The sequence below is a fragment of the Talpa europaea genome (assembly GCF_964194135.1).
Source record: "Talpa europaea genome assembly, chromosome: 11".
In the NCBI taxonomy this organism is placed as follows: domain Eukaryota; kingdom Metazoa; phylum Chordata; class Mammalia; order Eulipotyphla; family Talpidae; genus Talpa; species Talpa europaea.
The window spans coordinates 18369232-18430179 of NC_140078.1; the positions used below are offsets into that span (position 1 = coordinate 18369232).

Sequence of the window (60948 nt, forward strand, 5' to 3'; positions counted from 1 at the left end):
AGATATTGGTACTTGATGTCCGAATAAGGAAAATTTGCCTCCAGATTTTAAGCTGAAAAGTCTCTGGAATAACTGTTCAGAAAAGAATCACAACAACATGGCTTTTTAGATTTTCAGTATATAAGGAATTGTGTACAAATTAAAACATCTGTGTACCGATCCCCCAAACAATCAGTAAAGTCTTGAGAAAGAAAAAAAAATCTTGGGCCTCCCCAGTGGCACAGTGGGTTGAGCACAGCCCTGTAAAGCTGTCCACAGCCTCTGCCGTGCAGGTTCGATTCCCTGACGGCCAGGGAGATACCCACATGGCGTGGCAGACCTCTCCTGTCTCGCCCGCTACTCCCCTCAGCAGTGTGTTTCAGTCAGTCCACCTGTTCTGTCCCCTGCTCTGTCTCCGGTGAATCCTCTCACCCTCCCATGCCTCTGACCTGTACCCCCGCTCTTGTATAAATAAAAAAAAAAAAAAGAAAAGAAAAAAATCTTAACCTCAAAGAGAGTACGAGTCCAGAACATTCCAGGTCTCTCTGAATTGATCTTTCCTATGACCTTGAGTATGAAATCCATTCATTTTAAATTCCATTAATAGGAAAAAAATGAATAGATTCTTCATAATAAAAATGAAAATATTACAGGGAAGACAACAGTTCCTTTTTGATGTCCCTCCCCCAGTCTCAGTTCCCTCTGGAATCCCAGTTTGGGTGTGTCTTTTCACAACTGTGATACTCATTTAAAGATGTAGAACCACCGTGTGCATGGCAGGGTAAGAAGGTGGGGTGGAGGACTTTGTATCCAAGTGCAACCCTCTGCCGCCCACTTGCACTATATTTCCATCTTGCTCCTGTTTTCTGACAGCTATAGCCTATGGTGCATCAGCACTATACTTCATTTCTCTAGTTTTTCAAATTAAATTTTGCATTGGGTTTTCATGCAGACAAATACAAAGGGCTAAATTAGTCCCGCCTCTCCGTTCTTAGCACATGGTCCTCTCCTAGTTAATCTGCAAGGACCCTCTCTTGTTTATATAATTTTTCCTTTCCCCTCCACCCTCACTTATTTCTAATCTCACTGAAACCCTCTCTACTGTTATATACTTATTGATCGATCTATGGCCTTAGTTAAAATATCTTGCAAAATGCATAGTAATTGTTATATGTGTTGATATAGTGTTTTAATTCTTGCTGAAGTATAACACACAGAGAAGAGTGAACAAGTCCTAACTATACAGTTCGTGAACCTTCAAAACCTAAACAAGCCTATGTAACCAGCACTCAGATCAAGCAACAGAACATCAGCAGCCCCAGGAGATCCCTCCCAGCCCTCCAGCCACTGCCTCAAGGGTAACCACTACCTGACTTCTAAAACCACAGATTGGTTTGGCTTGTTTTTGAACCTTATACAAATGGGATCACACAGTGTGTGCTGTTTTGTGTCTGACTTCTTTCATTCAGCATTTTGTTCCTGACACTCATCTCTATTGCCACGTGTGGTTGTAGGTCACTTACTCTCAATGCTGTAGAATATTTCATTGTGTGACTATACCACAATGAAACAGTTCTGCTGGGGGCAGACATATGGTGGTTTCCAGCTAATCCAGCTATTTGGGACTATTACAAAGAGTGCAGATATGAACAGTGGTGTGGGTGTGTGTGCATGTGTGTGTCTTTGGGTACACATATGCATGCATTTCTGTTGTGTGTTTGTCTAGAATTGGGGTTGCTGGGTATTCTCAGTTTTAGTTCATACTGATAAGCTAGGTATGCATTTTTAATTCACATTAATGTTATTGTCCTGTAATGTTCATTTCCCAGCTCATCTGATGTTTCTCAGATCCATGCATGTATGCTGTGGACCTCTAGCTCCTCACTTCTGGAAGCTCTGGAAAACTCATAGCTGCTTCCACCACATATCATGTGTCCTTTTCCTTGGTTAGGGGCATCTGAGCTCCCTTTTTGTCCTCATCAACACACACAGTGGCACACCCAGTGCTCTAGCATGCCGCTGCTGAGGCACAGTGCATGCACACACTTCTTTTCCTAAACACTGGATACTAAATACTACCCCTTTCCTCTCCAGATGGCTGTGAGGGACGCGCAGCCTTATCAGTATTGGGTGTCATCCACCTTTGTATGATTTGCCAGCACGGTGGTGTTTACAGTTATGGAACCGTTCTCTTGTGGATGGACATTTAAGTTGTTTCCTTCCCATGGCTTGTAAGTAGTGCTGCAGTGATCATTCAGAGACATCTCCTGATTCTTATCTGTGAGTTCAATTTCTTTACCCAGTTCCCAAACACACCCTGATTTTTCCACCCTTCTGCCTTTGCTCTGGAACTCACCCTCTGCCTGGAATAGCCTTTTCTTTCCTTCTCCACTGGTAGAGTGCCTACACTTTCCTTAAGATCCTCCCTTCTAGAAGATTCCCCTCATGCCCCTGAGCGGGTCCCCTAAGAAGGTCACTCTCCCTCAGGTCTTCCAGCGGGACTTTGATCCCCCTCTTCTTCTGGCATCTGTCACTCTCCTGAACCCAGCTTTGCCAGGGTTTTGGCTTCTCACTGGGCTGGGAACACACTGAGGCTGTGGGCTCTGTGGGCTCCCCCTTGGTAATGAGGACCCCCAGGGGGTTCTCCAGGAGAGGTCTGATGGGCTGAGTGAGACCACAGCCTAGTTGTGCCTTGAAGGGAATTAAGGGTCTGATCTCTTCACTCCTCTTTTCTCCTTCACCAACCAGAACCTGTGAGAAGAAGCTCATTCCACTGGAAAGATGAAACAAGGAGCCCGATCATCCCCTGTTCTTAAGTGGGGACAAGAGACTCCTCTATAAACTGCATGTTGGCAGTCACTCATTCACAGGGCAAGGGTTACTGGTGACCTATTCTGTGTCAGGCCATGGGGACCTGGGATAAATAGGACAGGCCCAGTCCTGAGTTTCACAGACTTTTGGTCACAAGGGTAAGATTGAAATTAATGCCTGTACTACTCCCAATGGTGATAAAGTGCAAATGAAAATCTCAGAGACCAATGAGACTGTATAGAAGGGGATCCTAATCTATATATAAAATTAGTAGTGGTATAGGACATTTTCTTACAAAAGTGACATTTGACCTGAGATCTAAGGATGTGTAGAAATAAGCAAAGCAAATGGACAAGCAATAGGTGGAAGCAGGCTAGAGAAATTATGTTAGGCAGAGGAAATAGCAAGTGCAATGGCACTGTGGCAAGAGGGAACATAGCCAAGAAGAAGGGGTGAAAGAGGTGGAAAATGAAACTGAATGCGTAGGTAAGGAGCTAGGTCACACTGGAGGGCCTGGTGGGCAGCGCAAGGCTGGAGAGTGAACTCACTGACTCAGTAAATAATTACCAGACTCCTAACATTAGCTAGGAGCTTAGCTATAGCAGTGAGCAAGAGAGACAAGGCTCTGGTTCCTGCAGACTCACAGTCTGGGGACAGTGATATAATAACATCAGGCAGAGAAGGAATGGCTAACTTTACAAAGAACTCACTGTGTACCAGGAACTCTCCTGAGCACTTTTCAGGCATTATCTCATTTGGTCCTCACCACTGTCCTATAAAGTAAGGTACTCACTTTATGGAAGAGAAAACAGGCTGAGCAAAGTAGAATAATTTCCCCATCTCTAAGCAGTCTTGGGGACCACTGCAGTCAATTTTAAGAGGTCTTTTATGAGCATCTTTACTTAATGCTAGTGTATGGCAATACATTGGAATCATCTCCATAGAGGGCATCTATCAAAATTATTAACACACAGACCATTCCATCAACAAGTCCAAATACTCTACCTATCCAAAATGGTGTCCTCAATGTCATTCACAGATGCATTGTAACAGGCGGGGGACAACCTAATGGTCCATTATTTAGGGATTAGTGAGGTAGATTATGATATATTGCTGCAATGGAATGGTACGGTGCCATGAAAAAGAACAAGAAAAGTTTCTGTGCACTGATACATAACAGCATCTAAAATACTGTTTTGTGAGGCAGGAGTGAAAGTTACAGAACCATATATAATGAAACTATCAATAATTTTTAATTGGTGGAATAGGGGAGAAAGGAGAGAAAAACTTGTGCAAGCAACTGCCCTCTGGGGAGGGGATCTGGTAGCTGGGGGAAGTGATAGGAGAGACAGATGTGTCCCTTTTGTACCTTTGATTTTTGGACCCTGTGAATGCATGAATTATACAATAAATAAATATGATTATGTTTGTTTCTTCCCTTCACACAGGGAAGAAAGTAGCATGGGAACAGAGAAGATATCCAGAATTGTTGGATTGAAGAAGTCTTCATGATTCCCTTATTTTACAAATGAGAAAACTGGGCCCAGAGTGTAGGAGTGACTTGCTCACAGTCACCTAAGTAGGTAAAGGCAGAATCAGGGCTGGCTGTCACCTGAATTGGAGACTTGTGACCTTTCAGGTGACAGTTGGCTCAGGACCACTGAACATCTAGGTGCCAAGCCCCTGTAAGTGCTAAGGACATAGTGGTGAGCAATGTAAGTTTGATTGCTGCCTCCACAGACCTTACCTTCTAGATAAGAAACACATAAATACAAACGATAACATCATGTTGTCATAAATTCTAGGAATAAAAAATAAAGCAGGTGTGGGCCTAGAGGGTCGGGGAAACAATCAGGAAGAGACATTTCAGAAAAGAGAAAGATGGAGTCTCCTGAGTCCCAAGGGGACAGCAGGAGCAGGAAAACCCTGTGAGAAACGTGTTAAGGAAACAAAGCAAAGAAATGATGTGACTGGAATAGAATGAGTGAGGAGAGACAGAAGGGATGGATCAAGAGGAGAACAAGGGAGAGATTTCAGGCAAGCTGAGGGTTTTGGCTCCAAGCAAGACAGGAAGTAGTCGAAGGTTCTAAGCAGACCTAGGGTCTGATCAGATTTCCCTTTTAAAAAGGTCCTTTGGCTAAAGGGTGGAAATTGAACATTTGGAGGGGAGCCCAGTGAGGAGGCTGGTGCAGTCCAGTTGTTCAGGAGAGAGGTGACAAGGCTGTAGCCTGGGTCAGCAAGGTGGGGGCAGAGGTAGGTCTTCCCATCTGTGCAATGAGTGGATGGATGAGGTGGTCCCAGAGGACTTCTAGTTCTGGCATTTGATAGTGGGGTAAGTTACCTTAAGGCATACAGCAACTATGTGCAGCCAAGCCTGTTTTTCTTTTCTGACAATCTGTAGGTTTTTCCTCTTGAATTCTGGGTCTGGACAGAGCCCAGTGATCTGAGACTCAGAGCAGGGCCTTCTACCCACCCCATCACTGCCAGCCCCACTCTTGTCCCCACTTCCCAGGGACAGATGGGTGGCCAGCAGGAGGCAGCTGGGCCTCGAAACCTCAGGGACCCAGGGAGGGAATTATCTGAGAGTTCACAACCCCTCTCTGCCTTCCAGATCTTGAGTTAAAAGCTCCAAATGTCACAGTCCCTAGAGGCAAGATAGAGTTGGCAGGACAGGGGCAGGACAAGACACTTTTCTGTCTGCAGCTCCCACCTGGGGGTGGCAACATGGGTGCTGAAGAAGTCCAGCAATGGGAGCAGAGAGCCATTGGAGCTGAAACTGAAAATGGGTGGTGCTTAGGCCACAACTGACCCACTGACCTATTTATTTGGCCTGAAAAGTGTTTGAGAAAAATTGGAGCCAACATTTAAAATAAGAGATTTTAGAGGACAATTCAGATTTCTGGCTTTTCTTGGTTAGAAAAATTTGATCATGCCGACTACCCATCCCCAAATTATAACATTCAGCAGCAACTGAGTAGCAGTTGTCCCCATTATTTTATTTATTTATTTATTTATTTATTTATTTATTTATTTATTTATTTATGTATTTATGTATTTATTTATTTATTTATTTAGTGTAGAAGAACTGGGGTGTAGGCCAGAGGTGTGGGGGTGATAGGATTCACCAGAGCCTAAATGCGAAGCAGAATACGTGACCCCTCTGTACTAGGAGATGGAGCTTTATTGCCTCTATTACTGCCATATGCCCTGTTGTTGTCAGGAAGTGATTCATTTAGTCAGTTCCTTATTGATGGACATTAAGACTGTTCCTAGTATTTGCCCTTTTAAACAATGTTATGTTAATTTTCTTGTGCATGGTTTGCTCAGGAACTAAAGGAATATTATTAAGAACTGGTCCAAGCAGAAGGTGCAGTAGAGACAGTCTGAGCTCTCAGCTAATTGAGGAAATGTGATGAGGTCTATTCCTAAGAGTGATTAAGAGTGATTCCCAACAAAGGTCCAAGGGTTTTTACACACACACACACATACACACACACACACACATATGGCTAGCACTGAAAGCACTAATGTTAGTGATTATATATATTTTTTTAAAGTGACCTCTCATGAAACTCCTAGACAATTCCAAACAGGCAAACATTTAAGATAATAAATTGCCAAAGTACTGATGTAAAGAAGGACAAGTCTAAAGTATCATGGTAGCATTAATTATCCTCACCAAACCCTAGGAGGAAAGCTCTGGTTACCACCACTCCCCATTTTATCCCCCCCCCCCCCAAGCCGAGAGAAATTGAGTTACTTGCCCACGATCATGGAGTAGGATGTTGAACCTACATTTCTGGCTCCAGAATCTCAGACATAAAAACCTGTCTTCTACTGACTGCTTGACCAGGCTGCCCCTGGGATATGGAGATGCATGGGAGGCAGAGGGGCTGTCTCCATTTGGTTGGGACCCCAAGGTGACAGCTTAGCTCTGTCAGGTTCCATCGAGGCCCCTGTGAGAAGGCAGAGGCGCAGACACATATAGCCACTGGTCCCAGACCCATAAGGGGATCCAGGATCAGAGCTTGCCTCTGTCCAGGGCACACTCCACGAGTCTCTCTGCCTAGAGTTGTATAGAAAAAGAAAAGGCAGAGATACTGTCTCTGCCTAAATCATATTGGGATTCAAAGTCCCTCCAACCCAATCCACAAAAATGCCCACTAGTATACACATGTCCATGGATATGGATTGTCAGCTTTGAATCCAACCTGGAAAACTAACCCTAACTCTTCCTCTTGTTTTGGGCCACAGCTGGCACTGCAGCCTCCTGAACACTGCTGGAACCAAAACAGTCCCTGGACAGGAAAGGGATGCTGGGCTGCAGGACTGCAGATGGCTGCTCCTTCCTGACTGAGGGCAGCTGTCTCCCTTCATCCTCCCTGTCACTCTGAGGCAGGATGGGCCTCCCAAAAACTCCAACCCCTGCCCCTCCCCTCTAGTCTCTTTCCCTTCTCTCTGAACTCTTCTCCTTCCCTTGGGAAGTAGCAAAGCCTATTCTGCAGCCAGATGATAGGTTTCAATTTGATTTATTAACTGTGTGACTTGGAACAAACTAACTTCTCTGTGACTTGATTTCTCATCTATAAAATAGAGGAGGGAAGTAAACCAACAAATTGTGAAGATAAAATAAGTCGGTAAGTGCAAAGTGCTTTGAGCGGTTCCAGGAAAAAGAAACTGCTACATGAGTGTAATATAGAATATAATATATATTATATATAATGATATGTGTGTGTGTGTGTGCGTGTGTGTGTGTAAAATGCCCTGGTATATCCAATCTGAGCAAAAAGGGAGGGAGAGATGAGGTGAGGGCATCCATGATGTGTGTGCGAGACACCACCTCCTCTTCTGGACTACTGTCATGTTCTCCCTCTGGTCTCTCCACACCAGGCTGCTTCCCTGGGAGCACTGCCCTCCTCTGACTCAGTCTTTTTTCCAAATCTTGATCACATTACTCATCTGCTCAAATTTTATAGTGTTTCCCCATTGCTTCTTCTGGAACTTCAGCTTCTCATCCCTCAGAACTCTGCAGTCCCATCTTTCCCAGCTTTGCATTCCCCCAGAACTCTGAGCCAAACTTCCTAGAAAAATGCCCTCCAGTCTCCTGCCTCCAGGATTTAGCACTTGCTGTTTGCTCCCATTCTCCCCCGACCCCCTCATAGTGTCCCCTTCATATCCCTACTCTACTAAGGTTGAGGCTAAATGAAGACAGTCCCTGAAGGAGGGAAAAGGGAGAGTGGATAAGAGACAGCAGCTCCCCGTGCTACGGTTTTATCAGCTTCAAAACAGCAAGAAAAAGGCAGTGGGAAGAGACCTCTCAAGATCAAAGAAAGGGATGAAACAATGTTCCAACTCAGGAAACTAGAAAGCGCAGCTTAGCATCCGGCCCTTGCTAAAGGGTCACTGGCGTCCCTGCATAAGCACCTCCTTACTTCCAGGTCCCTGGCTCCCCACCCTTCTCAGACCCAGGTCCTCAAAGGTAAACAGAGGGGTACGTGAAAGAGGGGAGGCTGGATAGGGCAGCGAAGAAAAGAGGCAAGAGGGAGTGGAGTGGAGTGCGGTGGGGGGAGAGAGCGAGAAGCTCGTGGCTCGCGCTCCCGAGGAAGAAGGGAGCGGGTGACCTGGGATGCTCCCCCCGGCCTCCCTCCGCCCGCCCTTCCCGAGGGGTCGGCCCCATCCGGCCACGGCCGGGGCGGGAGGGTGGAGGGCGGGGCGGCGCCGAGGGGAATGAATAATTGAGCTGGAAGGGGGGAGGAGGGAGAGGGGAAGGAGCAGGGGAGGAGGCGGGAGCCGCCCGCACAGGGTCCTCCCCGCTCCGCACCCCACCCCCTCCGCCGCCCGGAAGTCGCTCCCCGCCTCCTGCTCCGCCAACATGGCCGCGAAGTCGGATGGAGCGGCGGCCGCGGCCGGCCCGGGGCCGGAGGGGGCGGCCGGAGGAGCCCGGGGCAGCACCGGCGGGCGCGAGGAGGCTGCGGCGGCGGTCGGAGGCTCCGGGGTGACCGGGACCGCAGGCCCGGGGCCGCGCTACGAGCTACGGGACTGCTGCTGGGTGCTGTGCGCGCTGCTCGTGTTCTTCTCCGACGGCGCCACGGACCTGTGGCTGGCGGCCTCCTACTACCTGCAGGGTCAGCACACCTACTTCGGCCTCACGTTGCTATTCGTGCTGCTACCCTCGCTAGTCGTGCAGCTGCTAAGCTTCCGCTGGTTTGTCTACGACTACACAGAGCCCGCCGGGGCCCCGGGACCCGCCGTCAGCACCAAGGACAGCGGCGCCGGAGGGGTCGCCATCAGCACCAAGGACAGTACCACCGCCTTCCGGACCAAAGAAGGCAGCGCCGAGCTGGGCCCCCGGCCCGCGCCCTCCTCAGCCAGCGCCTACCGCCGCCGCTGCTGCCGCCTCTGCGTCTGGCTGCTGCAGACCCTCATCCACCTTCTGCAGCTCGGCCAGGTCTGGAGGTAAGAGATACGCAGCTGAAGGGAGCTGAGTTCCAGGAGTTGGGGAGGCAAGGGTCTGCCTGCCTCCCCAGCCCTGCTCTGACCTCTTCAGTTTCCCCTCCTGTTCTGACCTCCGCCCCGCCCCACCCTATTGCAGCTCTGATTTCTTCCCTGCCACCTCCTCCCTACCCTCTGCCTTCAAACTGACCAACCCTAGTGCCATCCTCTCTGATCTGGCCTTTGAAGGGGGAGGGGATGGGGCAAGAAAAGAGAAAGAAATCCTCAAGGATGCGTGAATGAGGGAGGAATGCTTGGCGCTGATGTAGATGAGTGTGAAGCTTGGAGCAGGGCCCCAGGGCCCCCTGATTCTGCTCCTCTCTGCCTGAGTACTGAGCTTGGGCAAAGGAAAGTCCCAGAAATCCCTTTCTACCCTCAAAAATTCTCAGTTCAGAATTGCTGTTTATTCCCAACCTCTCAGGAGGAACAGAATTTGAGTCAGCTGAATGAATATCCTACCTAAACTTTTTGGACTTTTGAGAAAGGATGAGCTGGATCCAACTAAGTAACTCCCAGGCTCCTTCTGTTTCCTAAGACTCTCCTAGTTTTCACAACTTCCAACAGGGCCCAGGGGGCTTGGAGTCTTGAGACAGATTAAATGGCCACTAGCTGCCCCTTAACCCCAGAACAGTAAGATAAAACTGAGGCTTTTACAAGAAATCCACTTCCAGTCTTCTCCGCCTGCCAGGACTGAGGGTGGCTGCTGAACTGAGCTGAGCTGAGCTGAGTTAATTGGACAGAGGGGGATTCTAAACCTCAGGTTCCCTTTGAATCAAAATTGCTATAGTGTCATAGGACCTACTGTGTGCTGACAGAATAAACTTTCCTACTATGTGATCTTAGGTAAACACTCTTCTCTCTTCAAGTCTCATTTTGCTTACTTGTGTAATGAGGGAGAATTCCTATTCTTACCTCATTAGTCTATGGTCACATTTTTCTTACCTGTTGAAATGGTCAAGTCAAAGAAGGTCAGTATGAAGGCCCTTTAGACTGTAACATATTTTAGGAATGTCATAGATTGTCATGATTATCACGGATGTGGGGAAAACATGGAAAAAATCAAAGTCACTCTAGATGTTAAGGGTGATTATTGCTGTTGTTATATCTATCCTGCTACTTGTTAACACATTCTGCTTTACTCAGAAGATTCAGTTATGGACTGAAGGTTGGCGACAGGACTCCCAGGGTTTGTCCCAGCTGCTCACTTGCTGTGTCACCCTTATTGTGTTGCCAGATTTCTCTCTGCCTTGGTTTCCCCATCAATGCCTGCCAAGATGATGTGTATATTCCATTTAGCTTGCCCTGGGGGGAAATGAGGGTGGAACTCTATCCACACAAGTGGTGTTATTATTATTAGCTTGACACATAAAAATATTCATGTCTACATCCAGGAACTAATCTGCATTTATCGTTCTGTGCCCGAGTGGACAGATGGTGAAAGATATTTTTAGATTCTGAAATGGTAACTTCCTATTCTTGGTAGCCAAAGCTTCATACCTCTTTCCCTTCAGCCTAAAGTGGGCCAGCTGCCCCTCAACTCACTGGCTACCTCAGACCACCCTCCTCCCCTTGTTCAAGATCCGCTAACAAGAAACTAATACTTCTTTCTTGAACACAAAATGAATTTTCCTCAAACAGGGCAAAAAATGACCATGGGATGGGGATCTCAGAGGAGTAGATGGAAGTGATAGAGGGTCCATGTGTTCTGCAGCTTCTTACATAAAAGAACTAGCTAGCTATTTCAGTTCTCTCCCATTTGTAAAGTGAGGGAGGGTTGGAATTAGATGATTTTGTAAGGGTGACAAACTAATGGCTCTTAGATTAAACCTGGCCCACAGAAGTAATTTGTTTGACTTGTATAGTAGTTAAAAAACAAAATGAAACAGTCTTAGCTTCTTTTGAAAACAAAAAATTGAGTCTAGCAATATCAGGCCTGTAGCAATTTAGGCAGGGTATGTGTACTCTAGTTTTTCCAGTTCCGTTCCCTTAGATCACATTTGGACAGTATTACTTAGGCACTAGGGACAAGAATCCCAATTTAATCCTAATTTTATTAAGCATTCATTTTGTGCTTATTGGTTGCCATTTTACCTGTGTTGTCTCCTGTGTCCTCCTAAGACCTTGTTATGTTGTTAGTATTGTGATTCCTACTTAACAGGTGAGAGAATGGAGGCTCAGAAGAGGGGCATCCTTGCCCAAGGTCATGCAGCTTGGGACTAGGAGGGCTAAGACTCAAGATTCTCTGCCTTCAAAGCCCAAGTTCAATTTATTCACCCTGCAATTCTGCCACTAAAGTGTTCCCCAAGCTCAAAGAATTATGAGTTTGAGATACCAAGATTCCAGGATGATAGAAAGTCAGGGCTTCTGCTGCACTGAGATAAGAATGTAAAAGAAGGGGGAGTTGAACCATGTGGGTAAGGTTGGGAGACATTCTGTATTGTGGGGCAAGTGCTACATTGGAGAGCCGGTGGGTGAGAGCAAAACTACATCTTCAGCTAGGCTTCTGACTAGCTCGCTAGGTGACCTTGGGTGATGTTCTTACCATTTCCGGGCCTCAGTTTCCTTCTATGTAAAATGAGATTTGATGACCTTAACAGTCTTCCCTTTTCTGAAATTCTGACTGAGTCTAGCTAGTTAAAACCTTGGGCCCTCTCCCAATAGTTTTGGAATCTAAAACTAGCGTCTGGCTAAATGGAGGAAAATTCAGAAAAGGTATAGAGAAGCCACCACGGCTGGCATTCCTAGAAATTGAGCAATATTGACACAACATGTTTGCTTACCACATGAAATGTTCCCACAATGAACAAGTTTGCTGTTCAGTAGGATTTGATGAAGGTTCTGACTGGTGGAACCTTGGGTTATGAGGAAAGAGATATATGTCTGAGCTCTGGAGGGTCACATCTGGGAAACTGGTCAGTCATTTAGATCCTGATTGTATATTTCCAATTCTGAATACAAGAATTTGAATCATAAACATTTTTCAACTCGTCACATTTATGCAATGCCAAAAAAAAGCTCAAATCTTTTGAGAGCCAGTAACACCCACCTGTGTCAGTACCTGGATGTCAGATAAGAGGACATTATGGGTTAATCAGGGTCCTGGAGAAGAAGGGGACGTGACTACCATCTCCAGCTGATAGTGACATGAGAAGTTGTGAACTGTCGAGTCTCAATTTCACAAGACAGATGGGATTTTTTTGTGTGAATTCTCCCCATTTCAACTACTTATTTGTAAAAATAGTATCGACCAAAGGAAATACATTTGTTGATCTGTCCTCTTGGTAACTTCTGGTCTAGCTCTTCATAATTGATATGGTCCTTTCATGCATGACACTTACTTTAGTCTCAAATAAACCCCGAGATATGATATTATTATTATTATTATTATTATTAGCACAAAATAAGGCTCTGTGGAGGCAGAGGAGGCAAAGAACTAACTAGCAGTTGATAAACCCATTTACCAAACAAGAAAATGAGGCTGAGAGAAATCAAGGTCACCCTTTGAGGAAGTGGGGGGGAAGGTGAGGTGTCAACCCAGTGTTTTCAATCTCCTAAGCCCAAGTTCTCTTCCGCGCTCCACCATACTGGCTGTTTTGGAGGACCCCAGAGCAATGGCCTTTTCAGAGACAGGCTGATCCCTAAGAGAAGAGCACAAGATCCTTTGACAGAGACTTGGGCTGGCCACCAAACTGTTTCCATCCCTTCCCCCTCACCACCCCACCCCTGTGAGCTGTTAAGCTACTCAGGGCTGTTAAGCCAATTAAAGCACTAACCCTGTCTCCTCTGACCCTGTGGGCAGCAAAGCTGTAAGCCGTGAATCCTGCTTCCCCTAATCATGAACTCAGTGGGACCCAGTTTTGCCCAGATAAGCATGGTTTGCTAAGCTAATTAGTGGGAGATGATCTGGCATGGGATTCTTTCCAGGCTGTCAGGATCTGGGGCCTCCAAAGTAGAGAGTGAAGAAGGTAAACTAGGCCCTGGCTCTGACACTCCTTTAGGTCTAAGCCCTGGCGCTGCTCCCTCTGCCTTCTCAAGAGCCCTGCACTCAAGAATAGTTCTGAAATGAGTTAGTGACATGGTTGATGTGAAAGTCATGCTCTGGGTCATCCCTCTTAGAAGCTGGGTTCTTGGAGTAATGGTTAAGAGCATGAATTCTGGATACAGAAATCCTCAGTTCAAATCATGACCCTACCACTTCCTGTACATCATGCTGACAAGCCATATAACCTATCTGTGTCTGAGTTTCATCCCATGTAAACAAGGGATCATAACGTACCTACTACCTGGGTTGTTAAGAGGTTTAATGAGATCGTATGTATTCAGGGTTTAGCAAAGTGTTTGTCCCATCATTAAGTATTTAAAGCTCTCGGCAACGATTAGAACCATCAGCCTGGGCTTTGTTCCCTGTGGAAGGTTTGTTCACTGAACAGGTGGCCAGGGAGGGACAGGAGGATGAGAGGGCCTAGAAGGCCCCTGAAGCCAAAGGGATATGACAGCTGTCCATTTAATCTGCTGTCATTCATTGATCAAATACGTGGAGTACTTCTGTATACCAGGCGCTGTGCTAAAGGCTGGGAATAAAGCAGTGAACTAAAGAAACTCTCTGTCTTCACAGGGCTCAAGAGTCTAACAATGGACAAATAAACATAGTAATTAATATTTATGTTTTATTGATATAATAAACACTATAATTGGTCAGATGGTAAGTGCCATGAGAAAAAAATGAAATAGAGCAGGTGGCTGCAGAGTTCCAGGGAGAAGGATATGGCTCTTTGTGATAAGGTGGCCAGGGTGGGATATCTGGGGAAGGGTGTTACGGACAAAAGGAAAGAGAAGAACAAGAAAGAGCAAGAAGTTCCTAGTTTTGTCCAGGACATTCTTTTCCCCTAACAGCAGAAACAGAGAGAGGGAGAAAAGTACTGAAGACGAGGATGGACAGGTTGGCAGGGGCCAGATCACGAAGGGTCTCTGAGGTCATGTGGAGGGCGTGGCCTTTCACACTGCATGAACTGCAGAGCCCAAGAGGATTTGAGCAGAAGAGGAATAAGGTTTGACTTATGTCTTACAATGTGCACTCTGGCTGCTGCATGGGAAACAGACTGGAGGATAAGCCTGTAGCCCCCTGAGCATGCTGTTCAATGAGCAAAGAGAGGAGTAGGCCAGGGTGGCAGCAGCAGGGTGAGGGCCTGACTCAGGCAGAGCAGACAAGGGTGCTTGCCCTCTCTGGCCAATTTCCCTTTTGGAGCCAGAGAGTTCATGGTGAGGACCTCGTGCCATGGAATCAGCAATATCCCATGTCGGTCACTTTCTGTGATTAGGGACAAATGGCATAACTTGTCTGTGCCTTGGTTTTCTCATCTACAGAATGGACATTCTAATGATGGTACCTATCACTTGTGGCTGGGGGGACTAAGAAATTATTGTTTATGTAGTGTTTAGCACAGCGGCTGGAACATAGGAAGTGCTCCATTCTCATTTGTCATTACTATTTGGATTATTATTTATAAAACAGGTCATTCCACAGCGGTTTTCCAGCTGTGATACATGGCCCTCTCACGACATCATTCCACCCAAGTATCAGTGAGCACACGTTTTTTGATGTGTTAACTCCCTAAGATTTTGTTTTGACAGTCCCATAGCTGAAACATGTTTGTAACCCCCTGAACTCAGGGTCCATGCCTGGTCTGACTTCACAGGGTTGTTCCAGTCCAGACTCCTCCTGGGAGACTCCCTCCAGGATGCTGTCCACCCCCACCACCCTCCTCTCCTTGCCAGGCCGGCAGCAACTGGCCATTAGAGCAGCTCCTAACAGACACAGTGGCGGCAGTTGGACCCAGCGTCCCATGTTTGATCTATAAAGACCACACAGGAGAAGCCCTGAGGGAGGAGGGAGGGCTGCCAGGAAATGGCTTTGAACCCCTACAGCTGGGGCACATTTCCCTGGGGGAGAGGAAAGAGGATGGGCTGGGATCTGCTGGCCTCTCCATTCACCATCCTGCCTTTGTTTGACCCTCAGAATCCCCCCCTGGGAAATGCTGTCCACCTTCAGTTCCTCTCCCAACCCTGCCCCACTCCACCCTGTCCCCAACCCATCCCTCCTCCACCTGCAGCCGGAAGTGGGGGCTAAAGCCCCATTTGACCTTGCCACTCTGGAGGCAGAGGGCCAACCCTAGCTCCCCTCTGCCCCTGGAGTAAGTCCAAATGCTTTCATTTGGCACCAAGGCCTTTTTCTTTTTGAGTACTGCTCTGCCCGGCGCTCCCCACAATAATTCACACACTCCTTTCCTTCACGCCCTGGAGCAGCTGCCTGCAGCCTTTCCTCCAGTAACCTCTTTCCTGTGCTCCTCCCAGTGCAATTCTGCACATCCTTCAAGGCCAAGCTCAAAAGCGTCTGAGAAGCTTTCCCTGAACAAGCCCTCCATATGCTGCTCTCTGCCCTTAGACCTAACCTCTCACTGCCTCAGTCAGGCAAAAGTTGCCCTTTTTAATCTAAAATGGAAATTGGTTGTTCCTTTGTGTTCTGATGAAGGAGCTGTAGGCACTTGTTGATATGCACAGACAGACAGAAAAGGAATAAATAAGACTCCCCTCCACTTATCTCTGGGGGTGTATCAGTGGTGTTAGGGGAATTCCAGTTACTGATTACATATTTCTTGTATACTTGAAGATTTTATTTTACTCTGGTTTTTATTAACCAAGAAATTCCTGTTTTAACAAGTCTGATATTACAGAAAATGATAGTTGCCATTTGTAGAGACTTAAATCAGGTCTTCCCTCTTCACAATAATCCTGTGGGTAGGGAGAGTGTTCATGTGGAATAGCTCTACAACCTATGAGCTGTGTGACCATAGGCAAATCACTAAACCCCTCTGGGCTTCTGCAATGGGATAACACCCCTCCACAAATGGCCACTGAGATTTATTGAATTAACTAACATATGAAACATGCTTTGTGCCATATTCGGCACATCTTAAGTGCTCAATTATTGTGAGTTAGCTTCAGTGGCTGCTATTACTGATTTGAAAATTGAGGCACAAGGGTAACCAACCCCCCCCAATTAGTAAGTCGCAAAATGGAGGTGGTGGTGGGTGGTAGTGGGGCTTGAAGCAATGCATTCGGGCTTCCAAACCTGTATGTGTAACCACCAAGTGACACTGTCTTCTGCTCGTTAAGTGGATTCTTACAAAATAGTCAGTCATGTATTGCTTTGGGAAACAGAAAATACACATTTTTTAATATAAAGTATCCACTGTTAACATTCTGGGTTCTTCCTCTCAGACTTCCCCCGGGCACAATTACTCATTCTTCTTCAGCCCCACAGTCCTGATCATACTCCGTTGTGATTTTCTGCCCACCTGATTGTGTTTCCTGCCTGATGACACGTCCCTGAGCACCTTGTCCTCTCTTCTCTCCATCTTCCACAGTGATGGGCTCAGAGCAGACCTCAGCTGCTCTTGGTGGCCTTGCACCGGCCTGCTCTGGCAAGGTCCACAGCAGTTTTTAGAATGTGAAGTCTGTTGAAGTCAGTTTTGTGTCTGTGGCTGATACAGGAGAGAAGTTTGGGGGTGGCACAAAGGCAGTGTGGGAGTCCTTAATAGTTGTGGATATAGCACTGAGATCTGCTAGACCTACCTATGCAGGTTTTCAAACTGTCAGTGGGCAGATGTAGGCTGAGGGCAATGCAGAAGATGCAGCAGGAACAAGCTGGGAGCCAAGATGCAGGTGGCTGACTTTGGAGATGGAAGACATAAGTTCCTTGTGTGCAGTAGGCACTCAATAAGTGGTCATGTGAAATGAATGATAGAATCTTTGAAATGAGTATTGTGGATAACACACATCACTGGCTGGAGTTCATTTGTCCTGTGTGTGACATCTACCTAGAGGCTTGAGAGTTCTTGCAGACTGGATGAATCTTCACAGTACTTTGACAAGAACATGGAGTAACTGAGCGCTTGGGGCACTGGTGCAGCCCCTGGCCCCATGCCCTCCTAACTGCATGAGTCTGGGCAAGCTGCTCTTCAGCCAGAGCCTGGCCTCATCTGTGAAATGGGGATAGTGAGAGTACCCATCTCTCTAGGTTCTTATAAAGATGTCTGCAGATAATATAAAGGCACAGAACCACTCACACACTATAGGCTCGGAGAATATTTACTACTTTTATTGTTGACCCAAGTCACAGCCCATCCCACTAGCTTATTAACATGCTGGAGGCTGAAGAAGTACTAGGGACCCCGCACTAGCTAGCCCTCGCCCACTAACCCACTATCAAGGAAGGAGACTTGTTTTGTGGCTCCAGAGATAATATGAGAACAGATGTCAATCCGGGGCTAAAGGGAAGCAGGATCTGTTTTAATAGAAGAACACCCAACAACCAAGCTGTCCAGAAACACCGAGTGCCATTCTCAGGGCGTGAGCTCCCCATCACCAGACTTGCAGACAGAAGTGGCTGACTTTTCAGGGGTGCTGTAGCAGGATCTCCTGCTTCTGTTGTGATGGTAAATGAGATGATCTCTAAAGCACCTTACAGTTTTAAGAGTGTGAATCTAACTTAGAAGCCTTATTATATTCACCAGACCAGAGGTTGAAATCAATGGCTCATTTGTTTGCACCATGCAGCATTTCTCCCTTACTTTTTAATGAAAATTTTATTATGGAAAACATTTAAATATATAAAAGTAGAGAGCACAGGGCAAGCCCCCCGCCCCCCTCCATACCATCACCCTGCTTCAACAGTTATCAACTCCTGGCCAACTTGTTTTACCTAGGCCAGCACCATCCAATAGAACTTTCTGCACTGATGAAAATGGTCTCTACCCACACTGTCCAGCCCACAGCCACTAGCTACACATGACCACTGAGCACTCCTTGGAATGTGACTAGTGTGACTATTAACATTAAATGTTATTTAATTTTCCTTAATTTAAATTTCAGTAATTAGGTTTGGACATACAGGTGTCAGAGAACACAAGTCCAGACACCACTCATTTCTTTCCCTTCCATGTTATTTTGAAGCAAATCTCAGCCATCCTATCATTGCATCCATAAATATTTCAGTACATGTCTAAAAAGATAGACTTTATAAGAATATAACTAAAAGATGTAATGCAGTTATCACATCCCAAAAAGGGAATAATAATTTCTTAAAAACTCATATGGTATTTTTTTAATTAGTTGCCAACATTTCCAAATTGGGTATTTTTTGGCATAAATGTCCCAATTTCCAGCTATTCTTGAAAAGTGGAAATTGCAGTCACAGTGGGCTCACAGTCAGGGCAGTATCAGCTGGAGCTGAGGGGCAGCTGCCTTTTTAGACAGAGCTCCCATCTGTCATTCCCCAGAGTCCCTTATAATATCAGCTCAGCTCCTCTTACCGTCTCAGATCTCACACCAGAGGCAGAAAGAAGGGATGCCTTCTATCTGCCTGATTCCCACGTGCCTTCAAATGCCATCAGGAGACTAGACTCGAACTCCCTCTCCCCCACTGGCTCCTGGCATCCCAGCTGCACACAGATAGCAGGAAGAGGGAAGGTGGGCGGACAGAGAGCCTTGGGCTAGAGTGTGGGGTCCTGGGTTTTGGTGTCTGTTCTGCACCCATTTCACAGATGGGGGAAGTGAAGGCAGGGAGGGCAGAGAGCTGGCTGCACTCACACAGAGAGGACCTAATGGAAGGAACTTGGCCCCAAATGCTCTACTGGAAAGGGCCTATCTGCCTCCCTGCTGGATTAAAGGAGAGGCGGCTGGGAGGGGGCGGTGGGTGAGAAAGGAGAGGGTCTCGGCTTTTCAGCCAGAGCCTAAAATTATAAGCAGGGAAATGTTTGGCCTCAGCCCAGTATAAAAAGAGATGCTATGACTTTGTAGAGGGCTGCTAAGGAGGAGGAAGACAGCCCAGCTACTAGCACCACACACATTGGGAGCCAAACGTGTAAAATCGCATTTTTTACTGACATTTATGACTCATTTGGCTGCCAACCCTAGAAGGTCTCCCATTTTACATCCTTGCAGGAGCACTCAGCCTAGAAGGGATGGGCAGATGGGGAAGGGACATCAAAGCTATTTCCCCCAAGAGCTTCCTGGGCCACATTGCATGGGAGGGAGCTGTAAAACGGGGGCCCAATGTTCCTTGGAGAACATGCAGACTGCATCTGGGTGCCTAGAGCTTGGCTCAGCTTGATCCATTTCTGATTGGAGATGCAATCTGGGGCTTTTGGCTGTTGACCCTGGGCATGTCACTTCAAAATCCTGCAAAATGTCCCTGGAGTCCCTCCCCATCTATCTGGCCCATCCTTACTTCTTTCCTGGCAACTGGGTTCTGCCCCCCACACTGTCTATCTCCAATGTATTCCCCACAGCCAGAGTACCCCCTCTAAAATGCAGATGTGTTAGCTAGTACCATCACTCCTTTGTTTAAGCCCTTCTTGTGGCCCCCCCATCACTTTTAAAGTTAAGATACCCCACGGCCCACCCTCTCTCTCCTATTCTCCACCTCCTTCTCTGAGCTACATCCATTCTGACCACTTACCATCCATTCTGGCCATTTACCATCCTTTCTGACCACTTATGGCACCCTCCCAGCTCAGAAACTTTGTCCATGTGGCTCCTCTACCAGAAACTCCCCTCCCTCCCTCCTTCGCCTGGTTAACCCCTATGCCTGCTTCAGCTCATGACTCAGTAGCCACCTCCAGAAAGCCTTCCCTGACTGCCAGGCCCATCCCAAGCTAGGTCAGGGCCTTCTCTGGTAGCACTTCTTCCTGGGTGCTGGTACATGGACCCCTGTTGGAGCATGTCTGGAACCCATAGAATCTGCTCATCATTACATGTTGATTTGATGACTTAGTTGATGGCCAGGTGCCCCAGCCAGGCGGTCCGGGCTTGTCTTGCTCATCGCTGTGTCCCCCAGTGTTGCGGCACAGTTCCTGGCATGCAGCAGGTGCTCCCAAATGCCAGGGGAATAAGTGTCAAATGAATCTCCTCTTTGTTGAGGCTTAGTTTCCTCATCTGGAAAACGGGGAACATGCCATGAAACCTCACAGAATGCAGTGAGGATCTTAGCAAAGGACATACAGAAGGTCTTCGATGAGTGGCAGGACCTGGTGTCGGATTTTGCAGGAGTCCTCACTTGCTATGCAAAGAAGCTCTAAGCGGACAAGGATGGAAGGAAGGAGGCCACAGCGGGCAGAGGCTGCCACCATTTGGAGCTGAGAGGCTTGGACCGTGTGGTGACCCAGGGTGGAGAGAAGGAGGAGGGCTCAGAGAAGTGCTGATGTTATCAGAACCAGCTGCCTGGGAGATGTGCCTGAGGAAAGCTCCCAGGGGCAGGCAAGAAGCAGATGACTAGGGCCCATTTTGCAGAGGAGAAATGAGGCCAGCAGCGGAAGGGTGGGACTTTCCTAGACAGTCCAGAGAAGGACTTGATCTTCTGACTCTCTGGCCACCATTGTCAACCCACCCCCCCGTTTTCTCTAAAGCCACGTAATCCCAGATAAAACTTTTAGGCCCACCCCTGTCCAGTGAGGACCCTCCGGGGCAGCTGGACTGCACAGCCTTCCATGCACCATGTGGGTGGCTTGTGTGGGGTGGGGGGTGCTGAGAGGTGGGGTGGGGATGAGGCTTGTTCACCCCTCCCCTGTCCAAGCTCTGGAGCAAGGGCCCATGGGGTCTGACACTAACTTGCTGTGGGACTTCACAAGTCCCAGCCCCTTTCCAGACCTCAGTTTCTTCATTGTAAAGTGGCAATAATAGTGCCCACCTCATGGATTTGCTGTGAGGCGTGGACAACATATACAGAAGGCTCAGCATGACCTGTCACACAGTGGTGCTCCATAAGTGCACGCTATCATTTTTATTAGCACCTGCACACAGTTTCCCTAGACATGCTTATGAAGCATTAATAAGCTCAGCTGGTGGGGGGTGCCCTGCCTCCCCAGCTCCACCCTATTCACCCTCCAGACTTCCTCAGAGCCTAACCCAGGGAACTAGTCAGTTTGGGGGGTGGTTCCTGGAGGGAGAAGGCGCGGGGGAGCCGCTGGAAGCTGCTGTGTTTTTGGCCCAGAGCTGTGAGGAGGAGGGGCGAGAACACACACTCGGAAGCACGGAGACCGACAGATGGAGGCGCTGAGGATGTGAGAGACGCAGACAGACAGAGAGACCTGGAGCTGGGGAGAGGAGGAGCAGGTTGGTGGGGGGTGGGGGGGCGGCCGGAAAACTGGCAGTCACAACGAGCCACGAGCTGAGCAACAGATCAGCAGATGGACCAAGCAGCCAAGAGATCAGAAGACAGAAAGACAGACAGAAAAACAGACTCGGGATCCAAGGGGACAGACCAAAATCTGACATTTGAGGGACAAGCAGACTGATGTTCCTGGTGTTCCAGACACGCTGACCAAGCACCCCAGAGTCAGACAACGGACCAAGAGATGGGCAGAGTGTCTGAGATGCCTGACCCTCACCCAAGGAACAAACAGGTGGACTGACCGAGGGTCCCAGAGTGAGACTGACTGACTGACTGACAGTAACTGAGGAACAGATAATTGACTAGGTTGACCCGCATTCAAGGGACAAATGCCACAGACAGGCTGATCGGAGCCACATGCAGTACAGACAATGACCCAGGATCTGAGGGCAGACAGAGGGACGGGTCTGGGCCCCAGCAGGCCATGACCGTCTTGTGGATTCTGAGTCCAAGCCAGAAACCCTGACAGGCACCAGAGACTGGAGACCCAGGAACAACAAACGGGCCCTGATGCTGGGCCAGGAGCTCCTGGTTTCTCAAGGACATGGGATCCCCTTATCTTTTTTCCCTTCCTTTGCCCATGAGAGGGGAGCTCCCAACTCTGGGAGGTGCTGGGTCATAAAGGCAAGCGTGTCTGGAGAGAAGGAATGGGAATCTTCCATTTCTTGACCCTGCTCACTTGCAGAGCCAGTGGGGTCCAGAAGGGGCAGCTTTCTGGACCCTTGAGGGGAGAGATTTCACACCCTAACTTCTGGCTGCTTTCCTCCCTGGGCTTGTTTTTGGGTTTGTTTGTTTTTTTGCCCCATACTCCCTCCCCACACACCCCCACCCCCCGCCAATAACATACACGTCTCTGCTTTTCCAGTTTCCTCCCAGACATGCTTCTTCTCTGCGCACGAGCTGGGAATCAGCAAATTAGATCCAAAATAGATGACTGAGAGCCTCTGCTTCCTCCCCTGTGGAGCGAGGCTGGTGGAAGCTGACTGTTAGGTTCTGGCGCTCGTCACCCTCGGGAATTTTAAGACGAGTTGCTGTCAGTGTTGGGCAGGCCCAACCAGGCTGAGGAACATCAGGGAAAGCTTCCTGGAGAGGACAGGTGGAACTGAGTCAGTGATTTGGTGGGGGTAGAGGGGCCGACACGGGGAGGTTGGCCTGGGTCCTCTCTGAGAAGGTGACGTGGGAGCTGACAAGGAGCCAGTCACGGGAGAATCTGGGATGGGACAGGGGAAGGGGCTGCTGGCAGAGCAGGTAGCAAGTTTAAAGGCCCTGAGTCAGAAACAAGTTTGGCTGGATTCGAGGAACCTCCAGGGCCCCCAGAGTGCTGGGAACAAATGAAGCAGTGGTTTGAGATGAGGTGAGAGAAGCAGGCAGGGCCAGATGGTTCGGGCCTGTGAGCCAAGGGGAGAGGCTTGGATTTTATTCCAAGTGTGATGGGAGGCCCTTGGAAGGTTTTGAAAAGGGGAATGACAAGTTCTGACAGGTTTTTAAAATATCCTACTGGTTGCCATGTGGAGACTGGACTGCAGGGGAGCAAGAGGGGATACAGGGAGCCCACAAAAGATGATGGTGGCCTCGCCAGGGGTGGTGGCAGTGGAGAGGATAGACAGACCAACAGACTGGGGGTGCATTTCGGAGGAGAGCAGAAGCACACGCACGCACACACACGCAAGAATGGATTCCTCTCCCATAGGTGGAATATCCTTCCCATTTTTAGAAGATCAACTTCCTTTCAAGTAGGATGAATTAGAGCGGGCTCCCTGGAGGAGGTTTCAGGTGGGGGTGCTTGGTGATCAGGGAGAGTCAGAGGCTTCCACCCACATAGGCTCCCCCTGTCTATGTACACTTTCCTCCAAAGTTTACAAGTGCTCACAACAAGGAGGAAAACATGGCTCAGAGAGGCAGAGATGCCTCATGGCCACACAGCATTCAGGGCACGGCTAGGAAGCAAATCCACAAGCCCAACATAGTGACATCTTGCCTGTCTCACCCTCACCCCAGGGGCTGTGATGCAGGCAGGCTGATGAGTGCTGGCCCCTTTTCAGAGAAGGTAAAACTGAGGCCTAGGAATTTAGGCTGCATGTCCTGGGCAGGGTTGTTTTACTACCTTGGTGGGCCCACCTCTATCAAGCATATTAAAATGCAGAAACATCAAACATCAAATGTAAATTATGTATAATCAGATAAAAGCCAAATTGCAGTTGACTAGCTGATATCATGTTCTGTTTTGCAGACATTTAATTAAACATTTATTAATTTTGATTCTGCAGTTTTTTCCCCCGTTTTGGGGCCAATTTCCCCCCTCCCAAGGCCTCAAATGTTTTCTTAGGCCTATGAAAACCTCACAGGCCCCTGACAGCAAGTGTTTAGTGCCTGCTGGAAGGAACAGCCATAATTTTTGGTCCTTTTGCCAGAAGAGGCAGAGTGAGGCTGAACCCAGGCCCATTCACCCACAGTCTGTCGTGTGGTCTTTCCACTCTGCCCTGACACCATTTTTGGGACTCAGAGGCCTTTTTTCCTGCTCTGGGCTGGATGAGCCCTTTGTCTGTGGCTAACTGGGGCGTGGGCGTTGGGAGCTGGCAGAGGAGGGGCAGGAGTGGGCGGGGAGGTGGGCAGGCCGCCTGTCAGATGGTGATGGATGCTGGCCAGGTTGGGGCCTCCCTCATGCTGACCTGGGCTGGGAAACAGATGGTCTTCCAGCCTGAGAGAAACTTCCAGGGTGTCGTCCTCCCCCAACTCCCCAGGCCCCTTCATGTTGGACCAGCTGGTCTCTCCTTCCTGTTCAAAGCCAGAGCAGAGGGAATGGGGTTGGGCTGGCCCCCCAGAAGCTCTGGGGGTCATCTTGGACTCTCCCCTAGCCCCCCCATTTCTGGTCATCTCCAGCTCTGCTTCTGTCCCTCCTCTGTGCCTGCCTTAGCTCAATTCTGTCATTTCAGGCCTGGACCAAACCCCAACCTCTCCTGGCTTTCTTCCAAGCCAGCCTCCAGAGTGTGCTTTCTAAGCCACCCAGCTGATCACATCACCCCTGATTCTGGGATAGAATTCAGATTTGGAATAAAATATGAACACTTTCATCTTGAATTTAATGCCCTTCACAATTCTAGTCTTTGTAAGCCCTGCCCATTAAAACCCTCCCTCCCACCTAGGACCAGCAAACTTCTGGTCATTCTTCTAAATGGCCATGTTCTCCCACATCTCTCCACAACCTGCCCTCGGCAGGTTCTTCTACCTGGAATGCCTTTCACCTCCTGTGGACCTTCAAACACACCCATGCTTTAAAATTGAGATCAAATGTTTCTTCCTGCAGGAAGTTTTCCCTGAGCGCACCCCCCCCACCCTTAACTGAAGTTACCCATCTCGTCTCTGGGCTCCATTCCATCTAAGAACTTCTATTTCAGCTCTTGTCTCTCTCATGGACTGGGGCTTAGAGCACAGAGCTTGACACGTAACAAGTGGTCACAATGTGCTTGCTATGTTGGTAAATGATTTTGGCTGCAGAGATCCTTATGTAGGGAGCGGGGTAGATAGAGGCCCAGAGAATGAAAGCTGTAGGGAGACAAATTTCTGCTCATCCAAAGAAACATAAACAGCCCTGGAGATGGTTAGAAGCCAAAGAGCCTTTACCTGCCTTAGGAGGTAGAGACTCCCTATCTCAGGATGTTAGTGAGAAGAGGGTAGAAACCCACGCTTGGAATTGCTGAAGGAATTCCAGCATTGGATGGAGCGTGAGACTGAGCATCTTTGCATTTCTTGAGTCAGTTTCTGAGGGAACAGTCTTGGTTCTCATCCTGAGTGCACAGTCCCATCCTGTGTCATGGTGAGGATGTGTCTATATGAGCAGTTGGTGCCACGGAGACCCAGGATGGGGAGGAGAGCCCTAAATGGGACATTTCCCACTATATTTTTTTTTGGGGGGGGAAGAGTTTGAAACCCAGAACATTAGCCCTGAAAAGATCTCCAGAGCCTTCAAGCTCATCCCTCTTGTTAGCAGATGGAGTAACTGAGACCCAGAGACCGCACCATTGCTAGGACCAGGACACTTATTTAGGGAAACTCTGGGTTCAACTGATCCCAAATGCCAGGACACCATGGTTCCTCCCTTAAGGGGTCCACACACAGATAAATATAATTGGTCCCCTGGTTCCCAACAAAGTCCTGGAAATGCCCACTTGCCACACTTGGGAATAGTCTACCAGACCCTTGGCTCCCCAATTTTAGAATCAGACAATAGGGTCACTGAATCTGCAAAGAGCATGCATGCTCCATGAACCAGTGATTGGGAGCAATTAAATAGGGCTAAGAGAGGATCCCCCTCAAGATTACTCAGTCAAGTAGAAACAGGACTCAGGACTTCAGAGCCCCTTCCATATCCCTTACTATAAGACTGTCAGTGTTTCATTCAATGAAACAAACTTGCTATCTTGCATACTTTCATTCATTCAGCCAGTATGCACTGAGCAACTACCTTGTGCTAAGAACTGAAGGTATCGTGTTAGCAAGCTGACCTGGTCATCCTTGGTGGCCATGGCCGGGGGAGGTGGTTGCATGCTAGGCGGTTTCAATGCACAGTGACAAGGGCGGGGTCAGAGGGAAGCCTGGGAGAGGCCCCTACCCCAGGTGGAGCACCTTCCCCGAAGGAGGCTTCCTGGAAGAAGGCATGTTTAAAAGCTGAGCCTTGGAAGAAAAGCAAGAGTTACCCAGGTTTGAGGCAAGACAGGACATTCCAGGCAGAGGGAACAGCAGGTGCCTCAGCTCAGGGGTGAGGGGGATCATTGCGAGCTGGAATCTGTGCAGAGCAGCTGTAGCTATCACGTTTGTTGGGAGAAGTGTCCAAAAGGAAGCAGCCAAGTCCTCAATGTGTCTATGAGTAGCTCCCCTGTGCCCTGTGAGCAGCGCTGACCCCTGAGAGGTAGGGAACAGGCCAGGAAGCTTCTGGCAACAGAACTGGGGGTTGACATCAGAGGCTGTCCTGAAAGAATCTATGTGTGGCTGAACTTTGTGTGGCTTACAATGAGAGGTAGAGTTGCGAATGGTTAGTGTGGCCCCTGAGACCAGTCTGCTTAGGTTTGCAAGCCGGTTCCCCTGATTCCTAGCTGTGTGATCTTGGACAGCAACATGCCTCTCTGGGTCTCATAGGTGAGATTTACTCTATAGAATGGCGGTAGAAATAGAGCTGGTGTCAGTTCAGGGCACTGTAAGGTGCCTGGAAGCCTGCAAAGAAAGTCTGCCACAGCAATGCTGACGCTCGCGCGGTATCACTGCCTCCCCGAGCTGGCGCTTTAGGTAAGGAGCCCACCTGGAGTTCACCTTAGTGAGGCGATCCTTTCTCTGTGCTCATTTTATGGCGGAGGAAACAAGCTCAGCGCGGTGAGCGACTGCACACTGCTCTTGCCCCTCGCGTTTGTTTGCAGGATGCCCGGGGGTGGGGGTGGGGGGGGTGGGGGGGCGCGGGTTGGCAGTGGGCGCGGGGCAGCTGCGCGCTGGGAGCCTGAGCGCTAAGTGCTTCCTGCAGGTACCTGCGCGCCTTGTACCTGGGGCTGCAGAGCCGCTGGCGTGGGGAGCGTCTGCGGCGCCACTTCTACTGGCGGATGCTGTTCGAGAGCGCCGACGTGAGCATGCTGCGCCTGCTGGAGACCTTCCTGCGCAGCGCGCCGCAGCTGGTGCTGCAGCTCAGCCTCCTGGTGCACCGAGGCCGCGAGCCGGACCTGCTGCCGGGTGAGCCGCGCGCCCCGATTCCGTTCCTCCCGCCGCACCCGGCCCCAGGGCTCCGTTATGCCTTGTGACCCTGCCCCCACCTGGGCCCTCTCTGCTTCTGTACTTGGACAGCCCCTCTTGGCCACTCACCTTGGCCACCCACCCGCCCCCAGGCCCCCAGTGCCCCCCTCCCCCGCTGTGAAGATTGAGGAGGCCCACCCCTTCTGTCTCACCACCCTCCACCCTTGCATTCGCCCCAATGGCACTTTTGCTGTCGGTGTTAGGTGAGACCTGCCCCCTCCAGCCCCTCTCCTCTCAAGGCTTCCTTGGGCGCCTCTCCCATCCCGCCAGTGCCAGAGCAGACCAGACCCCATTCCTGCCGAGTTCAAAAAGGCCCTAGACAAAATAAATAAAAGTTTAAAGCAAAGAGACCCTTGACCCCATCATCACACCTCAGACCCTCTGGGGTGTCCCTTGTCCATTTCATTCCCCAAAGCTCCCTAATTTCAGCCTGTCATCTCTTGGGGACCCCCTGCCTCATAGACCTGCCCAGTTACCATCAGTTTCCAGAGGATCACTCTCCCCCTCACTTCCTGTCACTTCCTCTTCCCCCACCACACTCTTCCAGGACCTAGTCCTGGTCACCATGTACCCCCCTCCAGCAGGCCCTGCCCACCCACCCGACCCCTTCCCTCAGCCCAGTAAGCCAGACCAACCCCTCAGTGTGGTTGGGCCACAACCCCAACCTCTCTCTGGAGCTCCCCATGCTCCCCCTGCCCAGACACTGCCCAACACCCCACCCTCCAAGTCCCCAAAGAGTCTCTCACTCGCTCTCAGACCCCCTGGGGATCTCTTGCCCAGGATACTGAGCCCCAGCTGAAACTCCCCCCCACCCTGGGTTTTCTTCCCATCCATCCCCTCAGCTTTGCTCAGCTGGGATAACCCTCTCCACCCCCGAGCCTCATCCTGGTGGCCTGTAGCTTCTAATAATCCCCACCTGGCCCCTCCACACCCTACTCATGACCTCCCTCTTCACCTCCTTTCACTCCCAGAGACCTGGACCCTAATTTCCCATCCTGCCACCAAGACTCCTGAGCCCTAGTGCCCCATACTACAGACCTGGACCTAAGCCTTACGGAGACCCAGCTCACCCACCTTCCATCCCCCTTTGCGCACCCTCCCTGGAGAAGAACCCAACTCCGACCTCCCTCACCATCGCTCCCTCCTTGCTCTTAAAGACCACCCACCCAGAGTGTCCCCCTTCCCTCCCCGCTCCTGGTTTTTATACCCTTCACACCTCCTCAGAACCCAGCTCCTGACCCAGAACCCTCCCCCTCTCCCCAGACCCCAACCCAGACCCACCCCTAACCCAGCCTGCCCCGCCCCCACCCTGTCTCCACAGCCCTCTCCACCTCCGCCTCACTCCTGTCCCTGGCCTGGACGCTGGCCTCCTACCAGAAGGTGCTACGGGACTCGCGGGATGACAAGCGGCCCCTGTCCTACAAGGGCGCTGTGGCCCAAGTGCTGTGGCACCTGTTCACCATCGCCGCCCGCAGCCTGGCCTTTGCGCTCTTCGCCAGCGTCTACAAGCTCTACTTCGGCATCTTCATCGTGGCTCACTGGTGCGTCATGACCTTCTGGGTCATCCAGGGTGAGACGGACTTCTGCATGTCCAAGTGGGAAGAGATCATCTACAACATGGTGGTGGGCATCATCTACATCTTCTGCTGGTTCAACGTCAAGGAGGGCCGCAGCCGCCGCCGCATGACCCTCTACTACTGCATCGTCCTGGTGGAGAACGCCGCGCTCACGGGCTTCTGGTACTCCAGCCGCAACTTCTCCACCGACTTCGGCTCGCTCATCCTGGTCTGCGTGGTGGCCTCCAGTTTCGCACTGGGCATATTCTTCATGTGTGTCTACTACTGCCTCCTGCACCCCAACGGGCCCATGCTGGGTCCCCAGGCGCCTGGCTGCATCTGCCCTGAGGCTCCAGAGCCCTGTGGCCCACCATTTGAGCCTGTCACAAGTCCCCCGAGGTCCCTGCCGAGGACTACAGGCGCTGAGCGGGATGGGGCCTCTGTGGGGGCTGAGCGTGCAGGGACCCCCACACCACCTGTCTTCCAGGTGCGGCCAGGCTTGCCTCCCACACCAGTGGCCCGCACCCTGCGGACAGAAGGGCCTGTCATTCGAATTGACCTGCCTCGTAAGAAGTACCCTGCGTGGGATGCTCATTTTATTGACCGGCGTCTTCGGAAGACCATTCTGGCGCTGGAGTATTCCTCACCCACTACACCCCGGTTGCAGTACCGGAGCGTGGGGACCTCCCAAGAGCTGCTGGAGTATGAGACCACAGTGTAGGCCACAGTCACCCCCTCAAAAGGGACTGGCTTGGCTGATCCCACATCAACCAGTGTTGAGCCCAGAATTTCAGGGCCACCAGGCTAAGGGAAATGGATCTGTTGGTCCAAGGGTAGAGTGGCCCCAACATTGGGTTGTTTCTGGGGAGGCAGCCTTGTGGAGGCCCCAGCCCTAGGCCCTGTTGGCAACCCTGTGGCCCATTTCCTAAACTCCCCTGAACCAGGGCCCAGGGAATCAACTGGTGCTATGCTCCTCGTGAGCTGCCCCACCTTCATGGAGGCCTCTCCCTACCATGTCTGGTGCCGGGAAGCCCCACACCCTCACCCTTACCTGGCATAGCCCACACGGCATCCCTGGTGGACTTGCCAGAGAAAGGGCATTGTCAGGGCTCATGACGTAGGCTCTGTGCTCCTCAGGAGGTATGGGGTGGTGCTCCGGTGGTGGGAGGAGACCTCTGAGAAGGATGGAGAAGGTTGTGGACAATGTGGAGTGAGGTTGCAGACTCTGGTGGACAAGGTTGGTACAGTTCCTGTGGGGTACAAGGTCTGGAGCTGGACAAGAGGGGAATCAAAGGAGGGAGTTGGGATGGGGTGGGGTGGGGAGTTAAGGGTGGGGGCTGGCAGTACTGGAGATGAACAGGAGGAAGAACCCTGAGACATCTGAGGGGTCCAGGCTGGGAGCAGCATAAAGGAGTAGCAGACCTGGGGGCAGAAACCTTCGATTCAGAGCACAGAGAATGTTCTACAAGTGACCTCCTCAGGAGACACCCTTTATTGTGGGCTCTGTTATGGATGAGGTTCCGGATACCTCAGGTGAAGTGTTTTGAGGAGCCTTTCTTTGTTCCGGATGCACATCTGGGACATTTCTTCTAGATAAATGTGTTGAACACAACAGATAAAATGTCTAGGGGTCTATTGTAGATGAGACTCTAGCACAGTTAACAGAGGAATGGTCTAGAGACACTTCGTCCTGGATTAAGTTCTAGAACACATCTGGGAAAATGTCCTAGGTGTCACTCTGATCTAGAGTCTGTTATGTGAGGGTGTTGGTGCCCTGCTGCTCTGCTGTGCAGGATTCTAGTTCCTGCCATGGTGATCGAGGAGGGGGCTTTAGAGCAGTATGAGTAAAGATTCTTGGGGTGGGTACTCTAGTTCTAGACTTCTGGGGCTTATAAGGAATTCTACACCCCAGTCCATTTTGGTTCATAGCCATCTTCCCAAGAAGATGTCGTTCTGAGAACCTCTGAGATATTTCAACTGCCAGCTGGTTTCCAGCTGGAAAAAAAGTTAGCTCTGGGGATATGACATGAACTTAGCCCTCAGCCCCTCTGCAGATGTGGCTCCCTGGAGCGGCAGCTGGAAGGCTGACTTGTTTTGCCTCGGCTCTGACAACCCTCTAGGACCTATGGTCCATTCCCATGGCCCCAACATCCCAGCATGCCCCTGGGACCATATACCCAGGACCCCTCCTCTCCACCTAGGACAGCTAGTTCTGGATAGGACAGGGGAGTGCAGGAGTAGAGAAGTAAGCAGCTCTGTGGGATGAGGGGACAGAGCCTCGAGGCTGAGTCTGGAACACCCTGCCCACATCCCACGCCCGTTGCCAGCCCTGTGTTCACCGCAAGGGCACAGCAGGCAATGTTAAGGAAGACGAAAACCTGGTCTGGGAGGTGAGCTGCACCATGAGAATCCTAGACTATGCAAATTTGAGAGGCATTCGGCCCTCTCTGGTTCAGCCTTCCTTGGGGTACAGATGGGAAACTGAGGCCCAGAGTGGCAGCTGGTCTCACAAGCTCCCAGGCTCCTGGCTGTCCATCATATAGTGGTGGGTGATGGTGAATTGACTGAGGATGCAAGGAGAGGACTACACTCAGGGTGCAGGGTGATCCCAAAGGCAGGGAAGGCAGGACTGCCTACATGCACACACACACATGCACAAGCACACATCACACCCGTGACACAAGTCACTGCACTCCCCTAGCACCACGGGTCACTCCACAGACATCCACACAGGCCACGATGGTGTGTATCCCTCTCACCAGGGCACAGAGCACACTTTCTTCTAGCACCCCATCCCTAAGAAGCCTCAGGAACCCGACCTCAAGAGTTATGGGCACTGGGGGGAGCCCAAAGCTGACCCGGACCCTCTCTGGTGGGGTCTAGCTTCTTGTCCTCAGCCCAAATCTGTCTTCAGAGACCCCGTTCCAAGGCTGCTTCCACGCGTCAGAACCCTCTGTGATCTGGGAGCACTGAGGATGTGAGCCCAGACCCAGCTGGCTGTTCCTCCTGAGCTGACTCTGCCAGATTTCCCCCTGTGTTGTTTCACATAAATTCCTGTCTTGCAGCACCCCTACAAGAGAGGGGTTACCATCTTAGGAGGAAACCGAGGCTCAGAGAGGATCTGAGGGTCACCCTTGGCAGGTTATGTTACTCCCAGGTTCCTGGCCCCGTCCAGCTGCCCCCTCCTCCAGCATCCTAGAAGGAAAAGTTATACCTTCCCTGGGAGCCAAGAGTCCTTGCGGGGGATTCCAGGTGCTGCCCAGGGGCTCAGAGAATGAGAACAAGCTGGCAGTGCTGATGTGACCGGAGGCTATTGTGGGTCCCACTCCACCACAGCCCCCACATCATTCCCTCTGGGCTTCTGCCTGCAAGGGCATCTGAGCATCAGAAATGGTCACGGTCAAAGGGCTGGAGGAGAAGCCGGCGGGCACCTTCTGCTTCTCACCCTCAGGAAAGAGCTTAGCCCCTTGAGGACTCCCCTCCCTGCAGGAGCTCAGGACCCTTTCCTCCCAGTCCTGAGGTCCCCGCCAGTCTCCCTGATTCCTCTGGGGCAAAGGAGTCAGCCCAATTGAGCTGTCGTTTCATTTTCTTTTCTGTGACACAATCTACCTCAGTCAGTGTCTCTTTTCCTGCCAGAATTGGATCCCCTGGGTCCCTGCCTCCTGCTCCTCATTCCCTGTCCCCCACCCTAGTTTAGCTTCTCAGTCCTTCCTAATATCCCTACAGGGTCCTTGCAGTGAGGGCAGATTCCAGAATCACAGTCCAGAGGCGCCCCTTGCCATTCCTATCCAGGACCCAGGCTCTTTGGGATCCTGCCACATCACCCCTAGTCCTGATATCCCCCCTTCTTTTTCTCCTGCATGCAGGAACCACTAGAGCAGAAATGGAGGCCCAGAGAGGCCAGGTCCTGCCCAAGATCATAGAGGAAGTCAGTGGCAGAGCTAGTGTTTTCCAGGGGCTGAGAGCTAGTTGGGTCTGTCTTCAGTTTTCTAGGAACAGAGAGAACAGGACACTCTGAGTATCAAATATGCCAGGCCTTGCCCTGCCCTCAGTATCTCTACCCCCAGGAAACCTGTGGCCCCATTCCTATGGCAGGCTTCTGTCTCCCAGTTTTTTTTGAATATGCCCCAGGCTGCTGACTGTGCTCCCCAGTCCTCTCCAGGCACCACACACCCCTCTTCACACCTCCATGCACTGATGTACCACGTGCCTTGTAACTGTCACCCCACCCCGGTTGGACAGCACAGACCTCCACCCCTCCCCAGCAGGGGGTTCCCCAATAAGGAAGATTCTCTTGGTCCCTTCCACCAATCTGCCTCATCCTTACTTCCCCCAAATCCGCCTTACCCCCCGCCAGCACCCTGCTCTAACTATATCCCACAGAGAAGAGTCATCAAGGAGAGGTGGGGGAAGTGGAGGCAGAGAAGGCAAGGCCTGGGGACTGTCCAGGTCTCAGAGTGAGGGCTGAGGGAGCTGGGAGTGTCGGTGTCCGGGGATGTCTGTCTGGCAGCACCAGTGCCCTCCTAGGGACTGATGTCCGACTGGGCCTACTCCTGGAGCTTGGCTGGGTTTTAAGTTCATGGAAACCTCAGGCAAAGGGGAGGTTTCCTGGGGCTGGGGTGCATGGGTTGCTAATTCAAATGCCTTCAGATAAATGAGAGAAGTGGAGGTGCCGGCAATAGGGAGTGGTGGGGACTCTGACAAACAGGAAAGCGCATGCCCCATCAACAGGCTCTAATATTCAGACTTTTAAAAAACCCTGTGCTGACCCAACTGCATTCATATATGGTCCATAGGCCACCAGTTTGAAACCACTGGTTCAGAATGTTGAGAAAGTTCTGGAAAGCCCTGCGGAGTCTGGAAACCCCTCTAGGGAAGTCAAGGACAAAGGTCCCAGCTCCCTCTGAGACTTTTCTAGTTCAACCCTAAACTCGCACTGCTTGGCCTGAGAGCTGACTCCACCACCCTCCCATCTGAAAAGGGGAAGAAAGTCTGGAACTCCCAGGGCTCCTGCTTTGGGAACCATCATCCGTTCAGGGCTACAGGCCCTTCCAGTGCTAGGGACTATGGTTTTCTCTAGTTTGGTGGCCCCTGGTTAGGAGGAATCTGCACTGGGTGTGAGCGAAGAGCCCACTGGCTCCCATCCTGTGCGGGCCCCTGCCACCCTTTGGCACCTGTCTCCCAGATCTGGCTGAGGACAAGGGGCGGGGGTGGTTATCAAATTCTGTACTGAGGTTCTTGGTGATATCTCAATGAGAGGGACTGAGTGAGTCCCAAGTCACATGGGCAGCAGTGGGGATGTGACCTAAGGCACCGCCTTCTTTGTCAGGGGGCTTCTGAGACCCTCAGCCTGAGGGAGAGGGTATTGTAAGTGCCATTCTGGCTGGGGAGGGGATAGGACATTCTTGCAGTCATGGTTACTGCAGGTAGAGGGAGGTGAGGCAGGGAAGGAAATCCTGGGATGGGAGAAGGTCCAGGGCTGGCTTGGTTCCTGGAGGCAGAAAACTTCCCAGGGTAAAGGGAGGGTCCTCTAGTGCCTGATCTCCACCACCCTTCCCCTCTCAGCAGGATGGGGTGGGGGGGTGGGGGTTGCCCTGTCTTTAGCAATCCTGGCTTTTACTCTATGCACTAAGGTTGTAAGGGCATCCCCAGGCCAGGCTGAAGGGGTGAGACCAGAGATACCTGCAATAATCCCTGAGTGGAAGGTAGCCTAAGATAAAAAATGGATGAGAATAGCACCAGAAAGGAAAAGGATATTCCCCCACCCCCACCCCCAAATCCCAGAATCCAAACCAGGCATGTCTCCATAGACTAAATAGCCAAACTTGGGGTGGGGGGGGTCATATAAACACAGCCCATAATAGCTGGACGGGATCTCAGTGATTCCCAGCACCCCCTCATTATTTTCACCCTAGGACCCTATAGTGGGGAGATTTGTCTCCCCCCAAGCCTCACTTCTTGAGAAATAATTAATTTATCCACATTAAATTAGCTCAAGCTGAGCTTCTAATTGCAGATAAAGGCAGCCAAGGCCTCAAGTTAACTTCTAGGGCCTGAGGGTCTGGGACTATCTCTATTCTTTTAGAGTGTTCAATACACAATTCTCAAGAGCTCTTGTAGGGCCCCATTCTTGCCTCCCAGGCCCTTAGGATCTGGGACCCCAAGGTGGGAATAGGAGATTTAATCATCCAGTGTTCTGTTTTACTAAAGGGAGTGACCAGCTCAAAGACTCACAGCAAGTTGGTGGCAGGGTGGGATCAGGACTCAGGTTCTTTGGGATCCCGCCATAACACCCCTAGTCCTGATGTCCCCCCTCCTTTTTCTCCTGCCTGCAGGAACCACTAGCCATGCCCGAGGGCTGATTTCTCTCCCTCAGCACAATTCTGGGTGATTCTCTCATGGGGTTCTTCTCTCCATAATCATCCCCCACCTTTGCTCATTTCCGTTTCCAATCCCCAGTCCCACCCCCTGGTATTTACTACATCTGTGCCATCCTCAGTCCCCCCACCCCCCACTCACTCCGTGCTTCCCCCAGGAGGGGGAGGGGACCCCTAAGCTGGGGCTTCTGTACTGAGACTCTTTTGTACACCACAGACTTTTTGTATATTTTTAATTTTGCTGCAACATGAGATATTAAAAGTCATTTCAGTACGTGCTGCTTGTGTCCTATCGTTTTGGCTGTTCTGGGCAGTTGAAGCTGGGAACCGGAGGGAGGATCCTCTCTGCCACCAGGGCTTGAAGGAGCCAAAGGCATTTTGTGGGGAGAGAACTGGATGTCACACACAGCTTCTCCATCACTAAGCCAGAATCTCAAAGGTTTTGGGTATTATCTCCATATTCTTCACTTTATAGACAAGAAAAAAAAAAGGACTGAGGGTAGAAGCTGACTTGCCAGAGGTCAGAGAGTGACCCCATAACAAAATGAGGACCCAGGCTAAAGTGCCTAACTCCAGTAAAACAAATATTTATTGAGTACCTACTATGTGCCGTGTATCCTAGGCACAGTGAACAGGAAGATATAAAATAGGCATGGTTCCTGCCTTCAAGGAATTTTCATTCTAGAGGGTATTGTCCTTAAAAGGTCTCCCTGCTTCCAGGATCTCAAACTTCAGTGTTTCAGAATCACTTGGGGGTAGACAGGGCTTGCTTAAATATATATTTCCATCTCCAGACAGTGGTTAGAGTGCACCTGGGAATCTGGATTTTAAAAGCTCTAGTTTATGGTGCAAAGGGTCTAAGGAAGACCCACTTTAAGGAATCTCCCACAAATCTGAGCATGATATTTCATGACTTTTAGAACCTCCCATGGCTCCCCAGGGCCTTCAGGATAAAAATCAAACCCTTTTGCTTGATACTGACTATTCACAGCCTGAGCCTGAAATACCCCGACAGTGTCATCTCCAACGTTGCCCTGCCCTTCCTAGCCTCTCCAAACATGCATCTGCCTGTTTTGTGAACCTCTCCTGGTTGCCACCTGAACTCCTTTCTCACTATCCTTTCATGCCTCGATCTTGAACTTCTAGCCTCCATGTGCAACCATAAATTTAAGTCACCCAGTCTTTGATGCTTTGTTATAGCAGCCCTAGCAACCCAATACAGCTGCAAGATGACTCCAGGAGTAACACAGACTTGGTGGCCACATGCGATTATCATGCTTTTGAGATTATCTATCCTGTGTGTGTGTGTGTCATGAAGGAAAACCTTTCCCAGGGAATCTTGAGAAGACTTCCTCCAGGAATCCAGGTCTTGATGTATCAGCCAGTATAGATTTTGGCTGTAACAATGTTCCAAATAATGGTGACTTGTAAACACACCAGTCAAATTAGATCAGAGCTCATCTAGGGCTTCGTTTTAATTTAATCACCTCTTTAAAGGCTTTGTGGCGCAGCGGTTGAGCGCTGGGTTGCGAAGCTGCCCGCGGCCTCTGCGGGGCAGATTCAATCCCCGGCTGCTCCCCGGCCACCGGAGGAGGGTCCCACATGGCGCGCAGACCTCTCCTGCCGCCCGCTGCTCCCCTCAGCAGTGTACTTCGGTCCTTCTGCCTGCTCTGCTCCCCGCTCTGGCTCTGGTGAATTCTCTCACCCTCCCGCATTTCTGACTGTACCCAGTGCATGTATAAACAAACAAACAAACAAACAAACAAATAAAATACGTGCCTCTTTAAAAAAAAAATTAAAAAAAAAAAAAGAAATATAAAGGCTTTGTCTCCAAAGCCAGTCCCATCCCAAAGTACTAGATGCCAGGACTTCAACATATAAATTGGGGGGGGGGAGGGCCTCGGGAGAGGGGGCACATATCAGTCTATAGTACTGTAACAGGGTGGTCCCCAGGAAAGGGGGAGGTTCCCTGCCCCACCCAAGGGAGGGTGGAGCTGAGCAGGAAGAGGAGAGGCTGCAGAAGAGACTGAGGAAGGAAGCAGGATGGAGCCAGGAGACCTGGAGGAGGCGCATGGAGCCTAGAGACACGTGAAGAAACTGAGCTTGTCTTTTGGTCGTGGACAGGGTGACACAGATGTGGGTGAGACCCGTGGGGAGGTGACCATGGCAGCTTTTATCTTGATGTTGATTTTGCTCCTTTCCTTCCGGGCTTGTCCGGTTGTTTGTGACCCTTTTCTGTGGGTCCCCACTGGAAGATGCTTTAGACTTGTAGCAGGCTTTGGGGCCTTGTTCTGGGCCGATCCCATTTGGATGGAGTTTTACCCATGAGGGGATGGGTAACTTTGGGTGCTTCACTTAGAAACTAGACTCTTTGCCTTACCTGTATTGTTTCCTAGTTTTATTAAAGTTCCTTCCCATTAAAGTCTCCTATGTTTTGTGTTGATGCGGCGGATGGCAGAACCCACTTAGAATAGGCAGGTTTGCAGGGTTTGGGCTGACCCTCTCCCTGTCCTATAACAGTACCAGCAAAATGATTAATGGAAAGAACTTGCCATTCTTGAGCTGCTCAATTAATCACCCCTGAAATCATTTACCCTTAGACTTCTTGTCCAGAGAAAGAATAAACTGTCCTCACTATCTAAGGCACCTTTGGCCAGGTAGTCTATTCTTTGGGGCCAAAATATCACAGCTGAGGTACTATGTCTCTGCTGTTTCCTCTGCCCCAAGTGACCTTCCTTTCCTTTAGCAGACTTGGTTTGCAGCCACGGGCTTGGTGAATGGCTCTTGACTCCCTTCCCCAAATAAGCCGCTTGCCTTCTAGCAGAGTTCTTTGTTTATATGTCTTTCTACCCAGGTCAGGCTTGGCATGTGCACTGTACACTGGCTGCCACATTCCTCCTGTCCCTTGGCAGGCGTTCACTGTCAATCCATTTTTCATGCTGGTAGAAGGTCCTGTATTTATAATCCTCTACACAGAGCTCCAGGGTGCCCCTGCCAATCAACTGGAGGTGACTCAAAAGAGACAAATCCTATTTGCTACAACTGTTAAGTCTTTGAGAGCAGGGGTTAGGCAGCAGTTAGACTTCCGGAGCAGTCGGAGATTGACTCTACATCCTGGCTTCTTCTGTGGCTGCGGGCTCATGGAGATCCTACTTCCTGCTGTTGGGAGGCGGCTGGCAGGATGTGGAAGAGCAGGAGGGAGTGGCTGTGTGAGCTAGCACTAAAGAGCCTGGTCTATTTGCCCTCCCTCTGAGGGAGGGAGGAAAGAGAGGAGGCTGGTGGTGGGGTCTCCTTGGGCCCTTACGCAGTGGGGAACTCTGTTCTTTATGCCAAAGGGCACTGACCTGGCACACCCATACTTTCAGAAAGAACTTTCAAAACAATCCCCTGCATGGGTCCCTGCATGGCATGATTTAGAACTGTCTTCTCATTCACAGTCTGATGTCTTTCTTGCCATACCTCCCAGTGCAGGCAGAGCTTTTGGAATTACTGTTCCCACTGGAAAGGTGAGAGAGAGGAGACACAGACAGGTTATAACTAACAGCCTGCCTGGAGCCACGCAGCAAATCGGTTCCAGGACGTGGGTCTCCAGAACCCAGGTGTCTAGGCAGGGTGCGGACGGGTCAGCCAGAACTTTGCCCTGTCCTGGGTGGGGCGTGCAGAGTGCATTGGTCCCCAGCAACAGCTTTCAGGATCCTTCAGATCCAGACCCGTCAGAAGACCCAGGGCCTCCTCTTTACTCACTGCGTAACCTCTGCAGTTGTTCTTAGAAGTCTATGTAGTAGGTATAATCGTGACACCCCCAACGTTATGAGAACAGTGAGATGAAATACATCAAGGGTCGGCGCAGAACCACAAAGGGAGCCTCACCTCCCTAACATCCTCCCAAGAGACTAACATCCCAGGACGTAGACATGTGTAGGAGCTGATGGAGGCTTAGAGTAGGAAATTTGGGACAGAGGTGTCACAAGACCAGAAGCTGAAGACGGGGGTAGAAATAGTTAATATTGTTCCTAAACCAGGTATAGAAATGAAAAAATCCTTAGGTGTGGCCCAGAAATGGGAGTAGGGGGATTGTCAGTTATTACTAAGGACTGCTACAGAAAATATCCAGAGGTGCGCACCAGAGGTGGGGATATGGAGACTGAGGACATTATAGAGAATCAATAATTCAATAAATTAACTCAATCACAACCTAGAAGAGAATGTTTTAACAATTCCACAAAGGAATGAACCCCTCCCCCAACATGGAACACTAGATCAAATCAACTCCTACCCTGGCTAAACACAGCCTGCGACCCAAGACTGCCCGCCCATGGGCTATGCTGGCGTCTCTATTAACAAACCTGTTCTTTTCAAATTAAGCTCTTTCTGCCTGCTCGTGTCTGTGCAAACGCCTTCCCCTTTCCATTTTTTCTAATAAACCTACCCTTTTTGGATATAACCTGCATGTGTCTGTGTCTGTGCAAATGTCTTTGTCTCCTTGGCAAACTCACCATGTGCCCCTGAAGGGGAAACTCTGATGAAACTTTTCTTAGAGGTAGCCCAAGGACCCCACTCATTAGAACCCCAACAGGTAAATAGTTCATATTTACTGAGCACTTTCAACATGCTAGAAGCTCTTCCAAAATCATTGAATCCTTACAAAGTCACTATGAGGTCACACTGGTATTATGCCCATGTTACAGATGGGGAAACAGAGGCACAAGTAGTCAAGAGACTTGACTAAGGCCATAAATCTAGTAAGTGGCAAAGCCAGCATTCTAATTCAGTTCTAACTGACTCTTAATGTTAGAGAGGAATCTCCACAGTAATGGTTAATTTATAAAATTGTGAATTTCTCGACCACAGTGCTCTGTAATTTATGAAACATTCGACCACCCACTCTTTCATTTATTTCTCACCACAGCAGCCCAGACAGGGAGTCATTTTTTACTCCCAAGTTACAAAGGGAAACTGAGGCTGTGAAAGGGGGAAATGATTTGCTTTGCCAAGGTCATGAAGCAAGGTCAGTGGCAGAAGTAGGGGTGGAATTTGGGATTTTCTGACTCCAAGTTTGAAAAACTCTTCCCTGGCCTTATTCAAACCCCAAGTCCCTGTACAGCATGCCTTCTGATTGGGCGTCCACTCTTCAGCTGGAGGATCCCAAGGCTGTGTCTCACCACCACTGCCCCTCCACCCCCACCACAACCACCACACACATACACACTCCCCTCCTCTGCTCACTATCAGATGGGAGGGGCAGGAACTCGGGGCTGGTGGAGTTTCCTACCAGGCAGGAAAAAGAACAAAGGAATTGTGGGGGGAGAGGGTGGAGGGGTGACCAGGAGTGTGGCAGGAGTGGAGGGGACGCTTCGCCATGGAATATGAAGTCAAGAAAGGGAAAAAGGTAGGTGGGAGGCTGGGAGGGGTGCTGAACAGAGAAATGTCTCTGAAGCTGGGGAAGTGGGGAGCCCTGGGTGGGGGGTGATGGCCAGCAAGTGACATAAATAAGGCCTTCCTATGTAGAGGGATCTTCCTGTCCACCCTGGGCAGCCTGAACTTTTGGCTCCAAACTCCATAAACTGTCTCCCCACAGTCGGCAGCCCCTGCCATCCTTGGAACAGACAGGCAGACAGGCACCTGCCAGAGAAACCCAGCCAGACAGATGCATCTGAGATACTCCCAACCTGTTTCACATGTGTTCCTGGTGGCTCCCTCCTGCAGCTGCTCAGAGGGCAGACAAACACCCAGACAGGACCTCCGCTGGGGCAGTTCTGTGCTACAAATCTTCCTGTCCAGGCTTGGGGCTCCTCCCCCGGCCCCTACTGTTCAGACCTAGCCTCCGCCCTGGTCATCTTCATACCTGGGCTCACTCTGCTCCTGAGACCACAGCATCCGGGGGCTCATTCCTAGACTCCCTGGGTCCTCAGCCTTCCCTATCAGAAGTTTTTCTAGTCTACTTTTCTGCTCATGTCTCCTGGTTGCCTTTGCTTTCAGGGACCACCCCCAAGGATCCCAACCCCCACTCCCACTAAGCCTTCTTCCCCCAGGAAACCTACATTAGTGCTGTTCTAAACGGTCCCCCTGAAAATCATGAGGGCTCAGAAGGAACCAAAATATGTTCTCTCTTGGCTCATTCCTTCTATAGAAAGCTGTTGAGCACCTACTGTGTGCCAGGGACCGTGCCTGTTACTGGTGGTGATGCAGAGATGAGAAAAGTCAGCTCCCTCGAGCTGAGATTCTACCAGGGGAGGCAACTATTAACATTTTTAAAAGAGAAATTAATGTAACATTTCTTCAAATGCTCCATACACAGTGTTGGTGGACAGACCATTAAGAGATCCAGCCCTAGCTGGGTCAGTCAGTTTAAGCTGAGATCTGATGGGTAGAATGAACGGTGATGTTTCAGGCAGAGGAACAGCATGTACAAAAGCCCGTGGTGGGAAGGAAGGTAGCAAATAGGAAGGACTGAAAGGTGGTCTTGCCCTGGAAAATAGGAGTGAGGGGTAAGGTGAGACCGGAGAGGTAGACTGCCCTGCAGCAGACTACACAAGCTTCTCCAGGCCAGTGCTCATCCCACCTTTGAAGCTTCCAGAGGGTGGTGCAAACGCCATGCCTTCTGCTTTCCTGGATTCTTTTTTCTCAGAGCTTCCGTAGACTTCATCCGGGGCCCGTGATATTGGTTTTAAACATGAGTTGGGTGTGTATCTGAATCACCTACAGCCCTTGATGAACACAGATCATTGGGTCTCAGCCCCAGGTTCTGATCCAGTAGGGATCCTGGCAGGGAGCTCGAGAATGTACATTTCTCTTCAGTTCTCAAGTGCTGCTGCCGCAGCTGCTGATGAAAATGATCCAGGACCCCCACATTGAGAACTACTGTTGAGAATGCTCTTCCGATCTTCTTTTGACATTTTGTTTCGATGCTGGGCTGGGGCCCAGGAATTTCCCCCTCTAGCCCTCTCGAGGCCATTTTTAGGCAGGTGTTTGCCAGATCATAAATATATGTATTTGCTATTTTTAACTTTTAGGAAAGCACAGAGAATAGATGTTTAACAAACACCGAGGCACCCACCACCCAGACACATGGAAACTTAGTATTTTTCTGTACATGCCCCCACCTGCGCCCATTCCTTCCACCTGGCCCAGGGCCTTGACAGGGCCTCCACCCTCACCTGGGTATTTACAAAGGAAGTTTTGAAGCCAGACCACCCATGTTGAAATATTGGTTCTACTGTCACTAGCTGGTGACCTTATCAGCCCATTCCCCCCCTCCAGTCTCAAGTTCTCCATCTGTAAAATGGGGATCACAAAGGTACCCTTCCACAGAGAGAATTAAAATGGGTGATGTGAAAAAAAACACCGAGCACAGTAAGGTCACTGCTCGATAAAGCCGGTCACTGACCTTATCACTATTACTGTGTCCTCCCCCAGGGCTTCGTATCCCCCATCCGCAGGCTGGTGTTCCCCAAGTCCGCTCGCCGGGCAGCGTTTCGGAGCAGTGTGAGCCGCCGGCCCCTGCACTCAATGCCCCTTTATCCCCCTGACTACCTCATCGACCCCCAGATTCTGCTGTGCGACTACCTGGAGAAAGAGGTCAAGGTGCGTGTCAGATGAGGAGCGGAAACCACCTTGGGGTGAGGAATGCAGGGGAGAAAAGGTTTCCTCTGCTCTCTTAGGGACCCTGGCTGGGTCTTCAAATTAAACTGACAAAGACAGGTTAACCAGAGAAACATACACACCTTTTATTAAAATTCTACACATACATGGGAGACTTCACAAGATGGTGAAGACCCCAAGAAGTGACCAGAGCAGAAAGTTTTGTTCCTTTTGACAAAGAAACTATAAATTCACGAAGAGTTGGCAAGTAGAGGGGTTTGGGCTGGGGTCGTAAATGGTAAAGGAACAAGGTTCATTTATACTGCCCTCTGGGCCCTCAATCCTGCCTCCAGTGATGAGGATGTCCCCCCTTCTGCCTGGTGCTGGGAGGGCACCTTTTACTTGGGCGATTTCTTTCCTGCTTTTCAGGGAAGACGGGTGAAAGGGAATTCAGAGTGAACTTCCTACTTTTGCCCTGTTCTCAAACTCCTTCAGCTTAAGATACTCAATATGCCAAGATACCCGAGTTGGAGGGTAGTGTGCCCTGGGCCGCATGAGGCGAGACCTTACCTCTCCTATACACCAACCCCAGCCTCTCTCACACAGGAAGATTCGGGGGAGAAAAGGCTTGGGCCCCAGCACCTGCCTTTTGCTGTGGGGCCTCTACCTGCTCAGCCTCAGAGCTCCCATCTCAAAATGGGGCTCATACCCTATCCCAGGAGACAGTGGATAGGAAAGTGTGCTGTGCCCTGAACAGCCATACCTTCCTGGGAGATTTTACTGCAGAGATGTTGTTGCTACTCAGACAGTGTCCAGGTTACAAAAACCCAGTTCAGCAAGCCACAAGGGATGTAGGCCAAGTCAGGGCTTTACTCCTATTTCATGAACACCAGAAAGGATCAGTGGAGAATCCTCATTACCCAAGGAAGACAGACCGATAAGGGGGTAGGAGTGTTAGCGTTAACAAAAATAGGCCACCCACTTAAATGTGAATTTCAGATAACCAGGGTACTTTTTTAGAAATAATATGTCCCAAATATTGCATGGGACTAAAAATACTTTTACAACAAACTAAAATTGTGTTGGTTGTTTATGTGAAGTTCAAATTTAACTGGCATCTTGTATTTTATCTGGAAACCCTATATGGAGGGAAAAGCTCACAAATAAATCCACTTAAGAACTGGGGACTGACACTTCATAGAGAATAAAGAGAAAAGGTTGGTTTGTTGGAATTTACCTAGAAGAATAAAGCTAAAAATAAGGAAGAGTTAATTCTGATATTGAATAACATGTAATTGTTACCACTGAGTAATAACTAAGAATGAAAAATTAATTTATTGATGAGATTCTGCATTAATTTGATATGATAGTCTTCTCTTTCCATTGGCTTTGCAACAAAATCATAGAGGCAAGTAACTGGCTTGTCCAGTCGGCTGACAGTGGTGCTTGGACTGGTCAGAGCCACTCAGGCCAAGAGGGAATTCGCAGGTGGTTAGTTCATTCAGGCTGAGAGTGTGCCTTCTGCTTGGGGCCAGCTAAATAACTGTGCTCAAGCACTCTAGCTAGCAATGGGCGCCGGTGTGTGGAGTACGGTGGGCGTGTAATTTAGCTTTGATGTACCTTAAAGACAGGCACATCCTTTTTGCCTCATCCTTACAGAGAGGGGCCAGGAGTAAATGTACACATTGCTGTCAGGACTATGTCCAGCTTCTAGAACCGCTTTTATAACGGTTATTATCAAGCTATTATTATTAATTCAGATATTTCTATCTACACTAGTCTACCCTCACTGCCTCAGAAAGGAGGTTGGGGTTCCCTAAGCCTCTCTCCTTCCTTCACCGGCTCCCTTCCCATCCAGTTCCTGGGCCACCTCACCTGGGTGACGTCCTCACTGAACCCCTCCAGCCGGGACGAGCTCCTGCAACTGCTGGACACGGCCAGGGTGAGATTTGGGGGAGGGCAGGGTCTTGTTCCCTTCTGCCTCTCCCGCCGTGGCCGCGGGGGCTCAGAGTCCCGACCCACCCTGCAGCAGCTGAAGGAGCTGCCGCTGAAGACCACGGCGGAGCAGGACAGCATCCTCAGCCTGTCGGCCCGCTGCCTGCTGCTCACCTGGAGGGACAACGAGGAACTTATCCTTCGCATCCCCACGCACGAGATCGCCGCCGCCTCCTACCTGCAGGACGACGCGCTGCACCTGCTGGTGCTGAAGACCGGTACCGCGGGCCGCCTGGCGGGCGGGGCTGGCGACCGGGCCGCGGAGACCGCCGCGGGGGGGCGGGGCCTGATGCGGGGGCGGGGCCTGGGGCGGGGCGGGGGCGGGGCCTGAGGCAGGTTGAAGGCGGCGGAACCTGGGGCAGAGCCAGGCGAGGGCGGAGGGCTGGAGCTCGCGACTGAGGGAGCAAGCGGGGCTGTCAGACCTGCCGGGCTAGGGACGGGGCCTAAGTCTAGGGGTGAGGGGGTGAGCGGGGCTGGAATCCAGGGACAGAGTTTGGAGGTAGACCGCCCACCATCCTCAGGCCAAACGGCAGGTTTGAGGCGAGGGGCGCCGAGGTAGGCTGGCGCGGGAGAAAACGGCCTACGGGCCCAGAACCAGGGGTGGAAGCTGAAGCGAGGCAGGGGCCTGGAAATGAGAATGCGAGTGGTGGGCGGATCTGGTCTCCAGGCTTCGAGTCAGGGGCGGGGCCTGAACCGGGGCGGGGCCTGAACCGGGGCGGGGCCTGAACCGGGGGCGGGGCCTGAGCCGGGGGGGGCCTGAACCCGGGGGCGGGGCCTGAGCCAAGGGGTGGGGCTTGGATCGGGGCGGGGCCTGCGTCCAGGGGCGGGGCCTGGACCGGGGCGGGGCCTGAACCCGGGCGGGGCCTGAGCCAAGGGGTGGGGCTTTGGTCGGGGCGGGGCCTGATCCCGGGGGCGGGGCCTGGACCGGGGCGGGGCCAGGGGCGGCTGGGCCCACGTGGGCGGCTGTGTTGGGCGGCGCGGGTGGCCTCTGGAGGGGGCTCCAGGACCGAATTTCCGCGGCTGACGGCCACCCGGCCTCTCCTAGGTTTGGGCGTGGACCCCGTGCCAGCCGGTGTGGACGCCAGTCCCGGGGGCTCCGCGCGAGACCCAGGCCCGCCCGGCGGGGCGCCCGAGAAGCGGCGGGGGGGCACCACGGAGCGGCGCCACACCATCTGCAGCCTGGACTGGCGGATGGCGTGGGGCGGGGGCGCGGGCGCCGAGACCCGGGCCGGGGGCGGCGGCGGCAGCCTGGAGCGCCAGCGCGCGGGGACGCGGGCGTCCGGCAGCTGGGAGCGGCGGCAGACCTTCAGCGGCAGCTGGGAGCGGCGGCACGGCGGCGGCGGGGCCGGCGCGGGCAAGCCGGGGGGCAGCTGGGAGCGCAGACAGGCGGGCAGCGGCGGCGGCAGCTGGGAGCGCCGCCACCCGGGCTCCAACCCGCTGGACCCCCAGGACCCCAGCCCCGACGCCTACTGCAACCTTGTCATCCTGGCTGTGGCCAACAGGGTGAGCTCGCGGGGACCCTGCGCCCCTGACCTCGCCTCCCCGGCGCGTCGAGGGTGGGAGGGTACCGACCCCACCCTCCACCCGGTGCCAGTCTCGAGGTTCCTGGGATCCGCCCTGGCCTCTTTGCTTCTCCTTCCTTCCACCCAACCTCCTTTCTGTGCGCCCATGATGCTCTGACACCCCAGGACACCTCCCCCTGACTGTCCCAATGTGATGAAAACTCAAAATGGCTTAAACAGACTTTCATCTATCCAGCTCTGCTATTTCTCCAATGCAGTCGATGTGGGCATTGCCACGGCAGTAAGTCATGAGTGCCAACCCATCCAGACCCGGAACCGGCATGAACTCAGTTCCTTGTCACAGTTTCTCCTAGGGGCAAATACTACAACCACCCCTTCTACAGAGGAGGAAACTGAGACCCAGATGCTAAGTATTGATAACTTATGCAAGGTCACACAAAAAGTAGGTGATGGTTTCAACACTGGCACCCAGGACGTTCAGAAGCCTTACCACCATTCTTGCCTCCCTGGTTTCCTACCCCCATTCACCTGCCTTTATTTATTGGCCATCTTTTGTGCTAGGCATTGGGTAGATGCTGTGGATACAGATGTGTACAAGGTGTTTGGTATCCTCTTTACAGAACTCACAGCCTAGTAGGCACTGTCAAATCCTGAGCCTTCTAAGCTTTTCCTGTGACCTAGGGTCCCCAACTGCCTCTGTATATGATCAGTGGTGAACAAAACAGGCTTGCTGCCTATCGGGAGAGAGAGATGGATAATAACCACTAAACTCAGACTCTGGAGCTGATTCACTCCCCTTTCAAACACTCTCCCCTAATGTCCAGCTCAGCACATTCTCCAGGTTTTCCTCCTGACTCATCAGCTGCTCCTTCTCTGCAGCCTCTCAGAGTTGGAGCACCCCAGGCTTAGTTCCTGATCCTCTTTCCCTCTTATTGACACTCATTGCTACTCCTCTCATGACTTTTAAAATGCTGAGAACTCCCCATATTTATTTCTCACCAAGGCATATCTCCGCTCAGCCTCTCCATTTGAAGATCTAATGGCCATATCAAGCCTAAAAGGCATTTCCAAAGCTGAGCTCCCAATTCTTCTCTGGAAACCTGCTCCTTCCTTGGTCTCCCTGTCTTGATTAATGGCAGCTCTGTCCTACCATTGCTGAGATTAAAACTTTTAGTGGTCCTTAGTGTTTCTCTCTCTGTGTTGACCTTATTTTTAAAAATTAACCAAAATTCATCTACTGCTCACCACCCTCCGCTGTCCCTCCCAGCTCCATGCCCCTATTTTCTCATCTGGACCATGCATTCACCCCTCCTGTTTTGGCTCTTGCTTATGATGGCAGTCCTGTTACACAAAAGTCACATCATGTCACTGATCAAAATCTTTCAGTGACTCCCCCATTTCACTCAGAGTGAAAGTTAATGTCCTTACAATGCTCCTAAGGTCATTGTGCTCCATACACCATCCCTAGTTCCTCTCTGGTCTCATCTCTTTCTACTCCCTTCTCCCCTATTCACTCCACTCCAGCAAGACTGGTCCCCTGGTAGTGCGCAAAAGACCTATAAGTTCTGGATGTTTCACTTGTGGTTTTTGTCTAGCATGCAGAGCACCTAATAGGTGCTCAATAAATATTGAATGATTCATCCAAGAAAACAAGTAGTTTGCAGTGATGAGGGAGGAGATCCATTTTCCATAGGGAAAGTGAGTTTGTGTCTTTTAAACCAAAATGTGGAAGAAAAGAAGGAGTCAGCAGGGCAAAAATTAAACAAACAAACAAACAAACAAATAAACAAATAATTCCGGACAGGGATAATAGTGTGCCCTGCTTATCCTACAGACTGTGAGGACCTTAGGGTACAGACCTTGTCTAATTCATCCCTGAGACTCCAGAACCTGCCACACAATAGGATGAAATGAGAATTTGTAGAATGAGTGAATTTGTGAATGAGTAGAATTTGTAGAATGAGTGAAGCCTTTGGCTTCCTTTCTGAGGCCTCATGGTCCCGGGAAGAGTACAAGAATTAGTCAAAAAACCTGGGTGCCAATACGAACCAATGCTGTGAGCCTGCTGTCCGAGCTCAGGCAAGCCACTTCACCACTCTAAGCCTCAGAGTCCCTAGCTCCAAAATAAGCACCTGAGACCCCTGTCTACTTTATAGGGTTATTGTAAGGTTCAATTTTGGTTTAGTAATCCGTACACTCCCCCATCCCAAAATGCCTATTCTTAGGTTACATTTTAATTTATACCCGTGGCTTTTTCAGAGACACAAAATAAGAAATGACTTCCTGATGGTTGTTTCTTCATTAGTTATTGTCTTTCTATGTCTCAAAGACAGAGGCAAATTAAAGAAGCAAATTCCTCTTCAAATTTGCAGTCTCAAAAAAGTTTCACAAAGTTTATGTATTCATGCTGCTTCTGGATGTCAGGAAGCTCGTATCTAAATATGGCATCTAATAGTAGCCACTGTATTGAGCCTAAAATTTTCATATGTTTAATTCTTCCTCCTCTTATTACATATTAGGACACCTGGGTTCTGGTCAGGCTAATTACTTCACCTCTCTGGGCCTCAGCTTCCTATCTCTAAACAAGATTAGAAATTATTCTAGGTAAGTCTTAAGAGTGCCCATGAACCACCCTGAAATATGGGGTACATTGTACATTTTTTACTGCATAAGAGTTAGAGTTGCCACTGGATTCTATATTCCAAGACTCAGAGTGGCCATGTAACTGATGGAATGTTCTCAAAGTAGACTTAAAGGTGTCCGTGGGTGTGGGTGTCTCTAGGGTATGCCCTTTGAGCCTCCTCACGCTGTGTTCTAGGAAGCAGGGGCATCCTGGTCACTGCAAAGGTCCTGAGCTCTCTCTCCTCCTCCCTGGGCCAGGATGCTGCTGAGGAGTCCTGCGCCCTCATCTGTCAGGTCTTCCAGATCATCTATGGGGATCAGAGCATCGAGTGCGTGGACCGGGCCGGCTACCACTACATGTCCACACCTGAACGGCCGTGGCTCTGCAGCCGCAGTGAGTACTCACGCTCCTGGCCACCCCTCCTCTGAAACATCCTAAAAGGTGGAGTGGGAGGGCTGTTCCAAGACTGGAGCTGATGAAAGCCATTAGGGGCCCTGATGGCTATGGCAATTACAGTATGCCCCAATTTGTAGTTAAAATAAGGTGTCCATTTTCATCATGACTTCTAGCCTACCTTCTCATAGATGCTCCAGTTACCAGATTCAGAATAAGCCCCTCAGAGCTGAGCTATTCTCTCTCCCTTTGGCTTTTGGCATCCCTGCTTTGCAGAAACCTGAGCACAGGCCTTGTCTGCTTACTGAGCCTTCTAGCCCACCAGGATTCTAGGCCAAAACCAAGATTTCCAGATGCTTCTTGAAAGCAATCAGGAACTGGAATGAGAGTGAGAACAGAGGCACTTATTGAGCACCAACTATGTGCCAGGGAGCATATTGATAAGCCAAGTCTTTTTTTTTTTTTTTTTTGTGGGACCCTCACCGGCGCTGCAGGCAGCCTTGCAGCCCAGTGCACCAGGGGAGGCCCAATAAGCCAAGTCTTATTTAATCCTCATAGCAGCCTATCTGTCCTGTTTGCCACTGTATCTCTGTGCCTAATGTGGGACCAGGCACAACCCAGATACTAAAGGACTATTTTTTTGAATGGATGAATGAATGCTGTGAGGCGTTATGATTCCAATTTAACAGATGAGGATATTCAGGCACAGAGTAGTCAATAAATGATTCAAAGTCACACAGTTTGAAAGTGGCAGGGTCAGGAATCAAACCCAGGTATGTCTGATTCTGAAGCTTCTACGTACAACAATCTCACTCTTCATGCTGCCTTCAAGGCCATCAAATGAATTTACTCAGCAGCAGCCCCCTTAATGTGGTCTTTGTTGGTGTAGCTCCAGCCACAGAGAGCTGGCTCTTTCCTTCTGAAGGCTATCCCACCTGTGTGGACTGTGGTGGTTGGACACTTGGGTTCCCTCCTCAACTCTCACAGGAATGATGGGCAAATAAATGAGATCACTCGACAATATTTCCAGTCATTCATTCATTCAGCAAATATGTATCGAGTCGTTATGATGTGCCAGATTTAGTGCTAGTCAGCAGGATGTACTGGTGACCCAAACTAGTCATGGCCCTGGCTTCAGGGGTGTCACCTTGCTGAGCTCGGCTGAGTTATACAAATAAAATGCAACCACACACTCTGCCACTTAGAACATATAATGCAGAAGAAGCCTGGGCCTCAGGTGGGAAGTCAGAGGAGTGTCCTGAGTGAACCAGGCTGGGAAGGATGAGGCCAGTACCTGCTTTCAGTGAGATAACAGGACTAGATGCAGGACAAGTTCTTTGTAAATGGTGCTTCTTTCCTCTCAAGATTTTGAGGTCCTTCCTCCCCACAAAGTCCTTTTTGTCTCACTTCAAACATATAATTTACCTATTTTCCCTCACCTGTTCTCTTGCCTGCTACCCCCAAGAGTCCCTAGATGTAGCCAGAAGGCGGTATTGTCTAATATGAGGGTGTGGAGAGAGGACATCAGTCACCCAAGGCTGGCTGTGTGTTGGTGATGGAATCATGGTCAGACTCCTTCAGTGGCCGCCTGTTCCCGTCCGGGTAAAAGCTAGCACTTACAGCTTCTTACCAGCCACCCTTGCTCCAGCCCCATCACAAGCCAAGGTGGAGCTGAGGTGGGGCCTCAGGGAATAGGAGGTGAAAGTCCCTGGCTTTGGTACCTCTGACAGCCCCTCTGTCTGTGGTCCCAGGTGAGAGCTGCCGCACGGATGGGACTTACGCCTATGATGCCGACTTCAGCTGCTGCAGCTCCTTGTAGGTACTGCCCTTGCTGACGCCCTCCCTCTCTCCATACACACTAACAAGAAGGGTCTTCTAGGCACTCTTGAGACCCCTGAGGGTCAGAGAGGGTGGGAGAAAATGATCCTTTCTAGATTTGTGCTGAGACACAGGCCCTGAGGGCAGGTAAATTGTGCTTCCCAGGTTTTGATGTGCTCGGAGCATCCAGACCCCTGAGAGTCTCAGGGGACAACCAGAGCTGAAAATGGGGTCTCTGCAGCCCTGCATTCTCTCCCAGGCACCCAGTCACCCCCCCCAAAAGAATAAATTAAATAAGAGGGAACTTCTCCACACACACAAACACACCTATTATATTAAATAGACCAGGAGTTAGTGTCCTCATGGTCATCAGGGGCCCAGACTTCTCTTCCCTGCCCACCCAACACTTGCTTCCATCTTCCAGGTCACTTCACAGACCAAGATGGTGGTGGTAGCTCCAGCCATCACAGTAGAGTGCAGGGGCCACTTTAAAGAGCTTTGCAGGAATTCCCACGTGATGGCTTCTGCTTACCTCTCACTGACCAAAACTTAGCCACTTGGCCATATGGAGCTATAAGCAAGGCTGGAAAATGTAGAATTAAAAAAAAACAAAACCCTCAGTCGAGAGCATTGTCCAGGGTTCTATTTAGAGACCAACCACCCCAGTTTACCCAAGATTGAGGGGTTTCTCAGGACACAGGGTTTTCAGTGCTAAGACCAGCATGGTCCTGGACAACCTGGGATGTTAATCACCCTTTTAGCTAGTCATCCAGTTAGTCACCTTAGTTCTGGTACTAAGGGCTGTGGCTTAATAAATAGCAGTCTCTGCTGGCAATATATGCCCTACCTATTTTCCTTTTTAGAGGCAATATATTTACCTCCCTAATATTGTGTACCTTAGGCTAATCTTTAACCTGACAGATGCTGGAGAGAGGGCAATCGGGTAGAGGGAATGGCAAGTGCAAGGATTTGGAAGCAGGATGAAACTGGGTGTGTTTGTAGTACAGCCAAGAGGCCTCTCTGACTGTGGCAGAGGGTGTGAGGGAGAGCATGGTCAGAGAGGACATTTGGTGGGGGGATCCAGAAAATCCTTACATGTCTTGAGTAAACTTACAGATTTTGTTAGACAAAGGCTCTAACCCAGTCCAGGAGGATCAGTGAAAATTTCCTGAGGAAGTAACAGTTAAGATCCAATGAGTAAAAGTTAGTTGAGTAAAAGGGAGGGGGAGAGTGGAATTCCAGACAGAGGGAACAGCATGTGCAAAGGCCCAGAGGTGAGAAAGTGCTTGGAGTATTGGAGGAAAAGGAAGAAGGCACAGTACCTTGTGCAAAGGAGTGCACAGTGAGAGATGAAACTTGAGAGATTGCCAGGCACCAGTTCTTGTGGGCCCTTGAAAGGCAAAATAGGGTCTAGGATGAGGCTGCATGCCCAGAGGATTAGTAGTTGTGCCTCCCACCTTCAGCCTATCACAGGGAGAGGAGCTGGAGGCGGGTGAATGAGCTTCCTTTCCACATGTCTCTGCAGCAATGGCTCCCAGGACACATTTGAAGCCTGTTACAGTGGCACATCCACACCCTCTTTCCACGGCTCCCACTGCAGTGGCAGTGACCACAGTGGCCTGGGCCTTGAGCAACTGCAAGATTACATGGTCACGGTAAGCTGGGGAAGGCAGTGAAGAATGGCACCAGCAAAGGCCTGGAGGCTGCAGAAAACATGGAGGTATTTCAGGAATCATGACTAATCCTGGCCATAACAGAAGTGTAAGATCAGAAGTCAAGTTGGGACATGAGGTTAGAATAAACTGAGGCCAGCTTGTGAAAGGCCTTAATAATAACCTGGATTAACTGAGGTCTTGCTGTATTTCAGACACTCTTCTAAGCACAATTTTTGAATCATGTCTGTCAATCCTTTCAACAACCCTAGAGGGAGGTCCCATCATTACCCTCACTTTGCAGATGAAGAAATCGAGAGTCAGAAAGGTTGTCACCTACCCAAGATCATATAGCTGACAAATGGAGGGGTCAGGATTCGAACTCAGGCAACTTGCACCCACACTCCATTCTTAGGTGCAGTGCAAGGGGTCTGAACATTCCTCTGCAGGCGTGGAAGGGTTTCCAAGGAGGCATGAGCTCCTTGGAAAGGGCTCTTAGAGAGGGCTCTGGATCTTTTAGGAAGGGTTGGGTGGAGCTGATCTCAGGACTGATCTTGACTGCTGTCTCTCAGTTGCGGAGTAAACTGGGGCCCCCTGAGATCCAGCAGTTTGCGCTGCTGCTCCGGGAGTACCGGTTGGGGCTGCCCATCCAGGACTACTGCGCAGGCCTGCTGAAGCTCTATGGAGACCGGCGCAAGTTCCTCCTCCTTGGTGAGCCGGGCCCCAGCCCCCAGGGTAGTAGAGGTCCCTCCATAGTCCACGCACCACAGTGGGATTTTTTCTCCTTCTCTCTCACCTTGCCAAAAGGCCAAGATCATGAGATTCATGGGGCTTATGTGTGGTCCGCGGCACTTATGGGGAGATGGGGGCATAGGGAAGGGCAGGGCCTGGCCTGCAGTGAGAGAACCAGTAAGAAGGTGTAGCCATTTCACCTTTGGAGCGAAGCTGGGAGAGGGAATGACTCTTCTTTCATAGCTATCAGGAAGCTGAGACTCAGGGAGGCTAAAGCACTTGTTCAGTACAACTAGAAATAGGAATGGGGCACCAAAGGCTAATAACCAAAGGTGTATTTGGCAATTGCCAGGTGGCAAACACCACCTCATTGTATACCCGCTGCTCTGGGAAACAGAAACTCATTTGCCACTATTTTGCAGATGAAGAAACAGGTTCAGAAAAGCAAAGTAAACGAGTGAAGTCACATAGCAAGTAGTGATGGAAGTAAACTGAGCTAACTGTTATGGGGTACTCAGTGTGTCCTAAAGACCTTACATAATCCTCACATCCCTACCGGGAAGGAACAGCTACAATTATCTTAATTTTATAGGCAAGGAAATTAAGGCTCAGAGTCGTTCTTTAATGAGGCTCACATAGCTACTCTATGGGACTATAACAATGCAATAATATTAATGACAACAAGTAAGCATTCACCGTGTGCCAGGCACGTGTCATTGCCCTCTGGCTCAGACAGCCGAGGCACCCGTGCCAGGTCGCGCAGCCAGTGGCGGGCGGGCATGTGAGCTCAGACCTCAGAAGAGGGTGCCTGCTCCGTGGAAAGGGAATGGGCTGAACCCCAGGAACTCACCCTGCGCCGCGGCCCGGCAGGGATGCGCCCCTTCATCCCAGACCAGGATATCGGCTACTTCGAGGGCTTCCTGGAGGGCGTGGGCATCCGGGAGGGAGGCATCCTCACCGACAGCTTCGGCCGCATCAAGCGCAGCATGAGCTCCACGTCCGCGTCCGCCGTGCGCAGCTACGACGGCGCGGCTCAGCGCCCCGAAGCCCAGACCTTCCACCGGCTGCTGGCCGACATCACGCATGACATCGAGGCGCTGGCCCCTGACGACGACGACGAGGACCAAAGCACGGACGAGGACGCCCGGGACTCCCCAGGCGGGGGCGACACGGCCGAAGACAACTACCTATAGCCTGTCGCCGCTGCCCCTGTGGAGGGCAGGGGAGGGCAGCCCCGCAGCCCAGCCCTGAGTCTCACTCTTGCCTTTGGTACCCCATTCCTAGAGCGAGCTCTTTGCACCCCTACCCAGGGCCTCCACCTCCCAGGCCTCGGCTCTGGCTCTGCTCCCTGCCCGCGGGGCTCGGTCCCTGCAGTACCGAGAAGCCCCTGCAGGGGGCGGTCTGGAACGTGCCGAGCGGTAGGTCAGCCGGAGGTGCAGAGTGGGCCCACCTAGTCCCACCAGCCAGGGGAGCAGGGCCTTCACCCACTCCCCCCTACCCCAACCCCGCAGCTCTCTGGAAGCCAAGGGAGGGATGAACAGTGGGATCCACCTGCTGGGCGACTGAGAAAAGGATTTCCAGAACCAGAGACCGCTGTTCCTCTTGTTTTACCATTTAATAAACTGAGGTTCAAGAAAGAAGGCACTTGAGGGGATCTCCTGATTCTCCTTAGATGTACCTCAAAATGGCCCTAGTAAATAGATTAGAGGGCCTTTTAAGGCTCTAAGTGCAGGCTCTCCTTCTCGCCCATGGCATAAAATTGGAATCGAGGTTTTCTCTACTGAGAGTTGACTCAGAGGTAGGTGACGTGTGTTCCTGTCCTGGCCCTAAGACCCTGAGCAAGTGGCTTGTTCAGCTCTTGGATTTGGAGACCGGCGACCTAGGCCTCCTGTCTGGTAGGTGTCCCAGCCTTCCTGTGCCTCCTATTTCCTCATCTGTCCCACAAGCCAGCCCCACCTACCTCACCAGGTGCTTGGGGGCATTAATGAAAGTCGAGACCTGACCTTAACATGTGATAGGTACTCACGAAATGCTGTTCCCATCCACATCTAACATTTTCTGGCTTGATTTACCTGTCTTGCCTGGTTTCGAGGGAATGGGATCTGAGGAGAGGTTGAGGTGTGAGAAGACACTCAGGGAACTCACAGTTTGAGAAAAGGGAAGTGGACTTAGCTACCACAGCTCTAATACAGCCTGGCTTTGTGCTCAAGCCCCGAATGAAAATTTCCCAAGACTTCATAGCCAGCCACGGCAGGGGTTGAGATAGCCGAAGAAACCTGCAGAGGAGGGGGTTGGAGAGGGAGAGAAGTCAGCACTCAATACAGTCTGAGCAAGGCTTGGAGGCTAAAATGAATGCGCCCTGAGAAGAGGCTCACATAGAAAAGCTAAACCTTTTTTTGTAAAACGTTGCAGAACTTCCCATGTCTAGACACATAGTACTTACTGTGAGGTAGGTACCATTATCACCAGTTAGGTTATTATTCTGGGGCATCAGGTCCAGAGAGTTCCATGATTGCTACTGTTTGTAGCAAATGATTATCCCATCATGATCGATCCTGCAAGGCCCTTCTGATGTTTTATTTTTCCTGTCTGTCTATGCATTCCCCATAATCCCTCCCCTCCCCCTCTCCCCTGTGGGCAACCACCTTTATCCACTGACATATGTTCCTGAGCGTAAAACACACAGTGCTTTGTGAGTGTGTGTTTATACTACATAAATAGAATTGTAGTAAGGATCCTATTCTCTCTCTTCCTTTTTTCACTTCATATGTGGTTTTAAGGTCTACCCATGTTGCTATGTGGAAATCTAGCTTATTGATTTTAGCTGCCACATAATATTCCAAGCTAAGTATCCACTATTTTATGTATCCACCCCCACCGTGATGGACACCCAGGTTGCTTCCAACTCCTTCTTAAACACTGTGTTGAGCACTTTTGTTCATGACCCTCATGGGTCTATGTAAAAATTTCTTTGGATTCTATACCCAAGAAGAGAATTCTAGATTACAGGGCATATACATTTGAAATTTTGCTAAATTTTGCTAGACTGGCTCTAATCACAGCGCATGAAGGGTGCTGTACAGCTCCCCGCATTTTCATCAGCTTTTATGTGATCTGACTTTGTAATTTCTGCCCACAGTTTGTGTGTTAGGTTGCATCTCGTTGTTTACATTTGCATTTCTCTATTAATCCTGAGATTCAGAACCTCCTATACCTGCTATACCTGTCAGGCATTGGGGTTTCCCTTTCCGTGAACTGTCTGTTCATATCATGTACCTCTTATCTTGGATGTTAATGTTGCAAACATCTTCTGATATGTTGCTCATCTGTGAAGTGTATCTGTGGCAGATACAAGTGTATCTGTTTCTCAAAGGTTAGCGTGCATCAGGGTGCTGAGCTCCACCCACAATTTCTGACTCAATAGAGCAGGGGTGAGACATAGCTGCTCAGTACTCAGTGGGACTAGTAGTCCAGGAACCACCACACTTTGAGAACTGTTGGTCTACATCTTCCTTTGAACAAATTTGCTCCACTGAACAAATCCATAATTTTGATGTTTTCAAATATATTTCTCCTCTTTATGAAAGAGAACTGGAGCTCAAGAGGTAAAGTGAATGATCCAAGGTCATACAATGAACTGGGATTTGGACCCACATCTGACTAGCCCCAGAGCCTATGTCCCTAGCCTCTCTGCTGTCCTGTCTACTAGTCTTTGGACTGTACTGGTCACTGGCTGAGACATTTTGTTTTTGTTTTTTAAGATTTATTTTTATTTATGAATACAAGAACTGGGGTTCTCTCAGTTGGGGGATGAAAGGTTTCACCAGAGACAGAGTGGGGAGCAAAACAGGCAAATCTACTGAAATACACTGCGGAGGGGAGCAGCAGTGGGACAGGAGAGGTCTGCTAAGCCGTGTGTGCGTTAGCTCCCTGGCTGGGGATCAAGCTCAGGCTACCATGGTGGACCAATGAGGTAGTAGCACTGAGACTTACCCCTTTGGCCACCAGGGGAGGAGTCAGTTGGCTAAGGATAGGGATTAAAGAGATAGGGATCCCTTTTAAAGGCTGAGGATTTTGCAAGATCAAGTTCACAAGCCAGGGCATAGTGTCAAGGCTGCTGAGAGACAGTGGTATAGTTCTTACCACAGTTCTAGAGATGAAGCAATTTCCCTCACACACTGAGGAAGTCCCCACCCAGCCCGGAACTACCCTCTTACCAAAGTCATAGAACCCCTTGGTTTCTGAGGGCCAAAGGGCCTCAACTGTGGCCACCTTAGGCGCTGAGCATGGGGACTCTGGTCGTACTTCCTCCTGTAGCATCTAACAACCCTGCTAGGATCGCTTCCCTTCATGGTATCTTTCCTAGCACTGTAAGAGGGGAAAATCCCTTCAGGGTAGGACAACTAATTCCCAAACACTTCTATGCATGGTGTAAGGATGGAACTTCCCTATCAGCTGGACCCCTGGGGTGAGTCCCTGCTTAAGAGCAAATGGTGAAGTTAGTGAAATTGTTTCTAACTACCCTCTTCCACTGAAGCCCTGCAACTTCTTTCTCCCTCCCAGTTTCACTGGAGACTCCAAGCAATCCTCCCCAACTGTTTTTTGGGAAGGAATCCTGGGGTCACCATCATTCAGTCATCAAACATTTAGAGAACATCCACTCTGTGCTAGACAGTAGAGGGAGGTACTTAACAATTCCTGTCCACTGGAGGACTCTGCACCTGATGGGGAAGACATGTCCCCAGATTATCACAGCCTTAAGTTCTCAACTGTCAGATCAAAGAGTGAGAAGCCAGCTCTTTCTAGGAAGTTGGAAAAGGCTTTGCAGAGGAGTTGATTTATGAGCAAGACCTTGAGGAATGAGCACAATTTTTGGCAGGGAGACAATAGAAAGGGAGAAGCCTGGGTTGGGGTGCAGCAGGAGCAAAGCAGAGGAGCTGGATAGCACACTCCAAGATGGGTAACCAGTTAACTAGTGCAGTAGGCGCTCCAGTCCTGGGGACAACTGTGTGGTCTGAATCCCAGCTCTGTTATCTTACTCATTCGGTCATCTGGGGTGAGCCCCTAAATGTCTCTGGGTCTTGGTTTCCTCATCTATTAGCTGAAGATAATAATGTCATCACCTCATAGATCTGATAGAGTTGTGAGGCTTAAGCAAGATAACCCATGTAAAAGTACACATATTAAGTGATCAACAAATACAACCCTTGTTTTTGCTGGAAAAGCATGTGTGTGAGAAGCGGGTGGTCAGGATTTAGGAGAGGAAAGCAGAGAAGTAGGCAGATTAAGGAGACCTCTAAGGGCAGACTAGGTAGTGTAAGCAGTGGGGAGCCATGCAGGCCTAATGGGCTTGTTTTTTTCTTAAAGGGAATGTAGCTGCTTCAGAAGGTTGACTGGAGAGCAGAGGAGAGCTGGGGTGCTGGGGAATTGAGGCAGGGGGCTGGGAGAAGGACCAAATGAGAGATGCTATGACATGACTCAGATGGGGTAAGAGGAAGAGAGAGGAGGGGGCAGGCTCAAAGAGGGAAGATGCGGTGGCGCAGCGGTTGAGCACTGGGTTGCGAAGCTGCCCACAGCCTGTGCAGCACTGGTTCGATCCCCGGCTGCTGCCTGGCCACCAGAAGAGGGTCCCACATGGCGCGCAGACCTCTCCTGCCGCCCGCTGCTCCCCTCAGCAGTGTACTTCGGTCTTTCTGCCTGCTCTGCTTCCTGCTCTGGCTCTGGTGAATCCTCTCACCCTCCTGCGCTTCTGACTGTACCCAGTGCTTGTATAAATAAATAAATAAATCTTTAAAAAAAAAAAACAAAACAAAGAGGGAAGATGGGGAAGAGGGCTCCCTCCAGACTCAGAAACAAAAGAGCCTCACATCCTTTTATTAGATTGATTCATTGATTTGTTCATTCCTTCATTGCAAGGTATTTAGCTCCTGAATCTTGGCCTCACAGAGTTTACATTGCAGAGTATTCATAAAATGATTAAATAATATTACTTGGAACTTCCAGATACAGTAACCACCCAATCAGGTCTGCATGATCAGAAATTGATCCTCTATTTCTGATTTGTCTATCTTTAGAGATTTCATGTTCTCAGGCCAAGGGCCTTAGAGCCACACCTACCTGTCTTGTCCACCTCCTGTGATGGACAAGTCACTGTTTCATGTGACAGCCCTTTCCATCGAGTGCAAGAGCTGACTGCCTCCCTGCCCACCCCACGCCCCCACCTTCTAACTTTACCTCCCAGAACACAACCTGGCACAGCTGCCAGATCTTAGCCATTGCGCAGCCCTGTGGTAATGTCAGAATGATGTACCCTGAAGAAACTTCCCATTTCTGTCTAAAAGCAACTTGTCCAAAAAGCATTGTTTCTAAAGCTTGTCGTGCAGACATATGTGCCTTTGATGTGTAAGTAGAACCTGTAAATAAATAATAACAATTCAGAACCCAGTAGAAAAAATAAGCAAGTTATTTGTATTGTTCACAGAAAATACAGATGATTGGAAAATGTGACAAAATGTTCAACCCCACTCAACATAGGAGAAATGCAAATTAATACTACATTGAGAGGCCATTTTTCAATGACTAGTTTGGCAAAGTTTGGAAAGTTTGATAACTTACCAAGTGGGTGTAGGTGTGAGGAAACAGCAAGCTCACACATGGCGGGTGGGAGGGTAAGTTGCTAGAAACCCTACTTAGCAATATTTCAAATGCACAAACCCTTTGATGCAACAATTCCACTGCCAGGAATTTCTCCTACATTTATATTCACACAGTGGAAATGGTGGATAGGCAAGGAAAATCAGTGCTGCTTGATTTCTAATAATAAGAGTTTAGAAGTGAACCAAGTGCTCAGCAATAAGGGACTGGTGAAATAAACTGTGGCTCATGCAAACACTACATACCATGCAGCCACAAATAAGAATACAGTAGCTCCCTATGTGCCAGAGGGAATTATTTTCAGTATAGTAAGTGAATAACAACAACAACAAAAGCAATGTACTTTGGACAGTGTTGTCTTTTTGTTTAAAAGGGGGGTGTCTTTATGTATATGCATGGAATAGTTCTGGAAGGATATACAAAACAGGTTTATGATTGTTGCCCCTGAGCTAGAGGAGTGTATAGCTGTATAATAAGGGGGAAAAGAAACTTTCTTTTCATGATCACTTAAATGCTGTGCTATGAATATGAATTACAGAAAAGCAATTATTAAAAAAAAACACTATTGTGATATTTATTGTACTCTATAAGACCATCTGTTTTCAAGTCTGTTTGACCTTCCCAACCCCCACACCCCGACCCCGCACACACAAAGATCTTGGGGGGGATGAGAGGGAGGTTCTGACTCATTCTTACCTCCCTGAAGCCCAACACAGAAGCAAGCACAGTGCAAGTGGTCGGATAATTTGAATACATATTTA

At 50.2% G+C, this 60948-nt stretch overlaps 2 protein-coding genes across 3 annotated transcripts; both read left to right on the plus strand.

The window, feature by feature from the left end:
- Positions 1-8662: 8662 nt before the first annotated feature.
- XKR7 (XK related 7) lies at positions 8663-29776 on the plus strand (the record flags this gene model as incomplete). The annotated part of the gene is made up of 3 exons (XM_084246929.1): positions 8663-9246; positions 27021-27223; positions 28605-29776. 3 exons carry the CDS (start codon positions 8663-8665, stop codon positions 29558-29560), a joined length of 1743 nt encoding a protein of 580 aa, XP_084103055.1. The 3' UTR covers positions 29561-29776.
- Positions 29777-40575: 10799 nt separating this feature from the next.
- On the plus strand, positions 40576-54726 carry CCM2L (CCM2 like scaffold protein; the record flags this gene model as incomplete). Of its 2 annotated transcripts, XM_084247940.1 has the most annotated exons (10): positions 40576-40605; positions 42633-42800; positions 44656-44739; positions 44827-45010; positions 45838-46295; positions 49196-49331; positions 51083-51146; positions 52675-52804; positions 53374-53512; positions 54404-54726. In XM_084247940.1, 10 exons carry the CDS (start codon positions 40576-40578, stop codon positions 54724-54726), a joined length of 1716 nt encoding a protein of 571 aa, XP_084104066.1. The 2 variants fall into 2 exon arrangements, with proteins under 2 accessions (XP_084104066.1, XP_084104067.1); XM_084247941.1 differs by lacking the exons at positions 51083-51146; positions 54404-54726 and having other exon boundaries at positions 53374-53476.
- Between the last annotated feature and the right edge of the window lie 6222 nt (positions 54727-60948).